Source organism: Dermacentor albipictus, chromosome 3 (assembly GCF_038994185.2).
Source record: "Dermacentor albipictus isolate Rhodes 1998 colony chromosome 3, USDA_Dalb.pri_finalv2, whole genome shotgun sequence".
NCBI lineage: Eukaryota > Metazoa > Arthropoda > Arachnida > Ixodida > Ixodidae > Dermacentor > Dermacentor albipictus.
This window is the reverse complement of record NC_091823.1, coordinates 129,226,344-129,298,432: the sequence shown is the minus strand read 5'-3', so window position 1 is coordinate 129,298,432 and position 72,089 is coordinate 129,226,344. Positions and strand designations below refer to the sequence as shown.

General features: G+C 48.0%; 3 protein-coding genes across 3 annotated transcripts in view; 1 reads left to right on the top strand and 2 right to left on the bottom strand.

Annotated features, from left to right (window-relative positions):
* LOC135912847 (uncharacterized) overlaps nucleotides 1–11,327 on the bottom strand; it is a 335,829-nt gene extending 324,502 nt beyond the window's left edge. Inside the window, exon 1 of the mRNA XM_070536050.1 lies at nucleotides 11,091–11,327. The gene's annotated coding sequence lies outside the window, so the exon portion shown is untranslated. The remainder of the gene's footprint in view (nucleotides 1–11,090) is intronic.
* Nucleotides 11,328–45,876: 34,549 nt separating this feature from the next.
* LOC139057916 (uncharacterized) lies at nucleotides 45,877–48,899 on the top strand. Its single transcript, XM_070536717.1, has 2 exons — nucleotides 45,877–46,076; nucleotides 47,103–48,899. The coding sequence occupies exons 1-2, from the start codon at nucleotides 46,011–46,013 to the stop codon at nucleotides 48,732–48,734; spliced, it is 1,698 nt and encodes a 565-aa protein (XP_070392818.1). The 5' UTR covers nucleotides 45,877–46,010; the 3' UTR covers nucleotides 48,735–48,899.
* A 577-nt stretch (nucleotides 48,900–49,476) lies between these two features.
* Nucleotides 49,477–51,628, bottom strand: LOC135907771 (uncharacterized). Its single transcript, XM_070536506.1, has 4 exons — nucleotides 51,428–51,628; nucleotides 49,751–50,444; nucleotides 49,514–49,633; nucleotides 49,477–49,482 (listed from the first exon to the last, which is right to left on the bottom strand). Exons 1-4 carry the CDS (start codon nucleotides 51,613–51,615, stop codon nucleotides 49,477–49,479), a joined length of 1,008 nt encoding a protein of 335 aa, XP_070392607.1. The 5' UTR covers nucleotides 51,616–51,628.
* Nucleotides 51,629–72,089: the final 20,461 nt, after the last annotated feature.

Sequence of the window (72,089 nt, the reverse complement as noted above, 5' to 3'; positions counted from 1 at the left end):
AACGTACACGGCAGTCATATGGTGATTAATTTCTGTTTTGGAAACACCATCAGCTGTCAAAAAATTCGCGACACCGAGCTGTTCAACTTTTGAAGTGTCCATTATGTGACGCAACCATATTCAACCCAGTGTATGAGAGCATTAAAGAACATTTATCTTCACACCTGCGTGTCACTTTTGTAAATGAGACATGCCGTTCTCCTGCGCGCATGCCTCGCAGATAATGAACCGAACCATTATTGCGCGGTTAGGGTAGGTTCACTTTCATTTGGCTCGCCCTCGTACATTAGAAATGCAAAGATACAATAGGATATGCAAATGCGAAAATACGGCTTGATAAAGGACAAAAAAGTGTCACTGGAAACAAAGTTCCCTGCATGTATACACAATACCTCGCAACAAGATATTTAAGTATACGTATAAGTCTCCTATGAGTGTATGTATGTAAGAAGAAGTAACTGTATATAATGCGTCAAACAAGGCAAATAAACATATTGCACAATCATAGATTCACAGAATCCCAGATTCCGCCCCCATTCCATCCACTCCCCCCGATGTATTGCGCGCGACGGAAGGCGGCGCGCTTGCTCCCCGCTTTTCTCCTTTGCGCACACAAGACTGAGCCACCATCGTCGGCTCACCCATTCCACCTCCCCTCCTACGCTTTCACTCGCGCATACAGCATGCAGCGCGTGGTCACGATGTTATCACCCTTGGACTTTATACGAAACATAAGGGCGATGGCAGGAATGCGCCTGGAGTGTCCATATAATTGCTTTCGCAATAATATAATAAACGTATCCGGCAACTGAAGCGTCCCGTCGCCCATTACTTTCCGCAAAATAAGTATCAAAATCGAACTTTCACCATGCGACAATTCGCTGCGCCGCAACAATGTATTTTTTTTTCTGTGAGGCGGAGGCACCAAAATGAATAAAAAAAAGCATAGGAAAGTATGTTGGCCAGAACTAATGCCTACTTCGGGCACCTAATGGGGCTACGGAAGGAATACCGATGAAAACATGAGACGCTTGGTCCACTGAGAACCATACGCATACTGCTCAGTATCCTACAGCGGCGAAACAAGACTTTCCGGAAAGGTTCCGCTCAAGGAATGCGGTGCAATCCTTCGAGTCCCCACAGTGATGGCGGCGAGCGACTATTGTTTTTTTTTTCTCGTCTGCTAGCCAGAAAGCGTCCAAAACCCTGTCCGGTGAAAATGCACTCGGCCAGAGCAAACCGAACGCGCACCGAAGTGCACCGCACGGTGGTCGGGGCCATACGAGAAAAACGTTTGCGCTCTGGCTGGTTCTGGCAGCCCGCGGGTAGGTTTGCGAGAACAAAAAAAAAAAGAGAGGCTCAATGTGTCCTCGCGAACAAAAGTCAAAGTAGAAAAAATAAATAAGAACGTAGTTACTTTGGCTGGCTTTAGTGTCTTGACATGGATGTTCTGGCGTAGGTTAAAAAAAATGTTGATATTTTTTTATGTGACATGACGGCACAAATGAACCACCCCAACGCTTCGTCTCATTGGACCTCGCTGCCTGATTTGTCAACTCGTCTGTTAATGTGTTGATTTGGCTTGTCTCGTATGTTCCGATGTAAGACTTTACAAAAGTCAATAGACCTTTGGCGTCAAATGTTTATAACAACATTAAACCCACAAAGTTCCGCAATTGAAAATCTAAAGCACAACTTTGGAAATGTCAATGCAACTTTCACATCAAGAGCTTATGAGATTTATACCCATAAAGTTTCGCAATTGATATCCATGCGCTCCATAGATTCCGTGGCCTCAGTGAGATGCCGCGGCGAGCCCGCTCACCATCAAAGCGCCCTTGAAACTTTGTGCTCGGATAGGACTGCTTGGCATTATGTGACTCCCGGTTTATGGGCGCTGCCACGAAATCCAGCCCGAGTTTGCAATCTTCGCGGTTAAATGTCTTTTCGAGCGTCAAAAAGACATTCTAGACAAAATTCAGAGTGATTTCCGGCGCCAGGGGTCACTTTGGTCGGTGGTGCATGGACAGCACGAAAAAATTTCGGGGGGGGGGGGGGGCTGAAGCCCCATAAGCCCCCTCCCCCCTGGCTACGCCCCTGATTTCTAGCATACATTCCCTCTCTCTTATCTCCCTCTCCCATGTGTTCCACGCATTTACGAACTGCCTTCTGAGACAGCAATCGCGGTCAATCAGCAATGAGTTATACTTTCATTCACTGCTGTATGACGCAACTTCCGACGTGATGCCTCATGGGAGCGACGAGAATGCTGTATGCATTCGCACTCACTGAATACGCAACGCAAGGGCTATACCTGAAAAGTGATTGGCGATGAGTACTAAGCCATCTGGCAGTGTGCGACATAGCACACATTTACATAGTGCCCGCCAGACATTTGCATTCTGCCTGAACCGCTCCAACCTGTTCTTTTCGAATGAATGTGTTTGCTTCACCCTCGTCCTGATATTTCTCATTATGTCAATAGCTCTCTGCTAAGTCGTACAATTTCTCGTCAAATGACTCGTATTTCACCGACCACTCCAGTATAATTTACAAATCATTCCTTTTCATTCAATGGAAGAAAGCATTGCTCATACGCCTTGCGACACATCTATTCCTTAATAATTTATCCTGTCGTCTACACAAAACCAGACGCATCCAAATTTTTACAGCCTTGTGCTGACTTCATTCTGATTTATTTTATATTGTTGTGTCGTATTTTTACGGGATTCTTTCAAGAAGTGATGACTATTCCTAGTAGGGTGCAGATTTTTTTCTTGTCGCCTAGCTAAAGGAATTGTATTCTTTCTTTCTTTTACAACGACGCTGTTAATGCAGCTAGAAGCGCTCGTAAATGTTATACGTTATACGTTAAAACGAACTAAATTACTCACAAAGTTTATATTCTGAGTAAATGAGGACAAGGTTAGGGACAATGCGCAGGCGAATATTGAAGGGAGTAAGTTCCTTAGGGAACAAATGAAAATTGCGAAACTTGAGGTTTCAACCCATTTAGAGGCGTTGTATGAAATACCTAAAGTTTCCCCTCTTCACTGCAAAAACAAAAAAGGGCACATATATATTTTTAGAAAGTAGGGGTCACTCTATAAGTGGTGTATACTGAAAGTTCGAAAAGTATAGGTTAATTATGTGGTCTGAAAATAATTACTGAATCCTCGTTGTGTCTCAATTTTTGTGCGTTATACAAGGCATGTAGTTACTTTTACCAATCTGCTCGTTGAACTATCTCCATGTTTATATTGCGCTGAAGGAAAAAAATCATGTTCTTAGTGACGATCGATTATTCGTTGATCTGGGCAGCTTAATTATAGACTTTGTAGATATTATTTATTCAAGCGTTCCAAAGTTTCGTACCGACCGGCCGTTTCCCGCCAACTTTTCTGTAGTCTTAAATAACTGTACTTCATACCAAATAAAAATGCGGTGGAAGTGAGGGCCATGTTAATTTTAATTATGTGGCGGACGTCTAATGTTCCTAGCTTAATTAAGAGCTTTACAAATAATTACTGAATGATCATAACTTTTCTCGTTTCCGTGCATTATACCAGGTTCGCATCATGTTTCTCCGCTGTCTTCGGTTAACCAAACAAGGCACGTTGTTTATATCTGAAAAAAAAAATTATCGACAGGTTAAGGGTTATGTGTAGGCGAAGTTCAAAGCGTGTGGGTTAATTACGGTCATCGCAAAGAATGTTGCATGCAAGCGCCGCCAAGCCTTGCGAGCGGCGCAAAATTTAGGTGGCTTCCTTATAGGATAGTGCATAAATATGCCAGCAATATCAATTTTACAGAAAACGCGAGACGACTCTGACAAATAAAGAATGCGAAGTTTAACACACGTGGAATAAAAACATCCTGCGTAAAAAATATATATATTCACCGAGTGTTAAAAGAAGTCATAATGTAATTTTACGCTTTTTCCTATTGTCCCAAGAGAACGCTATGCGTTACACCAAGTTTTTATTTGGTCGAAACAAGGGGAAGGTTATGGTTGAGGTGTAGACAGGTAGCGTTCAAAGTGTGTGGGATAACTGCGGTCTTTGCAGTAAATTACGCCTACGAGTGTTCCGGAGCATTATGAGTGAGTTTTAGGAGCGGAGAAGAATTTAGCCCGTGGTCTTGGGAGAAAGCATAACTGTCTCCGAGATCGAGCTTGCTGAGAAATGAAGGAAAACTTAAGTTAATACATATATGAAGTATAACGTTTGTGCATCAATTACAGCCTTTAGAAAAATATTTCCTTCATCAAATGCTCGAAAGCGTTAAGCGGACATTACACACTGTGTCGCTATTTTCCGGGAAGCTCCGCATTATACCGAGCTTACGTTTGCTGGAAAGGGAACGAGACTCATGGGTGACATGTGGCAAAACTTTAACGTTTATTAATTAATTAGGACAGTTGTCAATAATTACTGGCTCCTTCTTTTCTATGTTCTCTATTTTGATGAATCATATAAGGTTTGTAGCATGTTTCCCCGTTGTCCTTAGTGAATGAAGCAAGGCACCTTGTTCATATTTTTTATTTGATTAGGATAAGGGGCGGGTTATGGGTAACGTGTAGAATAAGTTCAAAAAGTGTGAGCTAATTACACTCTTGCCAGTAAGCACCGTATGCGAGCAATCCGGTGCGCATTGAGTGGGCTTTACGAACACGGCGCAGCATTTAGCCCCCTGCCCTGGGAGAGGTTTAATTGCTACCAAGACCAAATTTAAAGAACGAAGGGGCAAGACTATGGCATATATGCTTGCCAACCCAAATAAATGTGAAGAGCTCTTGTAAAAAAAAAAGTATTTAATAAAGTGCTCGAAAGCGTTATATGGGGGCAAGGTTTCAAACGGGCGAGTCATGTGCAGGTAATGTTCTAAACTGTGTGGTTTAAATATAGGTAACCCATTAGGTTTTTAATGCAACTACTCACAGAAAACAGGTTCGCACGCGGGTAGGCCTCTCGAACCTCGGCTGCTCAAACGCCGTCTAGAACCAGCCTTCTCTTCCCTGCGTCCGCTGCGCTCCAAACTGCCACCTCCTTTTTTTTTTTTGTTTCCCTGCTGCCGCCACCTCGTGCTCTCTTTTGTCCGCGACACGCCGCACAAGTAGTCACTGTCGCCGTCGTTGTGTTTCACCACACCTGTGTTTCACTGCCCTTCCTGTATGCGCCTGCAAAAAGGCTTACAGTACGCCTAAATAAATACGTATTCGGCCTGTAGACATGGTATCCTCCGATACGCGGGTAATCTTGTTGTAATGACGTACGCCTCTTGAACCGTTCAACTGTCATTTCACTTTTGCCCGCCGTCGTTGCCCAGTGGCTGTGGTGTTAGGCTGCTGAGCACGAGGTCGCGGGATCGAATCCCGGCCACGGCGGCCGCATTTAGATGGGGGTGCACGTTAAGGAACCCCAGGTGGGCGAAGTTTCCGCAGTCCTCCACTATACGGCGCTCCTCATAATCAGAAAGGGGTTTTGACACGTAAAACATCATAATTTAATTATTTTTACTTTCCCTTTTGTCTCGTTGATAACAATGTACACGTGTATGTTCTCTGCAAAGAAGCTGCTTTGAATAGAAATTTATTGTATTTCCGCCAAATACAAAATAATTATAGGGCGTTACATTTGTATTTAATAAAATAAAGCGCATTAAGTTTCTGCCAGTCATTACACTCGTAGAAGGCTGCGTCCATGTGGAGACGGGAAACAACCTTTGTGTATGTTGCTATGCCGTATTATGTTTATTTAGCTAGATTATTTTATTTTAGAAGAAAGCGAGGCTTTCATTTGTTCGTTCCTCCCACTTTGCGGAGACTGTCTTTCCAAGTAGACAACTTGGAACAGTGGCCTGAATAGACAACAACTTGGGTGTTGAGCATGTGCAATTGGGCATGCGTCAGTGGGTATGGGCCCATTTTAGGTCAATGCCCCGAATGAATATGTGCTACTGCGACGGTAGGTGTAATTACAGACATGAGTCGCACTTCTCTGGGACACACACCTCTCATCAACGTTCTTCCATCGACAAGCACCACACATTGGCTTCATCCCCATGACCCTGACAGCCAAGAGCTATGCAGGGGACGAGATTGTGCCTGTGTCATTCGCTACTATTGCCAACTCGCTGCATTGCTTTATGATGGAACATGCCTGGATGGAACCGATGTTATCAGACTTTACAGCGACGCTGTTAAGGGGAATACCGCAAAGAGTTTTATGTGGCGACGGCTGGGGCCTGCGTCAAACTGCATCAAATGCAAATGCAATGCAAAGTGTGTCGGAGCCCGGAATTTACTTTGCAATGTGATGATCAATGTCTATAAAATGAAAGTTACCTTGCCTATGTCTCATTCGAATAAACAACTTATATGCGGGCCTTTCTTTTATCGAGTAGTCTGTAATTTTTGTTTCTCATGTTGTCTTGTACCGGTTCCATATTGGAGGTCAGCTACGATTACTCTGTCTGTCTGTCTGTCTCTCTCTCTCTCTCTCTCTCTCTCTCTCTCTATATATATATATATATATATATATATATATATATATATATATATATATATATATATATATATATATATATATATATATATATATATATATATATATATATAAGGGTGCGGCGGACGGCGGAAGTCTGACGCCGTCATTCACCGCATTTGCTGCTGCTGTCAACCGTGGCAGTGAGCCAGCCAAAGAAGATTTTAGCCTTCTTGGAGCCAGCAGACCCGTATATAGTGGGTAAAAACCTACGAATTACAAACAAGCTCCACCCGCACAAACCCAGTGGACCCGCCCTTCACCTCTGAAAGAGAGCTTAGACAGCTGCAGTCCGCTCACTGTTTAATTAATGACTTTGCTTGCTAATGTGGATGCTAGGCTAAATGAAAAATAAAAGCTAGTCGTTTCGAGCTAAAACGTTACCTCTGACTGAGCAGTGATATGGGTATCCCCCATAAATTTTGTCTAGGTGTCCAGGTTTCAACCTGAAACCAGTGACACAAATATAAGACCGACCTGCACGGAGAAACAGTTGTTCAAACACGCGAAACCATTTGACGACGAGTAAATAATCGAACCCGATTCGCTGGCGCATCTATTCAAGTTGTGTTGGAGTTTGACAGCGTATTTATAACCTTTCAGCGCTTACATTGTCATCGACTATAGCAGTTCCGAAAGATGCGAGAACTCGCTTATACAGATGCACTGCCTTTGTGGTGCTAGCTGTCAAATTAGCCTACATCTGTGAAGTATTTCTTTATCATTGAGTTCTTTTTTTATTCAAATGAACATAGAAAAAAAAAGATTCATAAACTATGTAATCGTGATGGTCATTCCTTTTCAGGTAAGAGTAACATTAATAAGAAAAATATAACCTGAAAAATTTCACAAGTTCGAATTATCTGAAGCGGAGCTAGTTGAAAGAGCAAATGTGGCCCGCATGTAGTCCATACCACACGGAACATTCCGAGACAAAAGGCGAGGACAAGTTGCACCATGCACTATACTGAGTCCTGACACAAACGCTTATGCTGAAGCAGTGCACGCACCTGGCAGTCACGCGGTCCCAGATGAGCAGGCATACAGACGAGGAAAATATACATGTGAAATAACACGCGTACGCACAGACACAAAAGAGTGAAAAGCGGACTTCATCACACCGGACGCACAAAGATGAGCTTTGCACCACGTGTTAGACAACGCGCGTATATAAATATAAATTATAGATGCTTATTCATTTCTCTTTTTTTTTTGCACAAACATAACGCTCTACGCGAGAAGTACCATGTCGTCTCTAACTCACGCATCCGCTGGCCTTCGACATAGAAGCGTTGCCAGGCAAAGGAATGTGCTGACCTTCGCGTTTCTTGCGAGCACCGCCAGCGCACGCAATAAAAGATCTCACCTAACGGCGCACAAACACGTCGAGGAGGAAATGTGTCCCAAGAGACTCGGCGAAAAAAGAGTAACTAAACATGTTTTAACGACGCATGCAGCATCGCCGCGTTATCGCCGGCCGACGCCGTCTCGCCCCCGCTCGAGCACTTTTAACCAAAAGAAAGTAAATAAAATCGTTTCACGCGTCGGATGGGATGGGCAGTGAAGAGGTGGTTCAAAAGCCAAGGCGGCCACGCGTGGGCGCCGTTTCTGAAAAGTTTTCGTTTTACACTGTAGGAAGGAAGTAAGGAAAAAGCGGAGAAGGAAAGGCAGGGAGGTTAACCAGTTTAGCTCAACCGGTTTGCTACCCTACACATGGGAGCGGGAGGGGGGATGAAAGATGGGGGGGAGGAGAGAGAGAGAGAGAGCACATAGTACAGCACACACATCGTCAGTTACACTGTATGTGCGCCCACGCCTATACGACCTATTGAAGACCGCACTGTATCCCACTATAATAATTGAAGGTGTGTTTACGTTGCGACCATTTTTAAAATGTAGGGCATTTTTCTTACAAATAAACACGCTATCGCTCTACCACGCTTTGATCTACACATACCAACAATATCTGATTATTCAGCCAACACACACAAACACACACACAATAATAATAATATTTGGGGTTTTACGTGCCAAAACCACTTTCTGATTATGAGGCACGCCGTAGTGGAGGACTCCGGAAATTTTGACCACCTGGGGTTCTTTAACGTGCACCTAAATCTAAGCACACGGGTGTTTTCGCATTTCGCCCCCATCGAAATGCGGCCGCCGTGGCCGGGATTCGATCCCGCGACCTCGTGCTCAGCAGCCCAACACCATAGCCACTGAGCAACCACGGCGGGTAACACACACACACACACACACACACACACACACACACACACACACACACACACACACACACAAATATATATATATATATATATATATATATATATATATATATATATATATATATATATATATTGGCTGAATAATAACATATTGGCAAAAATTGACTGAACAAGGTTGAGATTTGATTATTAATATCTCTAAACCTGAAGCTCTCCAGTGAATCACGCAAAGTGCAGTGGTCTTCCAATGCAATTTTCTTCACTTTTTAAGCATTACCTACACGATAAACTATACGATAATTGCGATTGCAAAAAAAAAAAAAAGTTCAGCAGGAGCTTCTTGCTTTGACCGTTCTGCGTTGTTCTTGGAGCAACCGGTTCGAAATTGGCCACACTCAGTTCCCATCGAGATTGCGGGAAGGAAAATTATGGCATCTCGACATACGAGCACTTAACGCTAAAATTACTTCAGCGTGTTGCGGCTGGTATGCCTTTATGACAGGCAACGTAAGCGATTCCAAGTGGTCGCAGGCGGTACTCTTCTATCAGACGATAGCCCCGTGTGTGCCTTAGAAGGACGTGCCTGTGTAGTTCGTCGGTAACCTTACGATACCACAAGCACAATGTCACATTCGTACAGACATTCCGAGACGTAACCAGGGAAACAAGCGGCGGCCTAGTTCCAGATTTTAGACGCGCCCGAACGTCCCATGGCGCGCGCATGTCTTTTCTTTCTTTCTCTTTTCACGAGCCACAGGCTTTTACAATCAAATCCGGCACGTAAGCCGGAACTTGTCCACGTAGGCAGTGGCAGCGTCAGCCGACAAGCGACAACAGCCCCAGACGCACGGCCTTTGTTTTCTCGCGCCTTATCGCCTACACGCGGCTGCAACGCGTAATTGCACAAAGGCCGTCAGCCTTCGCGGCTCGGTGAAGCGTCGCATCTTTAGCGCTGACTCGAGGGATGGAGCACCGCTGTCTTGTTGTGTGAGCTTAAAGTCGTTTGTGTGTACGTCGAAGTGGAGGTCTCGTTTTGTTTTGCACTACTAAGACGTTTGGTCTCCAACGAGCAGAAGTGGAGTACAGTTGAACCAGAATATTGCGAACCCGGATAAAGCCAACTTACTCTCTGTATCGAACGCGTGAAATGTGCCAACCTATAATTATGTAACACAACTCTCTGATTAAAAAAAAACGCACATTGGGAATTAAAATTCGGGACGTCCACTTCCAGCGCCTTAAAACCGCCTGCGTTCCAAAAACGCAGCATTCGAAGGATGGGGAGGGGGGGAGGGGGGGGGGGGGAGTATGTAAATATCTTTTGTCACGCTTTCAAAAGCTCAGTTTTTTTTTTTCGTGAACTTCGGTGGGTTTCGAGACCATCGCAGCTGCGGCTTGGCTGTTTCCTGCATTTCCGAATGAAAAAAAAAGGAAGAAATTGCACAATATAAAAAAAAAATTAAGCGGCGGGCGGGCATTTTAGCAGTGAAACGCTTGAATATATTCAGAAACCGATAACTGGGTACTAGTTGTTTGAGTGCGAGGTAATAAATAATTAACAGATCGATAACGTAATGGTTTAACCTGCAACATCCTCAAGGTGCCAGGTTACTTCTCGTTCTGCGCGTCCACTTACTATCACCGCGTATGTCAATCGTCGAGGCTTGTCGGAGTGCGCGTTGCTGTATAGGTTACCGCACTGAACAGCATTTTCAGGCTATTATACAACTATGACTGACAGAGTGATCTAAGCCCTGGTTTCCGCGATTTCCTCTCGACAAAAGAAAATCACGGTGTAGCTTACTGTAGAAAAAAGAAAAGCAAGAAAAACAAGCGGCGCTTTCAATAAGCATGATTAGCAATACGACAATACGACAATATTTGTTCACTTTAGTGGTGTAATAGTTATCTACTTTATTTTGCCTTTTTAGCGATTAGCACGAAAATCATAAGTGTCCATATAGCGAAATATAGCATACATATTACAGTATGTACAGTAAAGTAGTATATATAGTAGTTATATTCCTATACTACACATCAAAATTCCAAGCGACATGTTCCATTGTTGAGGCGACGACTTGTGAATCGATACGTCACAGAAGGAGCCTTGACTTCGGCATGCGTGTCAATCGAACTCGGGAAGGAAATGGAAGCCGACGCGTCGAAAACAATCACCTGTCGGCGGTCTCCCTTCAGAAACTCAGAAACTAAATAAAACAAACGTTTATCACATTGTAGAATGTCGTGCTGAAACCTGCACGAAGCATCATCGTCGTTACTCTGGCGAAGCGCTGGCGTCTGAGAAGTCGCTTACCGGGTACAGGACCAGGGACCAGAGCGTCCTGCCGATGTCCGGCGCTGTCGCCTTCTGTCGCGTCCTCTTCCACCACGCCCTCCGGGGGGGCTGCGGCCGCTCGCTACGTTCCCCAGGTCTCAGCCGGCGACTTTATGACCTGCGACCTTGGCCGCGGTCGCTGGAGTGTCCCATATACTCCTTTTTTTTATCGGTAGCACAAAGTTTAGGGTGCGAGAATGCAAACAACAAAGTCGGCCTCCTCACAACTTGGGATCAAAGCGGTTCCAGCACCCCCGGGAGACGGGCATCACTTCGCCTCTTTCGCGCCTCGTCAAAGTGGCGACAAGCTGCGAAACGAGCAGAAAAGGGGGAGGAGAAGGCGAGAAGATATGCCGTTTCATGCACCTTTACGACTACGATTGCTACAGAGAGCGTACCTCTGGAACAACGTCGTAGCTCAGCCTCCTGTTTGCTGATAAGGAACTTCGGCGCATGCTTGCCTCGGCCTAGGTGTCCAGTCAGTATAGTGATTACAGTGGCCCCCTTCGCGCAGCCGTGCGAAAGCATCACAGTCCTGTGAACAGGCACTCGGTAACAAAAACAAAAGCTTAAACGGCATGTGAGGTCGTCCGACAACGCAACAAACTCTGTTGGATGTCATCGTCGGTATCGTGCGTTGTAGGTATAAGGTTATTTACCCGCGGCGGTGGCTTGGTGGCAATAGCTTTGCGCTGCTAAGCATGATTCGTGGGTTCGATTTCCCAACCGCGGCGGCCGTATTTCGATGAAGGCAGCATACCAAAAAATTCGAGGACACCTAAGCATGATCTTGAATTGTAGTGCGAAGTTACACAGACAGATACTAGAAGCAAACAGGACGAGCGCTAACTCTCAACTAAATGTTTATTGAAACTATCAACATATATATAGGTGATTGGAAATACCGCAGCATATGAACATGACAACATCAGTTAAACATATCAAGTGGTAGGGAAGCCAAAAGGCAAACAACAAAAATGGCACTACTTGAGATTCACTACTTGAGATTAACACTCGTGCTAAGAAGATTTTGAAATCCGCATTCTAACAGAGACGATGATGCGTGGCTAACGCAAGCCTCTCGTAATATTGTAATGTGAAATGCCTCGACTATTTCCCGTGTAGTTTGGCGTTTGTGTCTTTAAATAATTTTTGCGCCTTCAGACAAAGGTTTTTCACAACAGATAGATAAGCTCGAGAAGGCTGGCTATCCTGTGCAAAAGTAAACATATCCGCAATAGAGATTAGTAAGAGGCGCTTGGAAGATTGGTGGAAGAAAAGCAGGGAAACGACAAAAAACGGAGACGTACAAAAGCAAAGTTCACAATAGGGGGTCAGAAAATTTGGTTGTGGGAGCTCATCATGGTTTCTTTTTCTTTTTTTTTCTTTTTTCACCTAGGTAGGGCATTAGGCAGTATAATAGCTAGAGATTGGTAGCGCAACCCACCACCCCGTTCCAACAGGGACGCTCAAGACATCCATCCATCCATCCATCCATCCATCCACCCACCCACCCACCCATCCACCCACCCACACACCCACCCACCCACCCACCCACCCACCCACCCACCCACCCACCCACCCACCCACCCACCCACCCATCCATCCATCCATCCATCCACCCACCCACCCACCCACCCACCCATCCATCCACCCACCCATCCATCCATCCATCCATCCATCCATCCATCCATCCATCCATCCATCCATCCATCCATCCACCCTTCCATCCATCCATCCATCCATCCATCCATCCATCCATCCATCCATCCATCCATCCATCCATCCATCCATCCATCGCTACCCATGCAAGAGGTCACGTTTACCCCCGAAAGCTCGTTTTTGTGCATAGGGTTCGCTGCCAGTGTTTACCGGTAAACATTAATGTTACATAAGTGCAGTTGCCGGGAAGCGTGTGAAGCAGTCGGGGAGCTGTGAATGCTATCGCGTTCCACTCATAACAGGAAGCTTTAGCTCGGGTGCTCCTATCTAAATAGATGTAAAATGAGAATTCGTTTTTCTCAGCAACCACTGCACCAAATTTGATTACATTTGCTGCATTTAAAAGAAAAACCAAATCTAGTGACGGTTCGTTTCGAATTTTTGACTCAGGTCCTCAATTTTTTATGAAATATTGGCAAAAATTGAAAATTTTCAATTAACGACACTGTAAAGTTTACAATTCTGTAACTCAGCAACAAAAAATGATAATACTATTCTTTGAATGGCATCTGGTAGTACAGCTAAAGCGGACAAAATTTATGTGTTACACATGAATGTGAAAAAAAATTAGTAATATGAAAATACAGCTTTTGCAGAGCTCTCGTAAATAACGTAAGAAATCCACGTAAGATATAAAAAGACGTATCGAATTTGTCCACTTTAAATGATCTAATGGATGCCCTTTACAGAGCCGCGATATCTGCTCTTGATGCAAAGCTGTGCATTTGTAAACTTCGTTATAAACCTTATAACGTAAAAATATTCAAATATGTTTTAATTCCACTCTCCTGAAGTCAAATTTACGTAACCACTGACGTAAGTGTTGGGCGGTAACCCGCAGCGCTGTTTGAAAAGCCCTATCAGAGGCGCTCCTTGTTTATAGGAGGTCGCTTTTTTATTTCAAAGAGAACAGCGTTGTTGACATTGAGCAGTTTTTCTTATCTAAATGGCCGACAAGTGGCGAGGGGCACGCTCAAGTGGGGAGGGTTTAGATTGGGCTGTGTCAGCAAAGTGAAAATAGATAATCGGATGAAGAGGGCAGCGCCGGCGTCCGCGATTGGTCCGCTTCCCCCTTACACACTTCCGATGGCTGGTCGAACATCGCGGCGGCGTGCAACGGAAAGTTGAAAATGCCGTCAGAAGGGACGCTCAGCAAAGACGAGTTCGCAAAGCGATCTTGTGTACCTGCCGAAAGGGCTCGATAACGTTATACTAACACGTGAAAATCTTTATTATACGTAAATAAATCAGTGCTCCCCGACAGCTTCCCAGCGTGATCTACAGGCAGCCATCGTCTATTCCTTTCGGAACGGTGTAGTCTGCAGCTAGTCAGAAAAAAATTCTGTCTAGTTAAGCATATTAATGTGTCTCTAACGTGTACACGTCCAGTAAAGTGGAAAGTTGGGCTAGTTGGTGAGTGATCATGATACCTTGCTGGTGAAGCAGCGCACAGACACGGACACAGTGAAGAGAAACAGGAAAAGACGACACTCGCTGCACTCGCAACTAAATAGTTGTGAGTGCAGCGAGTGTCGTCTTTTCCTGTTTCTCTTCACTGTGTCCGTGTCTGTGCGCTGCTTCATCAGCAAGGTATCATGTGTACACGTCACTGTGACGCGGTGAGTTTTCGCGGTTTTGTGATGTCCCGTGACAGACAGGCGAAGTCAACGCAGCCCGATAACGTTTGACTAATAGCAAAGTGCTAATGTCGAAAAAGGCATCGAATCAGAAATAATTGTATTTCTTTCGTCGGGTCTAATCATGCATAATCAGAGGCCACATATCATATCGCTGTTTTCGTGATGTCGCGTGACAGGCGAAGGAGGGGTAGCCCGAAATTTGTTTCCACCAATTGTGCATGGCTGATTGCAGAATTGCAATAGAAAAGTTTGGAATAGCTTTACATTATAGCGCTCTATGTCAATGCGTGCTCTTACCCCTGAAGTATACAGAAGAACGAAAAACTAGCAGGAAATATGCTTCTTTTTATGACGAGAATTCTGGCGCACTGTTAAGAAGGCGGACGATGGAGACGGCATAGATAGGCGCACGCATCCATCTAGTTCATTTCCGAAAAAAAAAAAGAGACATTACAGTTTACAGCGGATTCGCAGAGAGACAAGCATAACGAACGTCCACAAGATGTAGTATGATCAATATCCGGACAATTCTGGCTAAAAAACATGCACCACGTAGCCTAATAAAGTTTTTTTTTTGTGATCTTGTTCGTTGCCGCTTACGAATATTATGAACACAACGAACAAGTACCTGTCTTTTTTTTCCTCCGAAGTAAAGTAACAGAAATGTGTCACGTACGCCTGGTGTTTGTACTTTGGGTTTGCTTGACGCGAGGCCAGAGCTATGGTGCAGCAACCGTGGAGGCCGCATTCACCCCCGCATGGTGCCTGCTTCGGGCACACGACGATGGCGCGGTACATTTCTGCACGAACTCTGACTGAACGACAGTCCGTGGTACAAAAGGGAGAACTTTCACTAGATCAGCGAAAATTACCACTGGACTTTCTCTCCTCCTAATCTTTGCCTCCATTTTACTCAACCCCCAGTGCAGGGTAGCCAACCAGATTCAGTCCCGGTTAAGATCGCTGGCATTCATTCATCCTTCTCTTTCTCCCCTTCCCCGCTTAACTCACTTTATTGCTGGCTATACCGACCCCACCCTGAAAGTATCTGCTGTCACAGAGATCGCGAGGTTGGCCTCGCTGTTGCCGCGGGGCCTCCGCTGCTTTTAGATCAACTCACTCACGACTCAACCTTGGCATTTCTGAATGTAGGACGGCCGTTCAAACGCGCCGTTCCAGTACGTGCGACAGCTGTAAACAACCAGGCGCATCGCCTCGCTTTGAAGTGTTGCACCGGGGAAAAAAAAAAGGAAAGAAATAATGAGAAAGAGTAAACGCGTCGAGGCTGCCTGTAGCCGCTCTTTGGTCTTGTTCTTCTCGTCATCCCTTTTTCGCGCTCTGGCGGCCCGGTTCGGCCACTGGCGCGGCCATCGCGGCTGGCCGCGCCTTGACCTCGATGAGCTACATAACTGCCCAACAGTCGACGGCGAAGTCGCGCGTGTCTCCTTGTTTTTTGTCTTTATTGTCGTTGCTTTATTTTTTTGTTCTTCGCCGGCGACAACACACGTCGCGCCGCTACGTGCAAATTCCGGCACGCCATTTTCTCTTTCCATACTGAGCGGACGCTTTCTGGGAAGCCATTGCGGTGGGACGCATTGTAGTTCTCGGCTGATGTCGCCGGCCAGTCCCAAATGACCTAACGCGGACCCGTAACGAGGGTCCCCAACCGATTTGTAGTCGACCCTTTCTCGGGAGTCAAATGCGGCCCCGGTGGTGTGTCCCTGTCGTGTTCCGTGGTGTACGACAGATGCTTCACGGCCAGAATCTTTGGAGGATCGAGTCTTGTGAGGAAAGTGAGTCCGAGAAACGTGCGAACCAATGCAGACACTTAAAATTTTTGTCCGTCGAGCGTGCTAGTTTTCCCCATTTCTATTTTTCTTTAAGGAACAGCGTGTACAAATCTGCACAACTTCCTCCTATATCAGAACTTGATCTCAGATTAATTCTTTTTAATCTAAAAACTGGTAAATCACCGGGCATTGATGGCATTCCTGTGGACGAGTTACGCAGAAATTTTGACGCTGTTAAGTATGTGCTGTTATCACTGCTGAATCACATTTTAACGAATGGTATTATACCTACAGAAATGAAAAAGGCCATAGTCATACCACTCTTCAAGAGTGGTGCACGAAATAGATACGAAAATTATCGCCCAATTTCAATTTTGCCGTGTATCTCTCAAATATTAGAAAAACACCTTCTGCAAGTCATGTCGACGTACCTCGACGCCAGTAGCATTATTTCAAGTACGCAGTATGGTTTTGTTCCAGGCAGAGGCACACAGGCTCTCCTTGAGGATATTTCAGACATTATAAATTCAGCTTTTGATGCTAACCAGGTCGTATGTGCTCTTTTTCTTGATGTTAGCAAAGCTTTCGACAGTGTTTGCCATAGTCTTCTGTTATATAAACTCTCCTTGATGGGATTTCGAGGGCCTTTCCTAAAGCTACTCTCTAACTTTTTGGAGGATAGAACGCAGTTGGTCTCCATTGGTCAGTACCGGAGTAATCCAACTTCAATAAAAGCCGGAGTACCTCAGGGATCCATATTAAGCCCACTTCTTTTCAATCTATATGTGAATGACCTCGCCGCTGCTACCCCTATTTCTACATTTCAGTACGCAGATGACACAGTTATCTTGTCTCAAGCTCCCCGTTTTTCAGATGCAATCTCCCTTTTACAAGATGCAACGATCAGCGTTATGAACTGGTTCATTAACAATGTCATTAAAGTAAACGTCTCGAAAACACAGCTTATATGTTTTCATAATCCTCTGAAGAAAGTCAGTTTAAACCTTCCATTACTGGCACACTCTTCATCTTGCTCCCCCTGCACCTGCTCACCCGTTCCATATGTTTCAACAGTGAAATACCTCGGCGTTTTTCTCGACAGTGGCTTCACATGGAATACGCATCTGGCCCATATATGCTCAAGATTACGAGCAGTTTCAGGTACACTATACCATATCAGATATTACATGCCACTCTCCGTTCGTAAAATGGTTTTGCAAGCTTTGGGTTACGGTGTGCTTCGCTACGGGATAACGGTGTACGGTCACTGCGCGATTCGATGGAAAAATAGAGTCAACTCCATCCTTCGATCTATTCTGAAAATTATTGGTTATGATTTATGTTTAACAACCGGCATCGACCTTTTCAAAGCGTTAAGGTTGCCAGATTTTAACGCCCTTCTAGCGGAAACGGCCATCCTGAGGCATTTCTGGTCGCACACATACAAGGTTGAATATGTTCCTGCTCGTTGTCTCCGGCCGAAAGACCGTTTTCGGGTGCCTCGCTGTTCTACCAAGTACGGTCAGCGCACTCGTAATTACTTCATCCCTTCATCTCTCAATAAACTACCAGCAAGCGCCTTTCGCGCGAAATCAAAGTATAAATTAAAACAAATTCTTCGTCGCATTAACCTCTAATCCATTACCCGGTTCGGTTCTTTCATGTGTATTAAAACCCTACTTAACTTTAGGGTATTGGATCACATACATTAATTTATTTGTTTTATTTTACGCCTACTGATGTGTGTGAATAGAGCGTGCAACGGGTACTTTCATTTTGTTTCAGTGCCCTGCAGATCTCATATGTATATTCCTGTCTCTTTTTGGTTCCTATTTTCACTGTTTTTGTTGGCTGTTGTCGATAGGATAATTGATGGTTTTTTAAGTGTCATACAAATGCCTGATGTATGTTTTCTTGCTCTGTATTAAGAATGATGGGTTATGTTACTTTTCATCGCATGATACGTGGTTTCTTTTCATTTTTTGCCTCCTCATTGCTGTTTGTGTTTCTCTTGTGTGTCAGTGCCTGTTAACAATGGTTCTGCATATCTTGCGTTATCCGCGATATTACATCGTGTTAAACGCTGTCTGTCGGCTCTGCCCTTCAAGCCCAATGCGGCTTTGGCAGGCCTATTATGTATTAGTGTTGGCGGAATTCCTGTGTCAATAAAGTATTATTATTATTATTATTATTATTACTGTTATGGTTAAGGTTAAAAAAGCTTTATATTGTACACGACAGCGAGCATAAATTACACCTGCTATGACAGAAGCCGTATATGGTTGAAGAGTGTGTCATAATTTGGGCAAGCTAACGAGACCCTATATGTTTGACACGAGAGCCTGACGGCGTTAACTATAAAAGCTTATCCCGTATAGTTTTCGTATCGGCTGTTTACTTGCCACTAAAGCTTGGCAAAAAGGAAAACTATGTTTGTGTACATCCATAATTTCAACTTAGCCCTTTAGGGTCAGGGAGTTATCCAATGGATAGACCAAGCACTTTTTATACACCTGCAAGAGTGTTAAATTGTTTAATGCGCCGCTGCCCGTGTTTGGGACAGCAGAATCCGTATTCACAGGAGACTTATTTACGCTATAGAACTGTCCGGGCTGGTCGTAGCCAATCACGATGTTGGACATATTAGCGAAGGCCGCCTGCGAAGGACAAACAGCAATTAGCAACGAGAAGCTTTGCGAATTCCACTCTAGATATGCACATATTTCACGGGAAATATATGCAAATCTAGGTTTGTCGCTATAGCGGGAGAACAAAAGGGCGAAATTTCCCGAATTTCACCTGCGAACGGCTTGGCTCCTCTCTAGACGCAGTCAGGGGTTCTCTTTGTCGAAGAAGAGTTCAAGCGTGGAGTTGCTGTTTATGAAATGATAAGCAAGTGGGAAAGTAGGCCATCGAAGTGCCTGCAATCTCAGTCATCAAAAAATGAACTCCAACTTCTAAACAATGTATGGCAAAAACAAAACAAATAGAAAAAAAGAAAAAAAAGGAAGGAAGAATAGCGGAGGAACACAGTATCACTTAACACCGTTGTATAACCTGCTGTACAACATAGCGCACGCTATATCGGCGTTGAGTGTCTTTCAACATCATAGTAATGCCAACTTCCGCTAGATAGCAGTTCTGCCATGCGCCTCCTATCGGTCTCCTATCGCTCGTGTTTCGGAACTTTTGCTTAGAAATTAGAAGTGTTTTGTGCCGACGTTCATAGCTCTGCGCTTACTTATTCTGTGCGCCGAATACAGAGGGCGTATTATGTAAGAATATTTTTTCCGTCTCTTCTATTCCTTTCTGTTTTTTTGTTTTGTAACGACTGGCCAATATTGTTGTGCCATTACCACAAGCCCGGATCCCGAATCTGCAAGATGCAGAATCTATCCTGCGAGCGCCATAATTCTCCCTTCACAAGTCAAGATGCTGCGCCTTCGTGCGGGAGAAGCCTCGGCGGAGCAGCGTGTTTTGACGTGTCCGCGTGTGCCCGACGGCCCGGCGCCGCACCTCCCTTGCCGGGAGGTCACCGCGCGCGCGAACTTTGAACCGAGTGGCCAGCGCGGTCGCTGGTTGGACCCCTCGGACGACCGTCGTGTGCTGACTTTGTATTGGGCCGTTTGAGTGACAATGGGCCTCGGGGATTATAAAAGCAGCGACACGCCGCTCGAAAACAGGATCCGCCGACCCCACCTGGAGAGAGGGTCGCTCCCGACTGGGGTGAGATGTGTCACGCGTTTTCGCCGGACGCCGTCGTGCGAGAACAGTCGCGTTTGTGTGAGCTCTCGGCCCCAGTGCCGATCCGTTTATGTCCTGTATGATAACCTGTATATAATGTATAAAGTCCCTTTTGTTATTCTCATCGACGCCAGGCTCGGAGTCTTCGCTACCAACGCTCTGTCACGAAACGGGTGAAGAGCGCTACGGGACCACAAAGCCGTAATCGTGGTGCAGCGGTGCAAGTTCGTAACACTGGTGGCACCGGTTGGAGTTCGTAACAATATCGGCGATAGCATGTACGCGTGGCGTCCAGCCAGCCAATGATAACGGGCAAAAATTAAGTATAATTGTTAGGAATCAGTACATGATAAGGACTCTGATCTAAAAGAAAACGCGCGCGATTTCATGAAATACTGCAACTCCCATTTCTGGCATTATTTGCCGGCCGCGGCTCTAAGGCTCTGAGCAGTACAGGAAACGAACGATAGTGTTAAAGATGCGAGTAGTTTCTCGAAAAAATGTGGAGAAATTACTCTCGGAATATTTGGCACTGTTTATCACTGTTATCGGAGTTGTTTATCGGAAACATCAGCATCAGTAAGTATCAGTATCGGAGTAAACAATCGCACGAATATGCGGGAATCGTCCGGCGCATTACTCGCACATAAGGCGACGATAAAACGAGCCGCTGTATGCGTGATTATGTTGTGCATATTTAGTCTCCGCCTGCTATTAAAACGCGCATAAGCATGTGCCCCTATATATGGATCTCTTTCGTTTTGGGCCGCTCACGAGCGGGCCGATAAGGCCACTTTAGATTGTGATTTATTACTTTTTATAATGTTTACGTTAACGCACTATTTATAGACAAAGGACACCGGCGTTGCCCTGGCTGGTAGCAAACATTGTGTTGAGCTCCATACTATAGATTTCCCCCGCACACTCGGTCGCAGGAAACGCTACTTCAGATGTGCTATGCCTTATCGCCATTTTCCATTGCTGCATTGAGCGGCACGAGTCTTGGAATCGCGTAGGTCCACTAAGTGACCGCCTGTGTCGAATATTGCATCTTGTGGCACCAGCGGTGAAGTAATAGAATGACCGGTGCGTTCGAGCTCTATTAAACGGGGGGAAAAAAACTGACCACGCGATGCATTTGTCCCGAAAAGGGCGTGGCCGGCGCTGTCCAGCGCCACCCGCGTTGTCAAGTGACGGAGAAGACAAAGCGATATGCTGCGCCGGCGCTGTGGCGGCGCGTGCCTTCCGTGTGACCCGAACAAGCATACATAAACTTTCCTCGGCCCGAATGCATTTTGTCCTGATTACACGTTGACGCCCGGCCTCAAAGTGTATACGCCATTTGCAAGCGCACGCAATACATCGGCGGGAGTTGTCTATATGAAGGGAAGGGGAAAACGCCCCGCCCGTGAGCGCGTTCATTACTCAGCGCGGCTTGCTTGGATAGACGATTGAGCGGCGGCTCTTTTGTCTGCGAGGGCATTAAGAGTGCCGGCAACGCGCCGCTTGTCAAGGCGCTAAGGACACGCCGTGTCATGAGGCAGATTGATTCCTGCAGATCAGGCATGCATCGATCGGTGTCGATTTGTTTGAAAAAGGCACGCCTGCATACTACCTCGCTTTTTCTTTTCTTGTTAAATCTGGATGTTTCTGCCCGAGCCGATGATTTATAAGTTGAGAGTAAACAATGATAGGCGACGCGGCGGACTTTTCCTTAGGAGACTAATCGAGCGGAAGGCTAACGCGTTCTTCCGTCGAAGAGTTCGATCGCCCGTGTAGCGAAGCACACGCCCCGTGTTATGCATGCGATTGGGCACGCATTCACAGAACGGTTCTTACGCTAGAACTTTGCCAGAGCTAGCATTTGCAGCCAGCCGTGATATTGGACATATTGTTGACGAGGGCGTCGGGCCAATGACAAAGTGAAAGTTCTTATGAATTAAACAGTCTAAATTTGACCCATTGTCAGCCAGCGCTGTCCAGAGGACCTGCGGAGGTTGCTTGTCTCGTCTATTTTAAAGTTTACCTTAGAAGTCTCTTTCCTTAGATGTCGTTCTGGGATAGTTGCCTTTTCAGAATTTAAATCTTGCGCCGTGTTATAGCTAACAAATAAATACCCTAACGCGTTTTCGAAAAACGTCACAAACGAAAGGCAATTGAAGTGTAGCGTACTCTTCCTCGACATTAAAGTTTTCTTGCTAATTGCTAGCACTTGCCCTACAAGGATTCGCGTGACTAACGTGTACTTTCCACAGTGTTGATATATGCCGAATAGAGAATAAATAATGCAATTCCGCAGTAATACTTACCCGAGCAATTGCATTGAAAGGCGTACCTTGGCTTGAATTTGGAAATACACATTGTGTGTCTACGCCTCAGCCAGTCTGCATGTTGTGTGGGCCTTCAAGTTCTGCATTTTTGTAACATGTGAGTGCAGCATACCACCGTATTGAGTACTTCAATATGGCTAATTTCAGAATAACTACACTTATTTAACAATGCAGTCAGGTTCCAGGTAATTCAATTTAGCTGGTAAACAGAACAGTTCATATTTTGACCATCTCTCCGCGAATCTTCAGTGTTATAAGGGTTCCTATGTATCCACCGCTAGCTTGAAGCGCAGTAGCGCTGTTGCAGCTTGTTGAAAATCTCTATAAAGTAGGTTTCTGAAATGTTTCAGGGATTTTGCTTGCTGAATTTCAGTTTCAAAATTTCTCTTATCATTCAAGAAAGCAGGGGTCAAGTACTTAAGGCACTGCCTGCCATAATTTGTTCTTATAGCTTTAGCAATTTCTAACATACATTTCTGAGCTGAACAATTCTGTTGATCATGAAGTAAGCTTTTTTCAAATTATAGTGGTGCTTTAATCTCAGTATGAATGAATATACGGTGCGAGTCGGCACGTGTGTATTTTGCTTACTAATAACAATTTGTAACGATCATGGAAATTCTTAGCAGAATCCATGTTTCACAAACCTTAAGGGAAAGGATACACTTCTTGCAATGTCGCTAGTTTTTTGACGTTAGTAGTAGTAGTTGTGCCCCACATGAAAGTACAATACATTATCTGTGATCGTATCAAAGAAAAATATAGACTTGGCTTGAACTCAGCCGGTATTTCATGTCTGGTCCTTCCTAAAGTAATTATTATGCTTGGCAGATTCACGTTTACATGGTTAACATGCTCATTTCAAGATAAACTTTCATGAAAACCAACACTTAAAAAAATCTTACGCTCTTTGTGCGCTCTATTATATCATTAAGAAATGAGGACTAAGATGATCACTTACTCGCGTGCTTGGGGAGCTAAAAATTACATACATTGTTCTGTTGACAATGAGTTGAAGTTCGTTTACATGTAGCCACTTTGACAACCCTTTTAACCACCTAATGCCGCTTTCTCTTTGTTAAATACATCAGAACCAGGAAAGAAAACGTTCACGTCGTCCGCGTACAAAAAACATTTTTTTCGTTAATTTGATTCTAATGATATCATTTGCATCAAGCTATACTAAAAAGTCAGCTCTAAAATAGAACCTTGTGGTACGCCTGTGGTTACGGACATTAACTTGGACGATGATGAACCCAGCTAGTGTAACATATCGCTTATGATTTCGCAGATAGTGTTTTGTAAGGTTTAGCACACACCCTCTAATTTCGTAAGAGGGCTGTTTACTGAAAATTACTTCCTGCTTGACTGAATCGAAGACGTTTCTTCGTAATTATATTCCCACTGTATACAACTTTTCTTCGGTATTTTTTATTATTAGTTCTTTTGTTGCAGTACGGCTAGCTCCGTTAACTTACCCGTTGAAAACTGAATTGTTCTTATAAAATTACTTGATGCTTTTTCAAAAGCCTAAGTAATCTCTTGTGCTGCACACGTTCAAACATTTTAGTAAAAATGCTAGGTAAGGGTATTGGCCTATAGTTGCTAAAGTCTCGAATTCGCACTCGAATTTGGTAAAGGATGGTATTGTTATCCTTTGTATTATAAATACTGTTCAGTAGTCCTTGTTGCAATTCTAGAGAGCCTAATCTACGATAACAAGGAGCTCGTTTATTGGCCGCTGGCTACCCAACGCAAGCGCTAGTCTCAGTCGTAACTAACGTATTGGAGACAGCGCAGAACCAAGATGGAGTCCCTGCGAATGCATCCAGGGGATGTATTCCGCAATAGTCCACCTAGTGGACATGTCCATTTTGTCTGCTCCTGAAGTTCTGACTGGCGGGGCCGGGGCTGCGCGTCTGCAGCAACCAGGCGCCACAACCAATCAGCAGTTCAACAGCAGGCGAAATGGGCATGTCCACCAGGTGGACTCTTGCAGAATACCTCCCAAGAATTCTGACCAGGAACTAGCAGAAGCTGGCAGTCAGTCCGTATCTACACAAGGTCCCGCGTGGGAGAGTGGCTAGTCAAGGTCGGTGTGAAGGTGTTTTTTTTTTTCGGCGTTTGAAAACCTTCACCGTCTGAGATGGCTCAAAAATCCTTCCTATGAAAAGCCCTGAGAAGATGCCAAAAGAAGCGCCAGATCTCTTTCACTCCATGCACAGAAGGAGTGGCTTACTGTACATGTACCATCATGTCGCCGAAACTACAATCGGCCACACAGTCTGATGCATAAATTAACGGTTAATAGAGTACAAGCAAAATTTTTTAACCTCGACCTGACAGGCCCAGATCTAAAAATGAAGGACGCACCCACAGTTCTCATGCGTACATTGTTTGAAAGATTGGTGCATATGTCCTTCAAACAGAACGATAAACGAGGCCAAGGTGAGTAAAACGTGCAGTTCGCGATACAAATAATCCCGATCTAAAGATCAGGACTATTTTCATCGTCGACTTCATTATTAAGCAACTACAGTCACTGTTAAGCAAGTCACGCTTCCATAGTACCGACGGCTCGCATCTGCATAAAGATGTATGAAAAGTCGCTGGCACAGACGACGATTTGCAATACGTTTGAGCTTGAACCTTTCATTAAAAAAAAATGCCGCAACATGCGCGTTCCCACTGTAACGGTGCGCCTGTTAAAATGTATCTTTACTGAAATATATCACCAGTATGCACACCAGTCATTCCGTAAGCTTTCCGAATTATTCTTAAAGAACTTATGCATTTGCGTTTTGAATTACGCATCATGTTGTCGTACACCTCGGAATACAGCTCAGGCGTACACAGAAGGTCAAACGTCGGTTCCCATGGCCGTATGCGGTGGCACATATAAGGTACACATTATTGTTTATCCACATTCCCTATACATTTCATTGAAAAAGTAATTATCATTGGTATAGATAACCTGACTCATACGGCTTCCTGGTGAAGGCTGACTTGCTTCTTCTTCTTCGACATCTACGAATCACTGTAGAAAGCGTATATCACCTTCGTTACCGTAACAGAAAGACAATCACCAATGCACTGCCTCCACCATCAATGTGAAGCCCATCACCACCACAAACATGAACGTGCGCGCGCACAGAGAGAGAGAGAGAAAGCAAAGAACCAGAGAGAAGGAAAAGAAATCGCGTCAAGGGTTGTTCCGGCGTAGCAGTAAAAAAAAAAAAAGAAAAAAAAACTGTCCGCGCGTAATTGCCTGTAGGCTTGACGTGCACAGGTTGCACCGAATAGAGTGAACCAGGTTTCCTTGAAATGTTTGCGACCTTGGCGATAGCGCTAGCGTTCAAAAAACCGAAAGCACAAGACCGGCCAAGGTCTCAAGGGGGCTATGCGCAGGGGGCATCCCGCATGTCTTCACGATTCGAACGAATTGAACGAGGCAACGCCTTAATCGCTTCGGTCTTTTCTGCTGCACGGTCGCTGCCCTTGTTCCGTCGCGTGAAAGAGATTGGCCAGCGTTTAAGGGGCACTCATGCTGGCATATGGTCCACTGTTGAGCGAGAACAGAACACGTCTCTGTCGGCCGCCGTAAGCGTAGCGGTCAATGGAAGTGAATTCGCTTTACAAGACATCTATTGCGAACGAGGACCGACGCCCAAGGAAAGTGTCTGAGTGAGGAACAGAAAAGGAGCGAGAAAAATAAAATGCAACAAGGACAGTATGCTTGCGCGAACATAGGGCTGACTTTGCCAAACGATGTGCTAGTTTTGACTGAACGATAAGCCTTCGTATGTTCCGCAATCAAAGGGCGCTGAATGCACCAGCGTGACGCGTTATTTGGGCACCGTAGCTTGCACTGTAGTCATAAGCTTTGCATATTCCAGCTGTAAACTTCAGGCCACGAGTTGATTTCTCTTTGCGAATTCCGCCGCAAGAGTTCCACGAGTACAGTTCCGTTGGGACTGTTATTGAAACACACATAACGCGCAAAGCCTTTATGTCCAAGCTACATACAAAGCTTCAGAGTCGGTAGGGCGTGTCGTTTGTTCTAACGACTACACGAACAGTCGAGAGGGCAGCTGCCCCCCCCCCCCTCCCCCCCCCTCCCGCAGCGACACCTACGCTCTGCTATTCGTTAGGGGAACATTTCGCTAGGAAGGTGTTTTGCATGGAAAGCCGCAGGTGGCCGGCATCTCGAAAGTCCTTGAAAGCGGGCCCCACATTTTCTCAGTTGTGCTCGCACAGACACACCAGTTTTCGGGTCTCCAACTTTTCTTCGGTTTCCTACGTGCATTTCACGCAGCCCACAACCTGCAGAGCCCAAAATCCCTTTCACACCGAAGTGATGCCCAACACATAATTCCAAGTTTTCCTGAGAAGGTTTCAGGTAATTTTCAAAGCATCGCCTGTGGCAGACTGCACAATTCTAGTCCTTTAGCTGGTCTACTCGAAGAGGTGGGCATTATTTGAACGATAAATCTAAATATTATTAACTAATTAACACAACATTACTGATTAATATTTTAACGAATTATCTTAGTGCACATACTGCAATTTACAAATTGACCTGCAAGGAATGTCTACTTGAAAAGAATTCTGTGGATGACGCCATTTTCAAGACATGTGGCATCAAGCTCACATTAAAAATGCACAGTGGTTCCAGTTACTCTTTAACAAAACACCGTTTTATGCATTGAAACACGACAATAACGGGACGGCCAATATATTTCTTCGCAAAGTTCAGGAAATAATATCTCGAAGCTGGTGCCAACCTCAGAATTGGTTCCACTTGAATCAGCTTTGCGACCATCCTAGCTAGAATTTGTAAATTGCAGTATGTACCGTAAGGCACTTAGCGACAATGATAATTCACGATTTTTCATTAATTAGTCAATTATGCTTTGGATTTATCCTGCAAATATTGTGCCCCTGTTTGAGCAACACAGCTCAAGGATTAGAATTGTACTATCTGCCACACAATATATGTTTTTTAATTACTTAGTCATCACACACACACCCGGTATATGCTACGTTGAGTTTGATGCCTCAAAATGGCTACGAAAAAATTGGCAGTAGCTTAGCTCGGCTATGCCAGGATATACGTAGCGAAAGCTAAGGCATAACAAGGTTAGCCTTGGTTAATCTTGATTGCAAGTCCAAGTTGTCTAGCTATGTTGCGGCGTTTAGCCAGTCGTTCGGCGCGCTGTTCGTCTATTTCCTGGGCGATTCGTTTCCTCCTCATCTCGTTCCGGTGTCGACTCCAGGCCTCCGCCTGTTTATCAGAATTGTCGCCGTCCATACTGCCGCTTCAACTGTAGTTGCGGGGCACGCGAGTTCTTTTCAATCCTCCGACATGTTATCAGGCATGCAACGTAGCTGGCGAAGCGAGCGGAGGCGAACGCAGCGACGAGGAACGTGGTATGACGTCATGTGCCTCCTCGGAGCACGGCCGCGGCGAAATCGCAAGTTCGCGGCCAGTAAAGCTTTCGCTTTAAAAAATTTTAAAAATCACGGCAATGCTAATGCAAAGTCCGTAGTTGCGTTTCGGACATGTACTGAAGTTTCCAACTGGGGATTCTTCAACAAACCAAGCGAAAATTATTTACTTTAATAATTAGGCTAAAACATTAAAATACAACTTTATCGCTCTTGTACAAATCTACTCTCCCAGGTATGGAATAAAGGTGAACAATTTGTTCCAATTGCCCTTGATGTGTAACTGTGTTTGGCCATTACAGGGTTAACTTTCTGCATCGAATAGCTTCAAATGCAGCCCACTCCGCTCCAAAAGTCTCCAGTTCAGCTAAGATAATTTGCCACAGGCGTGTCGCCAGTGGTCCGAGCTGCGCTCCGCTCAAAAGCGTTATCACCAGGATTGGCCACTAGGAAGCAGTGGTTCATAAAAGAATAGAATCGAGCGAAATGATTGTATCACGCCCACTCAGATGTTGGGAACAACAAACGATCATAGCCATGTCGTCAAGATTACTCGCGAATAGTTGTTCCAGCCATGCACAGTCTACAAATAAGTCACAGGCCTGTGCGGCATACCCAGCACAGTCAGAGCGTAAGCTGGAGCAGCCGCTCCATAGGAGCTCCATTTTCGGCAGCTAGTACCCACTAGAGGATCGTCGCGGCGAAGCCTTTTGCGTCGTTTTCACGAGAACGATCTTCACTGTGCGCCCGGTGTCGACGGCGAGCTGGGGCTTGCGCTGCTCTCTGCACAGCGGTCTGCTGAGCCCGACGTTGCCTGAATGTAGCCGCGCGAGTAGCTCTGCGATTCACTTCTTCGGCAGCGCTCCCTACCATGCGAGGAGGCGCCATAAAGTGTACCGAAGAGTAAATACAGGCATCGAGATTACACGGCGCCCATGTCACATCCCTTGACCCGTAGCACGATGCGATGCTGTTGATGCTGCTGCTGATTTTTGGAATCCCCTTTGATACGAGGTGGTTACTCTATTACAAGGTTGCAAGTAGTTACGTACCCTGCTTGAGTTAACCAGGTCCAGCTGCATGCAACATGCAAGTGCTACATGTCGGGACAACTGGTGGAATGCAACGCGACTACAATGCAAAGTTTGCACGTATTGACGCTATGCGCCGCGCGTGTCACATCGCCTGACAAGTGGCAGAATTTGATGCTGATTATGCAGATGATGATTCATTGGCATCCCCTTAGCCTAAGTCACTTAGCCTGCTTGATATAATCAGGTATGCTATACATGTTTTCATTCTATATCATTTTTGTACACATCTCCTTAATCTTCTTCTTATTCCTCCAGACAATCCATTCGTTCCTTGGCCAATCCGGCATAGTAGGTAGGAGCCACTTAGTTGATAGAAAACAAACTACATTGTACCGCTACCTATGCAACTACTACATGGCGAGCCACATGGTGTAATATTACGCAACCGCAATGCAAAGCGCGCACATATCGACGCTAAGCAGCGCGCATCTCACATCGCGTGACAAGGGGCACGATACGATGGTAATGATGATGTTGATTATTATTATGGTGATTTATTAGCATGCCTTTTGAAACGGGGCGGTGACAAAGCCACACGGCCTGATTGATTTAATCGGGTATGCCGTACATGTTTTTCATTCTATGCATCTCCGTAATCTTCTTTTTACTGCGATAGCAATTGTGAACACTCCAGGAGCAATGCTGCCGTCGGCGTTGGTGTCGCCGTGAGGTTCCGTATAAAATCCAAGGGCGATAAAATCGTCCCCCCGCGCTGTGTACTGTTTGCGCGAGTGAAAGCCTTCAAGGGTGAACCAGCGATTGCGGCTCAATCTCGGGCACGCAAGGGAGACAAGCGCGGGAAGGAAGCGCACCGTTTTATGCGAAGCATATTAACGTAGGTTTCGGGCCTTCGCGCGACGCCCGGCGGTGGCCACCATTGACCCTGAAGTGGGGTCACGTGACATGACGTCACGTGATGACGTCACACCGGCTGCAGATGGGTCCTCATATCGCGCCATCGGTCGCCTCCCGGCGGTGGCCACCATTGACCCCGAAGTGAGATCACATGATGTGACGTTACGTGATGACGTCACACCGGCTGCAGATGGGGCCTCATATCACGCCGTCGGACGTCGCCCGGCGGAGGCCTCCACGCTTCGGTTCGCGCCGTCGCGCGCGACGCGGCGGCGGCGCCACCATCGCTGCATCACGTGATATGTGACGTCACGCCAGGGATGAAGCGGCGCGCACCCGCCGTCGCGTCAGTCTCTGTGCCCGCAACCGCGCCAGCGTCTTTGCGCCGGGCGTGTATGCGGTCAAAATGCCTCCAAACGCTAAGGATACGCTAAGGTTAAGCCCAGTGGATGCGAAGCATCCACTGGGCTTAACCTTGATAAGCCTCCAATTTTTTCATCGCGCGCAAGGCTCTGGGGGGAGGGGAGAGAGAGGGGCGTTCTACTCCGGGCCGCTGTATTTTGAAAGCCATCTGCGACGGGGACATAGACCACCCCGCGCTGTATTTTCGAGGCTTAGTTCGCGGTGATGCGAGACGCAGCACGAAGGTGAATTAGCTCGTTGCTGCTGCCGCGGTTCACCACTCCAGAGTTTTGACAGCGAGTTTCTGCGGTCATCGAGCGAGATGCGCTCATGTTTACTTGTGTGCGTGTGACACCATGCTAGTTTATTTAGTCGGTATACCTCGGTTTACAAGTTTGTACGGCAGATAAAGCTACTTTCCTTACTTCGTATAGCTGCCCACTAATTTGCTGCCGCAATCGATGCTTCGCTTTTGGGGCGAAATTGCGACTGTTCTTTTTCTGTTCCTCAAGACAAATCAACCATTTCTTGGCCAATCCTCCATGCTGGGCAGGAGCCTCGCGATAGCTGCAACGTACACCGGGGGCGACGGACAATATCGCCAACTGAAGTGGCCATAGGAATTAGCCCACAACAGCTTACGCTGTAAAAAGGAATGGGAATCATCATGTTGTCGTGGCCGCTTTAAAAAGGAACATAAGATAATAAAAAAAAGACAAGTCACAGGCCTGAGCGGCACACACAGCACTGTCACAGCGTAAGCTGGAGGAGTGGCTATAGGAGGTCCATTCTAGGGACTACGCATTACAGGGTCTTAGCGGCGAAGTCTCTTCGCGTCATTTTCAAGAGAACAATCTGCACTGTCCGCCCGGCGTCAACAGCGAGCTTCGGCTTCTGCTGCGCCTTTGTCCTAGTCTCTGCACAGCGGTCTACAGAGCCCGATTCCGTCCATGTAGTAGTACCTACTACACGGACGCAGCTGCGTAGGCAGAGGCAACCGGGCAATGCTGCCAAAAGAAGTACGCCCTGGTAGTCGTGAACGTGATCTACCAGCAGCAAATAACCGCGTCGGCCGTGGCGGGACGCCCACCTCGGCCGCAATATTAGCAGTGGCGATCGCCCTCGCTCACGCAGAGCGTTCGCAAAGGGACTCGGTTGTAGTCACGGACTCCCGGGAGACATGTCGCATGTCTCTCAAGGGGCACGTGACTGTAGAAAATACCCGCCGCCTCAACCACAACTTAGCGGGAAAGAGATTGGCACAAAATATACACCGGCGTATTCCGCCATCTAAAATTGCTAAAGGCCATGCAGCCCACTCGTTCTAGGGCGAACTTGGTGCAGTGGCACACCCACCCTAATACATGTAACCCTCAGTGGCCAAATAGCAATGGCATAATGTAGCGGTGGGAGGCACAGCTCACCCGTTCCGACTTGACCGGACAAAGGTCCTTAATTAGCCACGTCAGGCAGGCGGCAGAGGCCAGTGGGGTCCTGTACTGGGGGGTTAAAAGCATAATAATAATAATAATAATAATAATAATAATAATAATAATAATAATAATAATAATAATAATAATAATAATAATAATAATAATAAGCCTGGTTACGCCCACTACAGGGCAAAGGCCTCTCCCGTACTTCTTCAACTACCCCGGTTAAAATCTCTTCCTGTCAAATGAAGTTTATATATATATATATACATATATATATATATATATATATATATATATATATATATATATATATATATATATATATATATATATATATATATATATATATATATATATATATATATATGTATATATATATATAACGCACATGGTGTCATACCTGGTCTAATAGTATGCAACTGCAATGCGAAACGTGCACGTATCGACGCTACGCGGCGCACATGTCACATCGCGTGTCTCCTCGGGCGCAATAAGGCGCGTTTATATGGCATTTCTCCGCTGGATGCCATAAGGAAAAAAAAAATAAAGCGCTGGCTTGGTCCAGTGGCAGAGTAGCCAATTCCCACGCAGCGGGCCCGTGTTCGATCCCGGTGGGAACTGGTAGGTTTTTTTTTTTTCTTTCTCATTCCGGGCGATGGGTGCTACGGACATTGGACACCGGCGGCGGCGCCTCCACCGCCGCTAATTCAACGGCTGTTAGAATGAGGGCATAACAGCTCACGCTGTAAAAACATACTGCGACGGGTGTGAAACCTGTGGAACCTTCATGTCAGAAAACTGAAGCTCTGGCCAACCCCACCAGGAGATCGCCTTGCTTATGCTTTGTTCTGTACAGGGATATAAACGGCAACGTTAGAGAAACAACGAATCTGTGAGGAATGAAGATACCTCGGAACAGATGCACTCAAAATTCAGACAAGCACACAAGGGTCCACTAAAACTCATCCAGTCGGTCCCTTTAGCACCCGTAAACACCGCGAACACAAGGGGCGCATCTCCGAAAGATTAATTTAATTCCATGCGCTGTTTTACCGTTTCTGTCACAAATTTTACTGCACCAGTGCGACACAAACCTGCTAAGTGGCAGGTTGAAGCAAATCCTTAAAGTTAGAAAGAATATTGCTTGTATGAAATGGTGTCTATACATTTTTTAAGCATTCTCTGGAGGAGCCAACTGGACACGGCCTTGGTGCATTTCCTTCTTCGTCTCTCTCTCTCTCTCTCTCTTTGAAACGTGCCTCAGCAGAACATGACATCTCCTCGTTTTATGAAAGAGTAATCTATTGCTTCAAAACGCGAATACAAGTGGTACCTTGTCGACGACGAAAGGAAACACCCATTTCCTCGAACCACGATTTATCTGAAAGGGTTGCCGAATGCCATTTGACGCATAAATATTTTATCCCAATAGTGATGATCAGTCGGCTGAAGTAAATTCATCTCAAGGTTTCGATAGAGCTGTCACAAAGCTGAATGTGTCGGCAAGGCACACAACTATGTGTCAATAGCCCTGTTAGTAACTGCCTATATACAGTCAACATCCATGATGAATATAGCACTCTGACATCTTACGGTTTAGTCAACACACACTGTACCATAAGTTAAATGCACACCAGAAGCTACGATAAGCTAAAACCTCAGAGCATCACAAAAAGAAAAGAACAGGAAAAAAAAATTTTTTTTTGCATTTTTAGACTTCAGTCATCGGGGGAAGGTGGGGGGGGGGGAGGGATACAACCTTGCTGGGTGGTCATGAGGAACGAGAGAAAAAAAAATCGAGCACTGATATAATTAGGAAGGCACCGCTCGAACGAGTTTTTCCGGGTTATTGCGCAGAACACCGTACATTTGCGCAGTAAATGTCGTGCCAGTTGAGAAGCGTAATCCGTGATTTAATATCCTGCAAATGGTCAGCGTCCGCAAACGTACACTCATTTCTTTTACTTCAACGTGCACGTATGCGCCATTTGCATATAGATGCATGCACACTGCCGAGTTCAAAGACACTCTTGCATTTCAATGGCAGGCGCAGGAGTGCAGCCAAACACTATAGGATACGCACGCGTATTTCCCTCGACAAGGTTCTCTCGATCGGCTCCCATATAATTACGGCCCGTCAGATGAGAGCATGCCATTTACAAACGGAATGCACGTCCGCAGCATTCGAAGCTTCCGCGCCAGCGTTACGTCTACTGGGAGGTACCTTACGTAACACAGGCAGGCGCGAAACAAGGAAAACGTTCGCGCTCGGATAACAGGACGATGCGTCGAGCTGTCACATTTCTCCGCCTTCCCTTCAGGTGCTGCGTCGCCGCCCCTCCCCCCCCCCTCCCCCGCTCTCCTCGCTGTTATCTTCGGTCTAATCCAAGAGCCTCGTCAAGCATTTGTTTTCTTGGCTGCCCCGTTATCAGAGCATGCGGACGCGAGAATCCGGAGGACTGGCCCGTGGCACCTTCGGGTATGTAGTGGTGCGGCTAACGTGGACATCATATACGGCCGGAAACCAGGTACATCCGGTCCGAAAGCTCCTCGGCTTTTTACAGATGACGCGCCGTAATCGTGAGCGTTCTGACGGAAGCCGAAACCGCAAAGTGCGTCGCCCGGGAAGGTTCTAGGAAGAGTGAACCGTCCATCGAAGCCACGTGATAAAAAAAAAAAGTCCTGCTATAAAGCCGTTGTCTTCGCTGCACAGTCGGGTTTCCTGTTTGGGCGTGACTTTACCGCTGCTCTCGAAGACGAACAAGCAGCCTCGACATTCTTTTCTTGAGCGCCACGTCCCATCGACAGATGTACCGCTGCGTGGCACATCCCCATTACGGAGTGGGCAGCGTTCAATCAGAGAATCTAATTTCCCTGACCGCAAGTAGCTGCAGCCTCGTGCGGTGCTCTTAAGGTTCGCGTCCGAGAATGCCCTTTCGCGGGCGCTTTCCGGCGCTTTCCGCATGCGGCAGTAACCTCGCTTTCGATGCTATTCACCCCACGGCACGTCTAGCGTCGCGGGGATCCATCTTGCGCTTCTTCTTCCATTGTGGCGGACGGAGAAAACGCGAGTTGGGATGGTGGGTGGAGGCTTTGAAGCCAAAGGGGAGGGCGTTTAGACGTCGCTTATGAAGTGGCCCGGCCCGGCTGTTAGAAAAAAAAAAAAGAACACGCGAATGCTCACTGACGCCGCCGCTGCCTGTCTTGCGCACGGGAATGACCGCAACACTCTGGCGCGGTACATACATCGGATAGAGAGAGTTGCAAAGGCAAGAGGCGCGCTTGCGGCGACAACAAGAAACACTTTCGTTCGGCGCCCCGTTTAATAATGGCCCCGTCTGTGAGACGTCCGGACGTACAGTGTGGAGGCAAAGGCGGCAGCGGTCTGCGTGAGGGTTGAAGGGTGAAGGCAGCGCATTAATTCGAAAGGCGGCGGCAAGCCGCTCGCTGCCGGCCGAACCGCAACACGCCGCGCGCGAGCTACTGGGATATGCCGATGGGAGGAGAGAGAGAAAGCTCTCCGGGCCGAGGCAACGAACAGTCCAGCGCCGCCGCGTCGCCCAGTCGGCGCCGATCCATCACCGTGCGGTTAATTTCTTGTTAAAGCTCTCGGGACGACGACGATAGGGTTAATTTCTTCATCGGAATGATGGGAGTGGGCTCGGCCGCCCCGTCCCCTCCCTTCCGCTTAATCGGCGATCTGTCTTCATATCGAAAATTGTGCTGCAACGCGCCGCCAAGGCACCGCTATTCGACTCAGCGTCCCTGGCGCGCGCGCGCACGCGCGCGTTCTCCGCAATGATTGCCGTTGCCGTGCTTCGTTTTGATCCGCCTCCACGACGCTTCCCTTCGCAGGGTGTCGAATCCGCCGCCCTTCCGGGGACTTTCTCTTCCATTGCATTTCCGCGATACGCTGATTGGGGTGTGGGTACGATGTTGGCGGCTTAACGCGCCGAACTGGCAGGCGAGCTCGGGCGTCGACCCCGGATCGAAATGTCGAGGAACGCGTTCTCCGAAGGAAGCTGTACACGCTTGCAGCTGAGCGCGAATCATTTCAAACGGGAAGAAACCGTCCCCTGCTTTCACACTAGCGGAACGCTGCGCGGAGACGAATTCGTCGTGGCTGTATCGATCAAAGTCAAGGGGTCGTAAGCGATCGCTAAAAGGAGCGATGGGGCGCAGTGACCGGCGCCACCTGAGTTCGTTACGCAGCGCCGTCACTGGCAATGCGTTCGGCAGCCGGCGTAAGAGTGCGCGGGCGCACGGAAGTCGTAATCGTTCGTTGAACTGCGAGTGTGATGAACAAAAGGCGACAGCACCGACACTGTTGCTTGAAGCGAGAGGCACGTTTTCACTTTGGCGGCTGGAATGCTTGGACAGAGGTCGTCCACCGCAAAGGGGAACACCCCCATTTTGTATGGCATGGCCGCGGTGTGAGTTCGTATATGCAACGCGAATCGCGCTGAGTGCTGGAATGGGCGCTGCACTATACCTGCGAGAGGCTGATTACGCGTCAGACTTGTGCAGAAAGAAACCACAAACAGAAACTACGCGTTATAAAACGTCACAACATGGCTTGTATGCAGATACATACCATGAAAATGACATGCATCATAAATAAGCAACGGAAATCGCCGCGGACCAGCTTGGTAACGGAGTGACCGGCTCATGCATGTACCGATGTTGCACCGACGGGGAGTTAGCGCATGTACCTTGGAGCCGTGTACTTTGTAACACTTGCAGGTGGAGGTTTTGTGAGTGCTTTAGTGGGATTTAGGTGCCTGCACCACGGACTGATTTCGCGCTTCGACAGGGCTTGTGAGAGAATAAAAGACGAGCGCTTGCAATGATTGTTCCACCATTCAACACCTGACCCCATGAATTGTGTAGTTCCATGTCATTCTTTGCAATTAGGTGAACGCATATAGTTTCATAGCTATGTATGTAGTTGCAAGTGTTGTACACGTTCTTCCATAGAGTTCATCGGCTCTACCAATACAAGTTGTTCAGCAGTAGCTTGAGGACAGGCGTAGATATTTAAATTATTTATCCAGCCAATCACTGCCACTCAAATGTGTGTTAGGAAGATAACTTTATTATCTGCCTAACGTACATATTGTCCATCATCAAATCTCGTAATGTAGACAAAACGTTCAAAGTCTATTGGCTTGAATATCAATTAAGCGCTCCCTCTGACAGTGAATCATCCATACATCTATGTTACGATACGAGTCCTGGTCGGAAGATTTGACTTCCGGGATCAGGAGATACTAAAGAATAAGTACACAGCGTGTGAGATAAGATGTCAGACTACAAGGCACATGTGTTTTATTGATGGCTACAAACGCGTCACATTGCATTGCTGAGTGACAATATGCACTACGAGGAGAAGCTTATCTCTCCTCTTCGAACCTCTAAAGTCTACAGGCCTACACAAGAGATACTGAGAACGCAGCGTGTTACCGCTAGCCTTTACTTGGTTCGTGCTCCTGTCCTCTCTTTCTTTTCTTCGTATCTCCATACCCATTCATCTGTACAAACCAGAACATTTACTCTATACCGCTCTCTCTCTCTCTCTCTCTCTTATACATTCGCATAGTCTTTAGTAAACAGAGGGGCGCAAGAACGCTTGGGCTGGGTCTTGAGCCTGTCCTCGAGAGCCTAAGCGAATTCTTGTATCGGACGTTGCTTTCTGGCATAAGCTGCAAAGGAAAGGCGGTCTTGGTGCATGCTGAACGAACAACGTGCATCTTTAGGCAAAAGAAACTTGAAAGGTATCAGGAATCGATACACCGGAAAGCTATTTTGATGATCCTTGCGGTATCCCTCTGACCTTGCACCTTGTCCTGATTAGTCACGCATCGCATTACGGAGAAAAATGAGTGAATAGCTCTCATCAGTCCTTGTCATTAGTCTTCTTTTGTGTATCAAGTCAACCTTGGGTAATGTAATGGTTTTTAGCGCAGTTGATAAGTGGCGATCGGTCTCAGCAATTGCCGGCACCTTTCGCAGAGCTATAGGCCCGCCTGCAACAAATACCACCAAACATTTTCGTCCTCTTCAAGAGCACTCATGCATCCCGTTAGGGCACAAAGAGAGCAAAGCGGTGAAAGCATTTTCTCCAAAGTGACTCACGCCTCCTTCTCTCTCCAAAAAGAGGTCACACATTAAGCAGGTGTTTCTTAAAACGTTTAGTAGGCAGACCTTTGTCCTCATGCTTGATTTGTTTGTGTGATTTCTTTCCCCGACGTGCGCCGTCTTGCTTATGGGTTAATCGAAGGCTGACAAAATATGTGGGAAAACGGGGTCAGGCTGTTTCTTTGAGTTTCTCCTTGAAAGTCAGCTGAGAAAAGGGCGCGATTTGAACTGCAGGCGTGATTTGGCAGAAGTGTTCGCCATCAAATGCGCAGGAATTGCCTGTAAATTGAACGCGGTAGAGCAGGTGAAACCATAAGCGTAAGTGGAAAATCTTGAATCTCACATCCGCTGGCCTATCAAGGCCGCTTGTCCGCTCGCCTCCACACGCCATATAGAGGCCGTGCTCGTGAGTGTCATAAAGGTCACCGAAACGACGACATAGCTGACCTTCAACAAAAGTCAGCTAGAATGAGCCGAAACGGGGAAGGTTCACTGCATACAGACCGCGAGGGGAACAAATAGGCCGTCGTGGGCTCGCGTGTATTGTTATGCAAGCGTCCGAGCTCGTTACTGCAGCTGTAGGCGGCGTACCAGATGTGAAAAACTGGCCTCAATGGGAACAACTACACTCAGCTCCGTGCCCAAAGACCCGAGAGACGTTTTCTTTTCAGAAGTCCACGCGTACACGAAGAACGACAACAGTTACTTCCAAATGGCGTTTTGCCTACAGCCAAGGCGCGACAGGTGAAGTGAGGGGAAAAAAGAAAGACGGCGTCTGTACCCTTCCCGCGCGTGCGACACTTGTCGACGCCTGCGAAATCCGAGCACGAGCGAGCCGCTCGCAAAACAGGCTACGCACACGTGAGCGGCTGCGTTTACCTTGGCGTGGCCGACCGCGCCGACCTCGTGGCGCGTGTCGAACGACGTCGTTACCCCGGGGAGGCAGCGAACAAGAAAGCGACAACGATGCCGCGATTAGCCAGAAATGCCGAACGCGCGCTGGAAAGGTTCGCATAACGGCCCCCAACGGGAAGCTGGCGAGGGGACGCGCATGCGGGCCCTCTCCCTAATGGTCGGCAGCGATGAGCCGAGGCTCCGCGCGCTGATTAAGGGGCAGTGGCTGCTTCAGTGCATAGAGCCCCGCACCGGCCTGGGTGTTCGGCCCGCCGGCGCTGGGCGGAAAACAGTAAGGACTATGAACGTTTATAGGAAACGCTTCAAATTATATTATGCGAGCAGCAAGCAAAAGCAGCTGAAACTTCAAAAGACGCATATTCCAACTTAGGGACGAAAATAGTAAAGGCAAGGTATGCTGCCGCAGCACATAGAGGACCTGCTGGTCCACATATAGGATATTGCGTATGCAGTGAAGATGGAAGCCATCGATGTGTACTTCAGGGACGATAAAGCAATTCTCAATGTAGTGCAATAAAAAACAAGTTGTAATATAGCGCGATTGCAGCACAATAATCTTATCAAGACCGGTAGCATAGTGAAATATAGCAAAGAGGGAAACAAACAAATCGTGTAAACGGCGGTTTGTATACCACCTTATCGTATTATTTTTGCATGCACAAAGCTATGTTACACGCTATGTTACAGCTCACGCTATGTTACAGCTGTACATGGCGTTGTTCGTTGGATTCCTGCGATACAGCCTGCCTGCAATATCCAACACCTGCAAGTCTAACCTGCGCACGATACAGAGCATTCACGCCCAAGCCCTTAAGATATGTCTTGGCTTACCACGCAGTGCATCAACGGCTGAAACCATTGCCCTTGCGCAGGATTACCCAATCAAGACGCACATTACCGTTGAGACAATGCGTATGCATCTCAGGCATTATGCTAGGACCCCTTCCCACCACTTGGCGAGCCTCACTGCTGCAAGGCCCTGCTCGACATTTAGCGGCATTGTCAGTGCACATCGTGCGTCGTTTACTTCAGGGTACGCACCTGCGGCCAAGCCAGCGTTTCCTCCGTGGTGTTTGAGCCGTCCACAAGTGCATCTAATGATTCCAGGACTACAGAAGAAGACAGATCTACCGGCCCCTGCTCTAAAACAGCTGAGCTTACTTCTTCTGCATGAAAAGTACAGAAACCACGTCCACATCTATACCGATGGATCAACTACGTCGTGCAGTTCCGGTGGTGCCGTGGTGGTACCATGGCGAGGAATGACACTGCGCTTCAAGACATCGCATGTCACGACCTCAACGGCAGCAGAACTAACGGCCCTGCGTCGAGCACTGGAATTCATTGAATCTGAAAGAGCTAGAAAATGGGCTGTGTTCTGTGATTCCAAACCGGCATTACAGTGCACGCAGTCAGTTCTTCGACACGGATGCCATGACCAACTGACATACGAAATCGCGAAACTTTACCATGAGGTCCAACAAAAAGGTCACGAGGTCATTTTTCAATGGGTACCTGGCCATTGTGGAATCAGTGGCAATGATTCCGCCGATAACGCTGCTCGTACAGCACATCATGAAGAGCAGAGCGTTCCGATTCCGCTATCGAGGACAGACGCCGCTAGGCAGCTTCGACACTTGGCACGCAGTCTCACACTGACCGAGTGGAACTCGCCAAACTTACGACTTACAAGACTGCATCGACTAAACCCCTCCCTGCAACTCCGGCCTCCACTCGAACTTCCTCGACGTGAAGCTACGCTTCTCTGTCGCCTTTGGTTAGGAGTTGCGTTCACAAAGGCATACTCCACATTGATTGGAGTGACTGACAGTGGAGCATGTGAGGTCTGTGGCACGGAAGAGAACATCGACCACCTGCTGTGCCACTGTCCACGATACACCCCTGAGAGACAAGAACTTGCCAAAGCTTTTCAAAAACTGGACAATCGGCCGCTTTCTGTGCAGGTGCTGCTGGAACACCGCCCCCATCGCCCGTCGGCCCAAAAAGCGGTGAAGGCATTTTTGTGCGTCTTAAGGACGACGGGCTTGTGCGACCATTTGTGACTCTAATTGCCATTTCTGTAAGGCCACACACGTCAGCGAACTCACTGCAATTTCCTTCTTTCCTTCCCTCCGCTCCCTCCCTGTTATCTTTGTTTTCCCCCTTTCCCGTTCCCCCGGTGTAGGGTAGCCAACCGGACGTGATTCTGGTTAACCTCCCTACCTTCTTCTTATCTCTTTTCCTCCCCATGCACAAAGCTAGCTTTTACAGCAACAAAGGACACTAAGAATTTCAACCGTCTTTTTTTATTTGCTAAGGTGATCAATAGCCCATTTTTACAACTTCTAACTTTAGCTTCTCTCCGAATGTCCTTTGTCCATACAGAACGCCTGCGTGTGCTCGAAAGCCCGACATTGCGCTGCCCGCACCCGTACGGCTTCAAGACCACGTCCGGCCCGGGCGTGAGAGCATCAGAACTGTGTCAGGGCCACGTTTACCATTAAATGCTTTATCTGGCCAAGCCAGCGGACTGCGTTGGGCAGGACTCGGGCCTTCGGATAACCCTGGGTTCTTGCAGTGCAGTAGCACATACGCTCCTTTCGTGCACGAGAGACAGAAAACCGTTTAATTGTCCAATGAAGTAAAGTAGAAGTCCACAGTCTACGGCCTCGCCGGCGTTATTCCATAGAGCTGCACTGATAAATTGCGCTAGCTGAGCTTAATCCGAATAAGTAGTAAGTCACTCATATAGTGTAAGTAGAGGACGTGAATCAAACGGGGAAGTCTACAGGTGTTATTAAAGGAAATATAATTTCCAATTGTGCTGTAGTTGCGGTCGTCGACTATTGATTGCGGCATGCGCCCACACCACCAGATTTGCGACTACTGGATGATCTCGACGATTTCTCTGGCTCCGAGCTAACTTATAGCGACGACAGTTACTCTGCCGGAATGATCTGAGCGACCCCGTTTTGGTGCGAAACTCCTGGAATATTGTGCAAACTCACCGAACTCTTTCCAACGACGACGAGCGACGAAGACGCATCGTTGTTTGCTTAGCAACGAATATAGAGAAGATTTGTCATTGCCAGAAAACTGGATGAATACGACTGCTCGCTCAAAGGTGTGGAGCAAATGACTTCCAACCATCCATCCTTGCGTCCAGCTAAAACATCCATCCATCCATCCATCCATCCATCCATCCATCCATCCATCCATCCATCCATCCATCCATCCATCCATCCATCCATCCATCCACCCATCCATCCATCCATCCATCCATCCATCCATCCATCCATCCATCCATCCATCCATCCATCCATCCATCCATCCATCCATCCATCCATCCATCCATCCATCCATCCATCCATCCATCCATCCATCCATCCATCCATCCAACCAGCCAGCCAGCCAGCCAGCCAGCCAGCCAGCCAGCCAGCCAGCCAGCCAGCCAGCCAGCCAGCCAGCCAGCCAGCCAGCCAGCCAGCCTGCCAGCCAGCGAGCCAGCCAGCCAGATTTCCCTTTGTTCTTATTATGAAGCTTCGTGACGAGAAGGAGGGAGACCACACAGTACAAAGACTGCAGTGAAACCAGAGGAGAGATGAAATAAATTTGAAAGGCAGCAAGTTTCCCCAGAACAGAATAATCTGGTTAGCTACCCTAGACATGGAGATGAGGAGGAGAAGGTAGGAAAAGATAAGGTAGAAATATAGAGAGCGACTGAGTACAGGCACAAGATGACCGCACACAGTCACAGCACATGAACACCCGTGCAGCACAACGAACACCAATTAGGCTTTATTGGCGCAGAGCAAGGACAGTGTCACTGCAATGCATAAATGATGATAAATAAATAAAAAGTGATGTTTGTGACACCGAAGCAAATAATGAGAAAGAAATACTGCCCCCGGTCATAATAATCAAGCCCTCCTATGCGACCTGTGCAAGCGGCGAACGCACGGCAACTCGCTGACTCCAAAAGAGAATGCTGTGACTCATGTTATTTTCTAGCAAACACTTGCGAGTTCAACGTCCAGTTCATGCTCATGCGTCTTTTGATCAACTGCAGATCTTTAACGTGTACGTGATGCACAGTAGATACACGGGCGTTTTGGCATTTCACCCCTATCGAAATGCACCTACTGCGTCCGGGATTCATTCCAACGACACCCGGAGCCTCACACTACGGGGTTCCTCATAATAATATCGTGCTTTTAGAACGTAAAACCCCAGAATTTGATTATTTGTTAATATTAATTATAACTTTTATTATCCTTGTTACTGCAGTAGTTGAGAAGTGGGTTTCGCAAACCATTATTTCGAATATTAGAAGAAAGTTTATGGACTAATGATTTTTGTTTCATAACATAAATAGTTACCTGTATAATTATTCATTTGTATACCCACTAAACCAATGTTAAGCGTTAAATTTCCTAGGCTTTTACTGTTTGAAGACAAGATATTCTTTGCTGACTTCACAAGGGTTTGGCGTATCTGGAATCTGGCTATCTTGTAATCACCTCCATAAAAACGGTCGGTTAGGTTACTTGTAGATATCGTATGGACGTGAAAATATTATCAAAAGATAGCTTCTATGACAAGAACATGCAACTGTACGTGCGAGCACGTAGTAATTGCAACTAAGGATACAGGTCTATTGCGCAATGCCGAGAATCCTTTGCCCACATTGGCTTTCCTTCAGCACCGTGAAGGTAGACGAGCGGGTGAGCGCGGGACGCGCATAGGAAGTTCCCTGGCAGCGTGGGCTCTGCTAAAGGTTTCATTGAGTTTGGTGCAGTGGGCTGAAATACACATAGAGTGATAGCTGAATAACATGCCCTTGCGAACGCAAGGTTGATTCTGTGCAACAGGATAGGCACAGTCCTTTTTGGCATGTTCTCGGTTATCATCACGCTGGCGTCGTTGACTACACAATTCAAAAGCAGTGACGGGGTGTACAAAAGCGGCGACGGTAATATATCCTGTCTTGACTAGAGGAGCTGCAACTTTTTACGCAAGCTGACGTCGTTATCGACTCCATCATAGCAAATTGAGCGATGAAGAAGCGCTGTATGCTACAGTATCTTAGGTGATCATGGAGCAACCCTGCCCCGTCATTCAGCACGGCGAAAACGGTCTTGCAAGCGCTAGAACATTCGGCCATATGATTGGGTTAGCTTGCCGCAGCCACCACCAGCTGCCAGTCATAGTCTTGTCTCAAGAAACGTGGCTGCCGTCGCTTACACGTTGTTACGGTTGGCGTGTAACACCCCGGGCAAAAAGGATGCTCAAAGACCATGCCCAGCCGAAATGGAGGATGGATTCCTCATTTGCTATAGTTGTCTCAAGCGGTTTCCAGTCTGGCAGGCGCTCCGCAGTGATGACAGGCCCTTTTGTGTGTGCGCGATCAAGGGGAGAACTTTCCGCGAACTGTCCAACTCGACTGGAGAACGCATACCGCGAACCAGACAGGATCCCCGGGTTGCCGCCAGCAGAAGTACGCTCGTGAAAACGTCACCTGGGAGAATGGCTCAGCCGCCCATCCCCGACCAGACCCGCGGGTTGCCACCAGCAGAGGCAAGTTCGGGAAAACATCGCCCAGGAAAGTGGGAGCAGCCGAAAAGCAACGAGGGGGACTCAGTGCATGTCACGTGACGTTGACGTGAGCAAGATCCCGCCTACGATTTTAGTGGGCCTATTTAAGAGCCCCCGCAATGTACTTTTGATCATCATTCCTTCTCTTTTTATATTTAACCAACCATTGAATAAACAGTGCAAGTTTCGCACTAGAAATCGCCTCGTCCTTGCCTGGTCGCCATGGTCCACCGGATGTCTGCAGCCCACCGACAACGGCACGCTACCCAATAGTAACGTCGGGCGAGCTTCGAGAAACAGGCGCCGCTACAACGTACGGCTTTAGACGAGTGACGCACAGCTCGCGACGGCGCTGTAGCTCACGACAGTGCAACACGGATAACTATCAATGTGTGCGCCGTGCACATTCCTTTTAACTGCACATAACTGCTGCAAATAATCTGAACTACAAACGAAGGGTCGTCACGGCCTGTAGCACAACCCTTCCTATACGGACATCCTGTGCTCGTTCGCCCCTCTACCCTTCGCGATGGTGGCGGAAAGCCAATGTGGGCACAGTGGTGTCTGTATATGCGAGTGGTGTATAATAAAAAAGGAGTATAACTGGTGGTAAACACTTGGCGCTAATAGAGGGTGCGATATCTTACTGCTAGCGACATCTGAAGAGTATTCACGAACTTGCACGTACACGCGGGTACCCGGATGTTCCCGCACGCTCCACGCTTTCTTCGCGCGCGTCGAGTTTGCGTGTTTTTGAAGACAATATCTCTGCTGAATTCACACGGGCTTGGCGTACCTGGAATTTGGCTATCTTGTAACCTCTTCCAGAAAAAAAGGAAGAAGGGGTTAACAAAGTGTGCAGGCTAACGACGACAACGTCGAAGTACTTGCACTTGAATACGATGTAAATGGCACACGAAGAGAGTTAGTAATTAACGTGAAAAAGTGACAGAAAGACAGACAATAAATAGATATAATCACCATTTATACATCGAATCATTTGAACCACCATGTACGCGGGCTTTGTGTTCTTTAGCGTCGACCCTTGGTTGATTCTTTCTTTGTCGTTCTCCTGTTCTTTCGCCTCTTCTCTTCGCTTTCACGCTGCTTGTGCAAAGAGGAAATCGAAAGCAACGAAGAGGTTAACTATAGGGTTGAACCCTAATCTGTCGCCGTTCTTTATCGTTATGGGGAAAAAGCATTCTAGAAGCACGATTTAGACATGAATAAACAAATTTGTTCCATTTCGAATATTCTTTATTTGGGAGCCTCCTCCCTTGGACACTGTCGTAGAGAGGCTTACTAAGCCGCAGATACGTTGCTGCTTGTTCTTAGGCGATTTTTTTATTTATCGATAAGTTCTTCAGCTGTTATCCTCTGTGTCCATCATTTTACTCTCCCCTTAAATTTCCACGGTATTGAGCAAAAAATTAAACATCATTTCTAATGCCATCTGGCAAATCCCCCACCGCAGTGGGTATGCGGAATCAATAAAGGAAAACCAGATCAAACGAAACGTTGCGAAAGTCTCTTCAGCGGCGCAGATGTACCAGAATGCGTGAATGACTCATTGCAGTGTGTCTAAACAAAGTGTGAAGGTGGCCGGAAGCTCAATAGACCCCTTGCAAAAGTACGCCCCTCGCGGCCGCCGCCGCAACTACGTGCGCAGCCGCCATGTTGTGGGGGTGCCGCCAGCTGCCGCTCCTGTCTCGGCATTGTTGACTAAGGAAAGCGTCGCGTCGTTCAAGGCTCTTACGTTGCAAGTCTGCGTTAAGAATATTTATTTGGCAATGGTTCACTTCTGCTGTGTTCCTGAATGTCACCAGGAGGGATACCGATGCAAAAGCGGCGAAAAGGTACGTATACGTGCGTGCTATTATTACGGGTGTTGTTCGCGGACATACCACTGTTGTCCTGGTGCATTGACTCCGCGTAAACGAGCTTGGAGCGAACTTTCCCCGCTGCTGTATTCCGTTATTTTAGCGAAACATTGTGGTAACGCTTTAGAGGCTACGGTAACTGCGTTTTGTGTGTGTGTGTGTGTGTGCGCGCGCGCGCGCGCGTCTGTGATCACAGTAGGAATGAAACGACCGTGCGTGCTAAATGCAGGCGTTAAGCCGCGCTTCGCAAACACTGCGCAAAACTAGCCGCTCGAACTTCGTTCCCCACCGCGTGGGACGTTTCTGCTGAGCGTTGGTTTATCCACGCATGTGTTCGTATTTTGATGGGCGGTAACGTTTTGGGGCACTTGTATAGGGGGTAGAGACGCTGTCGCTCCCTGAAACCACGGCTGTACTGCAGCGCAGCGATCGTACTAGTGACAACACGTTAAAATAAATGACCTCGTCGCAGTGTCCGCAGTCTACAGGCAAGCTATATAGATACGGTGAAGTATATTTGCACTGACGAAAAGTCTGTATTATACCGTGATGTAACTCGAACGTCGCACTCTTGGCCAGCCTGTCTGGTACGACGTGCTACAAATGTGTCGGCAGCCGGCAAGTAAAAAAAAATGTATGTGGTCTACCTATAGCTGCCTAGTTTCCTCATAATCATGCCGAGTATTTTAGTCAAAGCCGCGATCAGAAAAAAAATATTACATTTTTTGCGCCTGCGCCTTTTCATTTATTTTTAAAAACCAAGGATAATTTTTTGTGAACCACAGATTAAAATCATGCCATGAAGTTATAGCGAAGAAACCACTTTTTTTGCGAGTGAGCAACATGCAGTGCTAAAAACGTACTGCCTAGATCCATCCTGAATTTCCTTTTAGTCAGCTGCATTGGTACCCATGGCAACGTAAGAATATGAGGGCTAGTGACCCAGCTCTTTTAGTGAAATACCTGTTTTTAGACAAGCACATCATAATTTACCTTTTGCAGGTCTCATTTCACAAGTTCCCACGGGACAAGGTCATGTTCAAAAAGTGGATAATCGCCATAAGAAGGGATCCAGGGCCAAACTTCGTGGTCGGCCAGTTTACGAGGGTCTGCTCCAAACATTTCAAGCCGGATGACTATATCCCAAACGTGGCCAGTGGGCGACGCTTTCTGAAAGACAATGCTGTGCCGACGCAGTTTGTGTTTGCCAAGCCTGTGAAACAGCGTCGACCACCTAAGGAGCGAGCACTGCGCTGCAGCAAGAGTCTCACAAGCCATCTTTTACAAGCAGCAAGCCCCGACACTGATCTGAGTCAGCGTGAAAGTAAGAGTGACCGAGATATGACCTGGGAACCTTCACAGCAATCCGAAGATGCAGGCCAACGAGCCAAGGGTCATGCGACGCAAAACACTGCTGCAGATTTGGTTTGTCAGTCGTGCACTGCCACTTTTCAAAAAATTCAACTGGAGCTAAAAGCAAGGTGCGAAGAAGTTGCACAGCTGTCTGCTCATGTTCAGAGCCTTAAAAGGGCTTTAGGTGAAGCAAGGAAGCTCAGAGAGGACATCGTCGCAGTAAACGACAACAACATTGAGCTGATTGCAGAGAACAAAAAGCTAACTGAGCAGCTTGAACATGTCAAAAAGCAGCTGCAAGAAATGCAACGAGCAGCTGAAGACAAAGAAAGTCGAGCAAAAAAAGAAAGAAAGCCATTTTCACTTGCGAGGTTCCGTGATGACGACAACAGCATGCAGTTTTACACTGGATTATCTAGCTACAAGCACTTTCAATGCTTCCTTTTATACCTGAAGCCGGGTGAAAATGCCTGTAATGTATACTTGGAAAATGAAAGCACACCTGGGGACGTTAAGGGACGCCCACGGAAGCTTGAACCTGCGGAAGAACTTTTTCTCACACTGATGAAATTGAAAACTGGATTTTTCCACCTGCATCTCGGGCATATTTTCGGTGTTTCTACAAGTACAGTGTCAAGAGTGTTTTCTGGTTGGATCAATTTTATGTACATCCAGCTGGGAAAACTTACTCTGTGGGTGCCACGCAGTAAGATTGACAGGCACATGCCTCCTGCATTTCGGGAGCTGTACCCAAGCACAAGGGTGATCATCGATGCCACAGAGGTAAAGTGTGAAGTACCTAGCTCCCTCGTTTTGCAGTCAGGTACGTACTCAACTTACAAGTCGGCGAACACGTTTAAGGCTCTCATTGGCGTGGCACCAAATGGTCTTCTTACGTTCGCATCAGAACTTTTCATGGGGTCGCTCTCCGACCGCGAAATAGTGATCAGAAGTGGTTTTCTGGACTTAAACTTTGCTCCCGGCGACACTGCCATGGCCGACAAGGGCTTTAAGATCAAGGATCTACTTCAAGAAAAAGGGGTCGGCCTGAATCTGCCACCTTTCTTGACACAAAAACAATTTGAGGAGGATGACGTGCAGCGGACACAAGAAATCGCTTCACTCCGAATTCACGTCGAAAGGAGAATACAACGAATCAAGTGCTACCACATCTTTGATAAGGCAGTACCACTTTCCCTGGGTCCGCTGATTAATCAGGTATGGTCAGTGTGTGCCGTGCTGAGCAATATGCAAAGCCCTTTGATCACCGAAAGCGAGTGACTGGTGGGAAAAACTGCTTTATTGCTGCTAACTCTTACAAATCAATTTGTTTATTACAAAAGCTCACTTGCCTTTATTGCATAAATGTTTAGCTCTTCATGCAATATTCATGTTTTCACCTGCTGTACGAAGAATGGGAGCAGAGTGTCAAAATAAAAATTGTCTAGCACATGAACCATGTCGTTCCACTCTTTTTCGGCGAAACGCACGCGCTGCACTATAATAAAGTGCGGTCCGAAGACAACGAAGTCTGCCCACTGTGTGCGAGTTATCCCCATCTGTCCAATCACCTGCTTGTAGTGTTCATGGGAAACTTTCAGTTCAGGTTGGCAATCTTCATCAAATGCAACGAAGAAGTCTTCTGAAAGGAGAACCTCTCTCGTGGCATGTCTGAGGGAGTATGGGCATTTCACCTCTACTGTACCCCATGGAAAAGGTTCACAAGGGTCAAAGGTTAGGGCGTCAGGCGATGCTCCAAGCCATGGCCTGGACGGGTCGACAAAAAGGCCACAGTTGAATACTTCAACAGGATGTCCCGCAGTTGTCAAGGTATCCTTGTACCTCAGGAGGGCGTCTTTCTCGTTGGCTATGCCGTACCTGGAAAAGGAATTTAGTGAAGCTTCAGGAATTCGAGTGTACGCCCAGGACACAAGTGCATTTGCAATATGTTTTCAGTAACACCATGCCTGAACGTACCTGACGGGCTGAACGCGTGACAGGTCCTTCGGAGTCATCAGGTTAATCAAGCCTTTCTTTGTCCACTTCTTCCGGTTCAGGACCAAACCGAAGTTGGATGCAGTAAGGCGGTGAAGGCGTCCTTGATGCCATGTTAGGCTGTTTCGTTGCCTCCTAGACGTCCTTTCTAGGTCCTGCGCCTCCGCTGGGGTGATGCATATACTCTGAAATGAATTTCAATGGCACATACGTTATGTGTTAGTGTGCAGGGACTGAAACAATTGATTGTTCGAGCCTACATTAAGGCAATGTTGCATGAATATAGAATATAAAACTATTACCTTAAGAAATGCTGCAGATGCTCCATCAAACGTGTCGGGTATTTTCCATTGTGGAACAGTGAAAGCGCCCGTAAACAGCTCCGCACTTGCCCATATTTGCGGCCGAGGCACTTCTAGCTCTTTGGATATGAAGACTGCAAATCCATGAGGAACCACAGACTGTTGGTAGTCGAGAAGGCAGCCCTTTAAACGTGTCCCAAATTTTGTTTCAGTGACGTCTGAGCTGTCTGCAGCGTCGAGGAAGCTGGCGAACTCCTGCATACCATTAATTTCTTTCAGTGCATCGGCAAAGGCCTTTATGTCTTCCTCCTGTTGCTTCGGGTCTTCGTTAGCAGCAATGCCTTTATAGAGGCGAGAGGTGCGGGGCAAATCTTGCCCGCCCTCCCCTACTCTCCGCCAGTCTACCTGCTGCAGACTTGTTCCGCGAAGCGGATTGGTCCTTGGCACTCTCCACTGCTGCGGCAAATCTGTCGATGAGAGATGCTCTGGCGCTTCATTGTATCCTTTAACTTGAAGTAATGCCACTAACTTCAGCACAGCTTGCAAATGGTTACATGCGTGCTTGCCAGCAGCGCACTCACAAAGGCCGCCAAGTATGTCTCCCTGAAGCGACAACGCTGCCTTGACTGTATATGGTGAGAGGGTTTTTCGTTGGCTTCTGTAGCAGCTGGCCTTCACAAAGATGGTATTAGCCCTGAAACGAAGTGAATAGAAATGTAGAACAGTCCCGGTTTATGCTGGATTGCCACGCGAAATTCTTTATATCTTTCAACTGCGATGAGAAGCACGCGACCTTTTGTTACCAATCGGAGGGGGGGGGGGGGGGCGTTACCCCTTACATACGCAATGGACCGTGGCTCGTTGGGAAATACGCAATTTTTTCAGTGTGGGCGTGTGATGTAGCATGGCTTTTCAACTGCGAGCTTATGCAATCATGTGCACAATCACATTTACGTCCAACAGGAAGCCGATAGGTCTGCTTCGCTGCAGGGCAGATGAATGACACAGAAGTGCTTCTGAGGGGGCAAAGTTGATTAACATAGTCGGACACACGCTGTGACATCAAGCAATGCTGTAAAACGTGATACCTGAATTCCGCAATGGCCCGGCGCCCACCACATTTTTCGAGTAAAATCAGACGCTGGGTTTCTTACCCCTCTTTAGAGACTTCCATCATTCAACTGCGTTATGGCGAAGCAGAAACGCGAGCATTTTTTAGTGCAGATTCACGAAGAAAAGCCCAAAATTTTTGAACAGGTGGTAGCGGGACAACGCCTTCTTTTTTTTTCGGGAGATAAAGTATTTTACGGATTAGTAATCAGCAAGCGGCTCAACAGTTCCACGAGCGTAAAACCCTGGTGAGCGATTCACCTCAACAAAGTGGTTCTTTTCCGTTCGAGCCTGCGTTCACACCGTATATAAAGCTACAAGTACTACAACAACTAACTTTATTGCCACATTGAAAACATTCAATGACCAAATTCGGTTAAATTAATCGCCTTACATTCAGATAGCCTACTACATGGCTCCGAACAAGCGCGCGGGGTGCAGGAGCTATTAAGCGCTTCCCAACATGCCGAATCCATGCGCGCACAAATGTATTGGCCTTGCAAGCTTTCTCAGCGCTGTTACTAATGTTATCTATGAAATTGGCATCACTAAGCCGCAAAAACTTACGTTTTGCAAGAGTAGTTCGCGGAGACTGTAGAGGCAACAACGTAGCTCTCTGTCACCAACTTGTACGCCTTTCGTCGGCCCTTCGTAGTCTTCGTCGAAACAAAACTGCTGATTGCCGTCTCCCGGAGTGGCGGAAGGCACGACAAGTCACTCTCCCAACCGTGTACCGGGTAAACGACGTCGCTCATGTCGAAATCAGCGTCCAAGTAACACCCGACAACTCCAACTTACAGCAGCACCTCGTCATAGAACAAAGAACCAACAACGGCGGCTACTACGCTCCCGCAGTGCCCGCGCTCCCCCGCAACATGGCGAATTCATTCCCAGGATGCTTTTCGCAACCGAAACCGAAACTCGATTTACTCGGCAGATGGCGTACTTTTGCAAAGGGTCTATTGATAGGTGCGGCAGCAATCATCAGCGCGCCTATATATATATATATATATATATATATATATATATATATATATATATATATATATATATATATATATATATATATATATATATATATATATATATATATATATATATATATATATATATATATATATATATATATATATATCTGTGTATATATAAAGGCATATCCACAATATTTGCGAGTGCATAATCGCCACCGTATGTTTGCGCCTGCATAAGTCATCTCTGTACTAGTACTAGAGATCATACAAAGTACTACACAAGACCACTGGGTAATAAAAAAATACTAATTCGCAATATTCAGACAAGCACTTCAAAATGTGTCAATTTGTACCCTACAAGAAGGCTATTGGCTGGGCACAGTGCATCTGGGACGCGTTCCGCGCCTTGGAATAGTGGCGCTCGATTCCTTCATACTTTCAAAGGTGAATATTTTTCCATATATAGGGCTCTATAACGTAAGACTATTCCATACTTTTCTATTCAAATTCTGCAATAAGCCCTCCCCGATTGGTCAAAAACTTTTCTGGACCACCTTCACTCCACCTGTCGGTCACAAGACGTCATGAAAACCGCGATGGCTCCCCATTTGATAAGACGTGTACACACTTACTATGCATGATTTGGCCAAACAATAGAAAAAGAGTTATTTCTGATTCGACACCTTTTAGCCATTAGCCCTCGGCTATCGGTCAAAAGTTTTCATGCTGCGGCCACTCCACCTGCCTGTCGCGTGACGTCACAAAACCACGCAAACTCACCGCGTCAAAGTGACGTATACGCGTTAAAGATACATTAATGTGCCGTACAAAACTGAATTTTCGTCTGAATAGCCACAGGCTGCCCCATTCCAAAAGTAATAAAAGATTGCCGCCGCCGATCGCTCAGGCACTGGCTACTTGTTCTGCCGGAGAGCATGGGTTTATTTGCGTGTAATAAAACTCTTTGCGTAGCCACGCAACATTTTCGAGCACTTTCGTCACGTTTACGACTTCGTTCTGCCAACCCTTCTTTGCTGAGGATCCGTTTCAGCGTCATTCTTAAGCTTGCGTTGCATGCCACTGCAATTTTCGACCAGCCACCGCAAGCTAAATAAGGGAAAGCGGGCCAATCGAAGACGCCGGCGCCACCGTCTTCATCCGGTTATCCATTCAGGTGCGTGGCTCGGCCCCAACGAATAACTCTTTACTTGAGGGTGCTCATCGCCTCTTGTCAGCCAATTAGATATGGATAAGCCGCTCAGTGTAGGCAATGTTATTCGTTTTTTCAAGCAAACAAAAGTGACCTCCTATGAGGGGAGCGTTTGATTGGTCTGTTCAGACAACCCTGCGGTTGATCGCCAGACGCTTACGTCGTTGGTTACCCAAGTTTGAGGTCATGAGGTTGGAATAAAAACATATTGGAATAATTTTACGCTATAGGGCCCATGGCTGGAAACCATTTATAAAATGTTCCGATATATAAGCAAGAGCGCCATGATGGCCTATCTCTTTCCCATTATTATGGAAATCCGCTGTTTAGGTGAAAAAAATAAAGAGTAAATATATCACGCCAGGAGAGCCACTTGTGGCGCTCTTTGGCTATTCTATGCTTGGTTTTCGCAGCGAATAATTGCGCTAAAGAAAGAAAGAAATACACACCGTGACAATTGCTTCCCGGAACAGATGTTTTCCTTGTCTTAGAGATTGTTGGATAGCTCGAAACGCTTCGCGATTGTGCACTGCTTTCCTACTCGTCCGCGCAGCAAGTAGAGCGTAAATGTCGCCCGCTGTTTAGTTGCACGCCTCGGGCGAAGCGTCCCCCGCGTTCACGACCAACCCACTGGAAATCTGAGCTCGCTGAGGCTTGGAAACTATAAAGAACAAAGAAAAGCGACGTCATCACGCACTCGCCCATGACACTGACAACGGCGCCATCCAGGGACACTGCATGGATCGTTAGTCAGCGATGGCAGGTATCGGGTACCGCACCGCGGTCGTCCGGAACGGCTACTATCATGGAAACCGATTCGTGTTGTTTTTTTTCTTCTCGATATTAGCACGTACTGTAGGCATCGAAAAATATGCGAAGTGCAGTATTTTTGAAAACATTTAAAAATGCTTGGTGTCCCGGCTAACTTTAGCCAAGGTTTAAAAGATATGCCGAAGCACTATTGGAGCACACTACCAAATGCACGCTGTTGACAGCGATATAGAACAAGTCATACTATATATATATATATATTTTACATTCTGCCTATTTAGTAAAGCCTAATTAACCAGCTTCACACGTATTAATATTTGAGAAAGTTCTAGAGTGTTCGCTCCCCCCCCCCTTCCCATAAGAAAGACCTCATTCAGCATTTCCTAACTTCCGGGTGGTTATGTATTCCTTTGTTGTTGTTGTTTTTTGCGCATTCAAACGAAAGCCCGTCAAATATATATATAAAAAAACTGAAATAGAGCACGTGACGTTCTCACTTGCGCGCCGCGACTGCAGTGCTCTCAGACGTACCACGCATGAACGAAAACCGCGCATTTTAAGTCAGTCTAAGCTGGTGTGGAACAGTTTCAAAATGTGGGAACAGCGTGGCCACGCAGCCCGCAGGCCCGAGACCGGGCCAGCATAGCGTAACGACGGGCCAGCCGCGACTCGCGCCACCACTCGCGCCACTGCTAGCCCATTCCTTGTCTTATTCTCATATACCAATGTCTATCATGTCGATCACGTCTCCGCTACCATAAAAAAAAAAGGTAACAAGGCATGGACTGGGCAGTGTGCATATCCCTATCATTCACCGCTGTGAGGGAAAGCATATGACTGGTGTAAATCACGTGGGCACCGCCTGCTTCACTGTCCTCAAGCAGGATTCAAAATATAGTTCGAGCTTCTACGTACAATAGCCAACAACGTGCATTTGGCCACGTGATACTATTGAGTGCGCTTTGGCATGTTTTTACATTTAGCTTAAAGGTAACTGGGATAATCTATGTATGCGCATTGGGCACAGTGACTCAGGGTCAATGGCATGCTGCCGATAAGCACGAGGGATCGAATCCCGACAGCGGTGGCCGCATTCCGATGGAGGCGGAATGGCGAACGAAGGACGGCATTCTGGGATTGATAGGTACTCATCAGATCACGACACACATGAACTGGTCCGTCCACCAGCTTGGCGCTTCAATAAAAGCTCCTTCGTTGACGTAAACACATACAGGCTTAGGATTGTGAAGCATTATGGAATTCTTTAAGAATAGCATGTTGGAGATAACGTAATTGTAGTCCTTGAACTTAATTATTCAGAGAAGCGGGCATTACTCGCACGAGAAAGCAAAACACATCTTCGACTAGTTAACGAAAATCTGCTACTAGTCTTTTGAATTCATTATGAGTGTTACTCAAGAAGTAAGGGTTGCTTGGTGTCCTAATATATATATATATATATATATATATATATATATATATATATATATATATATATATATATATATATATATTCGTTCATAAATGGCGTTATTGACGGGTTTTCTTTACTACAAACCTACTTCACTTTTCCACTTTTCCACGCAATCACCGTTAACTTCTAAGCACTTTTCGTACCGCTACACCAGTTTCTTTAGTCTCTCTGCATGGAAGTTCGCCACATGGAAATTGAACCAGCTCGCAACGGCAGTCCTGGGTTTCTCGTTGTCTTCAAACCGTTGTCTTCCGAGCCACTGTTTCGAGTGCAAGAAGAGGAAATATTCACCTGGTACAAGGTCGGGACTGTACGGTGCGTGATCAAGAAGTTCCCAACGAGAATCTTGAATCTTCTCCTTGGTTCGGGCAGCTTTGTGAGGACGCGCGTTGTCATGGAGAAGGACAATTCTAGACGACAGTTTCCCGTCGATTGTTGATCGTACGTCTCAGTTTGGTGAGCGTTTCGCAGCATACGTCAGCTGTAACTTTGGTCCCATGTTCCATGAAATCAACCAAAGGAACACCCTTTTCGTTCCTGAAAACAGTAGCCATCATATCCGACTCGAGTAAAGAGAATGCGTGAATTTTTTCGGTTTTGGTGAGGAGGAGTGGTGCCACTGCATTGATTGTTCTTTTCTTCTGCAGTGGTGCAGGATATTCAAGTATCGTCGCTTGTAACACTGTGCGCAAATAACGCATGTCCATCTTGTCAGTAGCGGTCTAAAAACGCTCGCCCACTTGACTTTCTTTGCTGTTTGACTCGGTTGGTAAGGATTCTTGGTACCCACCTTACACACACTTTGTGCCATCCGAGCTCTTCAGTTACACTCCTCTATATTGCAGTGCGTCCAACAAGATGAAATTTAGTAGCAAGACCACTAACTGTCAGTCGTTGATCTAATCGCACTTCCCTGTCCACTTGCTGAACAGTTTCATTGGCCTGGATTCTGGGCCTGCCACTCAGCTCTTCATCGTGCGCTTGTGCGGCCATTTTTGAACTCTCGACACCATTTTCTGACCTTTCCTTCACGCATCGCTGTAGGCCCATAAACTAGGCACAACTCCCCATGAACTTGAGAAGCTGCAGATCCTTTTGCATGCAAGAATCTAATTACAGCTCGCACTTCACAACAGGAGGGAGCAACGATTTTTCGCGGGCATTTTCGTCTGCACTCCCCGACAAGCGGACGACTACTGGGCCGAAACAATAACCACATTACTTTAAAGAAGAATTAACAAATGGCGCTGCACAAATAAATCGTTATTCTGGCATGTAAATATTTAAATGTAAGCAAACGGTTCTTACTTTTCGGATAACCCTCGTACTTTACGACAAATATCGCGATTTACGAATTGTATCCGCCGAGTTTGCAAAGCGCATAGACTTAGAAATAATTTCCAGAATGTCGCCAGTTTATAGGCATGCACCATTAAACTTGCCATAAAATCGCACTGTTGTTCCAATTATTTTTTAAGTATAATCCTATTTTATGCACTGAAGCACATAAGTAACTGGAAAGACCATGTATTTCGTTCCACGTTTTGGGAAATAATATCTCAAAACTGGTGTCATCCTGGCAATTTATTTCAAGTCTTGCAAGCTCACCGGCTGCAATTCGCACATTGAAATATGTGCCGTAATGTAATTAATTGACAAGTTAATTAACGAATTTTTGTTATTTCCTTGAATATGTGTTTCGATTTCTCGTGCTAGTAATGTCGGCCTCTTCGAATAATCCTGTTCAAGGAGAAGAACTATGCTATCTGCCACAAGCAATATTGAAAAATTCTGTAAAACCTAAAATTGATCGCCCTGTATGTTGTGGGGATCGCACGCGCATCCCGATATCTCCGGAGCGGCCACGCGGTTATCACGCGATAATCACGTGCTCGCTCGCGGAGGTTAGCGGGGAGAGGGCACCTTCGTCGCTCCCGCTGCTCTTCGCGCCTGGCCGTGACGCTGCAGCCAAGGCACCCCGTTCCCTCCTTTCCCTTTCTTGGAACCGGGGAGACACCCTCTCCGCCGCTCGGGAGAAGCGCTATTCCCCCGAGGCACGTTTGTCTCACGGTGGAAGAGCTAGCGAACGGCCGCATCTCAAATCCGCCGCTGAGACCGCCGCACGCCGTCCCCCCTGTTGCGCCCGGCCTTTGTGTGCGACTCACCGCCCCAGGGCCCGAGCGCGGAACCACTTTGGGTGAGCTGAACTCTTATCAGCCTCTTTTGTGGCTCCCACATTGTGCGGTTTGTTTCACCCCAGACGTGCGGAATGCTCCGCCGCTGTGGTTGTGTTTTGTGTTGTATTTGTGTGTGTTGTGGCTGTTGTTGTCTGTTGGAATCATTGTACACCAAGGTGAATAAACACCTTAGGTCGAGACTCACCCTGTCCCCACTGGCCTGAACCCGCCGTGGTCGCAACTCACTGCGAACCGCGGGTTAGGGGTCACAGCTCTGACTGCTAGGGCTGCTGCGAAAGTGCTAGGGAGCGACTGCCGCTCCGCCGGCGCTGTGCGATCCAGAGAAGGGTCAGGTGCGCACGCGCGAGCCTGAGTAATACCCCTATATTTGGCGCCCAACGTGGGGCCAGAGGTGTGACAGGTTGAGTCTGTTTGTGTAAGTGATTGCCACGACACGAACGAACCATGGCAGCATACGGGGCTGATTTACAGCCGTTGTATACGCTGTCGCAGGTTGCTACCAACAGGCAACAATTCGAAGCGGCGGTAACTGCTACCGCTCAGTCATGCCCTGCGGCGAACACTAGCCCTGGGAATTTGATAAGCTTCGAAGAGGGTAGCGCGACACATGAGGCGCTCTCTCCGGCAGGATGTACCCTTGAAGGCGTGAGGCACATTACGCCGAACCCTTCACCAGTGTTTGCGGAGAGCATGGAGCCACTGCGGCATACTTGCTCGACGCGTTCTGCTCCTGTGCCAGGCATTACTGGCCAGAGCGAGCCTCAACAGGCGCTGTTGCAGGATGCGATGCGCTTGATTGAGAGGTTGACAGGTGCCGTGCAGAACACTCTGCTGACATCTGCCGCCGCTGCTGGACCGAGAGTGAGGGTGGACTTACCCACCTACAGCGGGTATCGTGATTCAGTTAGCGTCAGCGAATACCTCGATCGCGTGCTGACTTACCAGCGCGCAACGGGGCTGTCCGATGGCGAGATACTGGAACGCGTCGTACCAGTGTCGTTGACTGATCACGCTGCCCGCCGGTTCCGGCTTACTGGCTACCGGTCTAGCACGCTGGCTGAGAGCCGAGCGGCCGGCTCGCGCGATGGGCACTTCTCCTGCAGCGATACGATTTTACCGTTCGCTGCAGGAGAGGAAAGAACAACGTTGTGGCGGACGCACTTTCGCGCGCGCCCGTTGACTGTGAGAAGAGTGATATTACTACTCAACTCACCTCGCCCGAAACTGAGCTTGAGAGCGGACTAACCGCTGCGACGATTGAGGTTGTCAGGAGGGGTAATATTAATACCCATCGTGACCCCTCAGTGACTCAGCCGAAGAGCAGAGTAACTGCTACAATGCTCGACGGCGCTGGTCCCGAAGGAAGGGCGGATGAACCCCCTTCTCAGGACGAAAGCGTGAACCACTTGGACTGCGTCAGTTCAGTGGGGAGCGTGTTCGGCAGAAAGGAGCTGTTAGAGGCACAGCGGGAGGATCCATTTTGTAAGAAAGTGTTTGAGGGGCTCCGGGAGCCCGGCGGCGCGGCCGCGGCGCACATGGACGCAGCTGGTATTGCTGTGGGTGCGCGGCGCTCCGAAACAGCTGGTAATGCTGTGAGCGCGTTGGATTCCTACCTGCTAGACTCTGACGGCGTCCTGCTGAGATACATTCCCGCGGAGAAGGATACACACGAGTCCTTCAAAGCGGTGATTCCACGCACGCTGAGAGGAGCACTTTTACGCTACTTTCACGATACGTGCTTGGCCGGGCATGCAAGTGGCCCTAAGACTTATCTAAAGTTGTGCCGCTTTGCTACCTGGCCTGGAATGAAGCGGGAGGTGATGCGCTACGCCCGCTCTTGTAACGTGTGCCAACGCGTGAAGCCGCGTGGTGGACGCCCACCCGGGCTCATGCAGCCGATCAATAGCCGAACACCGTGGCAAATTGCGGCATGTGACGTCATGGGGCCTTACCCCAGGACACCGAGCGGGAACCGATTCCTTCTCGTAGTCACAGACCATTTCAGCAAGTGGGTGGAACTGTTCCCACTACGGAAGCTGACGGCACGCGTTATCATGGGAAAGCTGATCGAGGTGTTTACACGATTCGGCTATCCTGAGCAGCTGATAACGGACAATGCGTCCTACTTCACTGCCAAACTCTTCGTGGACTCTTGTGCAGCTCTCGGCATTAAGCACAGGAGAACAACCACGTACCATGCCCAGGCGAATCCCACTGAGCGTGTGAACCGCAACATCAAGCACATGCTAGTTGCATTTGCGGGGACGCACAATGAGTGGGACGCTTGTCTTCCTGAAATTGGATTTGCTATCAGGTCGACAGTGAATCGATCGACTGGGTATACACCCGCCACCCTCAACCTTGGGAGGGAGCTGTTGAATCCGGTAGAACTTACTCTACAGGAACGAAGCAGCACGGAACTGGTTGTTTCGTCGGCACGCGCCGATTATGCGACTGGGCTGCGCGCGAAGGTAACGGAGGCTTTACGAAAAGCGCGACGGAACCTGAGCACTGCACGTGCCGAACAGAAAGCGCAGTACGACCGCTCTCATCGGGAAGTTCACTACAAAGTGGGCGACCTGGTGTTGAGACGGAATCACGTCCTGAGCGACGCCAGTAAGAAATTCTCAGCTTCTCTGGCGCCGAAATGGACAGGACCGTACCGGGTGCGAGAGACTGTCTCTTCGCTCGTGTACAGGCTGGCGGACTTGAAGCTAAGACCGATCAGCCGACCGGTGCATGTCTGCGATCTCAAACCCTACTATGACAGAGGGAACGAGTGGCCTGAGGAGAATGCTCTCCCGCGCCCGCAGGCAGCGACATCGGGTGGCACGGCTCGACGTTCGAGCCCGGTGCGGCATTATAACTTGCGATCTCGGCAGAACTAACTCTGTCCGGTTCGCGGAGGCTATTTTATTGTGCGCGATATCGGACGGAATGCTCCTCCGATGTCTAGCATGCAGGCTTCCAGAGCGAGCACGCGCTTTCTCTTTGGAAGAAGCGAGAGGGGCTAACAGAATTGTCGCAGCGGCAGACCGCCCGTCGGGAGCCGTGAAACAACCACCAAGCAAAAAGGAAAGACCATCTCCACTGCCGGTGGGGACGAGCAGGCCGCAAGCAGTCAGCAGCGCAGTGCGGGCAACAGGCGGCGAGAAAAGACCCTCCAGCGGCTAACAGCGAGGTGAGAGGTGCAGCGGGCGACTTCCGGTACGGAATGGTCGCAGCGGCGCAGAATTCGCCGAACCGCGCCGCAGAGCTCCGCGACCGAGTTGCAAGCCCCGCAACCAAGCATCCAGCCTCAAGGCCGAGCGTACACTTCTCCCGCAAGGACAGAGTGGACCCCTGCTGCGCAGCGAGGTGCAAGCCATCGTCAGGGGTGGGTCGGCGCGCCTTTGCCGACCTTGCGTGCCGAAACCCGCGAGGGAGGACAACGAACCCCGGGAACACCAAAAGGCAGCTGTCCTGCGCCATCTCGAGGCTGGTTCGGGGATCACATCAGTCTGGTCGAGGCAGCCAAGAGAAATCCAGGGGCCCCCTTCGCCACCACCAACCCGGCAAGTCCGACTGGGTAGATGACGCCGCCGAGAGGCAAGGCGACCCGGACCCAGCGCCCTTCTTGCCTCCCACTGCATCCCGCTGCTGTCAAGCTGCTACGTCCATCCTTCAACGTTCCGGCCTGGCTCGCGACCACCTACACGGCGACAACGACGGTCTGCAGCTAGAGCTGCTCCCTCACCAACATGGATTCAAACCGTGTTGCTGTCGGAGTAGCATGTCCCTCTCGCAGGAAAGCCTCAGGTGACGGCGGCCTCTTAGCGGCTAAAGGGTTATTTTAAGGAGGGGGGGATGTGGGGATCGCACGCGCGTCCCGATATCTCCGGAGCGGCCACGCGGTTATCACGCGATAATCACGTGCTCGCTCGCGGAGGGTAGCGGGGAGAGGGCACCTTCGTCGCTCCCGCTGCTCTTCGCGCCTGGCCGCAACGCTGCAGCCAAGGCACCCCGTTCCCTCCTTTCCCTTTCTTGGAACCGGGGAGACCCCCTCTCCGCCGCTCGGGAGAAGCACTATTCCCCCGACGCATCTTTGTCTCACGGTGGAAGAGCTAGCGAACGGCCGCATCTCAAATCCGCCGCTGAGACCGCCGCACGCCGTCCCCCCTGTTGCGCCCGGCCTTTGTGTGCGACTCACCGCCCCAGGGCCCGAGCGCGGAACCACTTTGGGTGAGCTGAACTCTTATCAGCCTCTTTTGTGGCTCCCACATTGTGCGGTTTGTTTCACCCCAGACGTGCGGAATTCTCCGCCGCTGCGGTTGTGTTTTGTGCTGTATTTGTATGTGTTGTGGCTGTTGTTGTCTGTTGGAATCATTGTACACCAAGGTGAATAAACACCTTAGGTCGAGACTCACCCTGTCCCCACTGGCCTGAACCCGCCGTGGTCGCAACTCACTGCGAACCGCGGGTTAGGGGTCACAGCTCTGACTGCTAGGGCTGCTGCGAAAGTGCTAGGGAGCGACTGCCGCTCCGCCGGCGCTGTGCGATCCAGAGAAGGGTCAGGTGCGCACGCGCGAGCCTGAGTAATACCCCTATAATGTAAACAATGTCTTCAGGCCAATTGGAGTAGTGGGTTGGAGGACTGGAGACAGGATACGAAGCTCCATAGCGAGTCAACCGTCAAATGCCAAAATATATTTACACATCAAGGTAAAATAGGAGAAGTTCTTGACATTTATTTCTGGGTATGGCGGGTACATTTGTACAATAGGAAGCAGTGATATATCGAGGTAGAAATTATTTAGTACAGTAATTAATTAGTTAATAATCAGTTTCCTTAACTACCTGCAAGTTCGCGGACAGGGACCTCTATGAGACACTCCCTGCGTTTTGTCTAGGTCTCCACTAGAAACTTCAAAATTTTCAAAGAAATAAATTTAATTCAATTCAAGTTCAATCCAATCGACATTGAGAACTCCCTCCAGCATATCAGAGATGCTACTCCAGGTTGTGCGTTCAGCTTTCGCTGCTTAACTCTGAATTAACACAGCGTAGCATATATGATACGTTAGACATTACGGTTCCCGACCCTTGAACTATCAGTTCAAGCCTGCAATTTGCTTTAGAATTTACGACCAACCCAGCGTTCCACTCGCTTCCGCAGGTGTCCGGAGTGAAAGGTAAAACGAGCTTTTGTTGTGTTAGCAATTACACGAACGACCGCATTCTTCTCATCTCATTACACGAGGCGCATTCTTCTCATCGCCGTTGGCGCCGCCGCTGTCACTGAGTCACGGTATATCAGCGCGCACGCGCGGCCAGAGCGAGGAGTGTTACAAGGTCTCCGAGACGCGCAGCAGCGTTTGGGTGGTGAGGCGAAGAAGCCGAGTAAGGAGCACCGTTACGCTCACCGATCAGTTGGCTCTCTCGGAGCCGAGGTTACGTTCTGTCTTCCGCTGCTGGCATATGTGCGTTGTGTGCGCACCCACGTTAGCGCTCCCGCTGAGCAGCTGCACCGCGATGCATGCAGCGTGGTCTGGGCGGCAAGAACGGGAAACGTCAAGCCGAATCCATCGCTCCTTTCTTTGGACGCGGACAGATGGCTTTCCCTTCGGTCTCATCTCGTGCATCATCGGCTGCGTTTTTTACTTGAACCCGACGTGAGGGGGCCCGGAAGTCAGCCTGACCGAGCCCGGCGACGTGAACCCACTTATACGTGAACTCGCATCTGACGAGCCTAGACAACGACGGCACGCAGCGTCGAGCGAAGAAACCAACGAGTTCGAACTGGGCTTTCGGTTGCCGCAGCAAGAGCTCTATGTCATGGAGTCTTATCGTCACGACGTGGTTGCACTGCACAGTGCCTTGTCTATGCCTCGACGCGATATATATACCATTCCCGCTGCCGGCGCACAAATCGCGTTCCGCGCAACTAGCGGCTCGGGCTGGCCCGACCCTACCGCACCTCCACAAGGGCAGCAACACAGAAGCGCTGTGTACGTCGTCTCTGCTTTCGTACTGCCCTTCGCGCTGTATTTACCCTCTTGGTGATAAACCAACCAGACCAATCCATCGCACTCCTGCATCTATATATGCACACTGCGGTCAACTATACACCAGGCAGTCGGGCTGGCTCAGCCCGACCGGCCAGCGTTTACACGAGCTCGACAGGCCCGTTTCAGCCTGACAAGCCGATAGACCCGTCTTCTGTCGGATTGTTGAAAACGACCTGATCTATGGTTGCGATCCCTCCGACGCCGCTGGCTTCGATCCTTATCACGCCAGCGTAACCATGTTTCCCAGGTGCCTTCAGCGCAACGCAAAACTTTGCTATCGCTTTCAATGCTTCACTTTCGGGGAAACTGCAATTTTTTGGAGGCGCCCACCGCCATTACAGCCCGCCAACATTTTACACCGACAAGGATCTGTCCCATGTACATGTACGTCGCGAAAATCTATCAGCAGCGTAGCCGAAAACACACCATCAGGTAATTAGGTTTTAGTAGCTTTTGGTAGCTGAGATAGGCGAGAATAGATTGAAGGCATATGCTTACGATGGTATTCATTGTAAAAACCAGAAACACTTTAGGCTAGTCAGAATTTTTGAATGACTACTTCGACAAACGTCGTAAGGGGACTTTGGGCAAAGATGAAGCTTCTGCAAGATAGCAAATATTATTCCGGTCGCAAAATTAGGCGGTTTTGCTGAAAAAAAGAATGAAACGTTAAAATAAAAACAAAGAAGTTTCATGCTATTACTGCTCTTGATAGATAACTTTGAAACGGCGCCAATCCTGCGTGTTCATTGGTTCGCTCGTCTCACTTTCGTCCAAGCATGGCAACGTAACCGAAGGCACAAAGACTTAGGCACTTACGTCATCCTTACATATTCGCCTGTGCAAAAATGGCGCGGCAAAGACAAACACGGTGGAATGATGACAACGTTGGCAAGAGGACGACGGTATGAAGACGACGCCACGTTCGCTGGCATCTAAGAAAAAGAAAAGCTGTCTTTTTGAGAACGATAAGGAGAACGACTGCTGCGCTGAAAGGCCGCACCGGGAACGGCCACAGTTCGTTGTGCCAGAGGTGTCTTAATCTGCGTCGCTTTTAGGACAGCACCAATTTAACCACTACTTGGAAATTGAGCAAACCTCAGGTTCAATTGACGAATTGTCTGAGTATCAAATGTTAATTCCGCACATTTTTGTCCTGCCCATGACAACAATTTCAAGTCTGCATTTCAAGATGTACGCGTTAGCCTTACGGTCAAACTCGATTCGCTGTTATGTTAATGCTCTGCGTAGCAGCATTAAAGAAAAGCAGTTGCATGTGAAATTGATTTGCACACGTAATATGATCAGGAGCCCTTGAATCTAGTTGCAGAGTACTGCGGTGCGTTAGGTGACCTATATGCAGACAAGACAGCAGCAGCTATAATACAGAATGGCATGCAGTCAATAATATGGGATTGCAATCCTATAAAAGAACACTGATACACTTATGAGCACACAGTCGAACATTACTTAGGCGTGTCTATATAGTACATTTCGTAGCTAAACCTTTGTGGCTCGTTCTCTGAGTCAACCGTGCCATTGGCGCGTGGATTTGTCTCACCACTACCGCCAAGCGTGCTGATGGAAGACCACAGCGTGCTAGCAATTTGTCCACTAGCTTAGTCAGCTGCTTGTTGCCTCTGGCGCGCCTACACTTTCCCTTCTGTTTTTTCGGCTTATCTTTACGACAGAGCAATTAAGTTGTAATCCGGACATTGCATTTAAGAGCTGCGTCTCTGAAGGTGTTGACAGACCAAGAATACCTACCTCGCGTGGACCACCTGGCGACAGGCTGACAGCAGAATGCCCCGTACGTGGTTGGCTTGCGTACAAATTTAACATTGCAGCGGTATACTACTATCGACACGCCCGGACTGATTGTCGTCATCACATTCAGGCGCTTCAATTTGGTTTCTTTTTATTGCAGCTGGACACTGCCGTCGCGAAGCTACCCTGCTTTGTCGAATATGGCTAGAGGTGGCCTTCACTAAGTCATTTGCGTTCCGAATCGGATGGGCCGACGACGCCTCTTGTAATGACTGTGGTAGCGAGGAGGCTCTTCAACACCTTCTCTCTGACTGTCCTCGCTACAACTTATATAGACGATTGCTCGTAGTCGCAATAGCGCGCTTTGATCAAAGATCTCTAACAGGGTAACTTATTTTAGAATGCCGATGTCACAAGCCATCGCAGTGGAGGACGACGAGGGCACTGTTGCAGTTTTTAAGGGCAACAGAATTGGAGAAGCGGCTGTAACCTGAACGGATGTTTATAGTGCTGCAAGTGCTACTGTGCTGTGCAATGACGGTATGCGGTGACAGTGACCGACTGTGATTGTATGTCCATGCTACTTCCTTTCTTTATCTCTACTTTGCTATCACTTTACCTCCCCCTCCTCTATCTCCCCAGCGTAGGGTAGCAAACCGGATCTTCCCATCTGGTTACCCTCCCTACCTTTCCCCTTTCTTCTGTCTCTCTCTTTTTATTCAGGACGAGTGATGACGACCTCAACGCCACAGCGAAGAAGAGTACATAAAGAAGCGTACAGGCCCTAAATGATAAGAATAACCATGCTTGACTGTTCCCACCTGTTATCAAGTTCAATAAAGTAGGAACTTGTGCTGGTTGTTGTAGAATAGTTCAGATTCTTTAAGACCAGCGCTTCGACGAGTGAGATATCGAGAGAGAGAGAGTGTACGTGTGTGTGTGTGTGTGTGTGTGTGTGTGTGTGTGTGTGTGTGTGTGTGTGTGTGTGTGTGTGTGTGTGTGTGTGTGTGTGTGTGTGTGTGTGTGTGTGTGTGCGTGCGCGTGTGTGCGTGTGTGTGCGGTATTCCATGTGCTTCGTCGAAGCACTTGTCTTATACAAACTCTGAGCATACGCTTCTGAGGTCTGTACAGTCTCTTAGATGACCCAGCCTTCTGTTTACGTGGCACTTACTTTTTTTTTCTAATTGTAGCTTGCTGAATCGTAGGCGCTGCACCATAGCAACATGGATCGGACATTTCCTTTGTCGACATCCATAAATAGAAGTGTGTTGGGTCATGCTCGAGCACGAAGCAAGACCCAAAGCTTTCTCCCTATGCGTAAGCCACCTAAGTGTGCGCACAGTGGCCCTCAAAGGCTGAGGGCATGACAGTGGTCTCGTCAGCTATGACAGTGTCACGCATACATAGTTTAGTCTTTTGACGGTGACTGTTTTTCGACGGTTCGTCACCGGATATATTGTTGGTGTGTCGCTCAGCGCCGGCCACGACGTTTCAACGGGAACAGTGTACGCTACTCCAGAACATAAATTTACTATAGCGTGGTATATGCGTACTTTATTACAGTAGAAAACCACCCCCATAGCTTGAATTCCGCAGATAATAGTTAAGATATGAGATTTAGGTGATGTGTGAATATTCAAAATTTAACGTATGATAGTTCGCGCTGTTTCATTCGTCTGCGATTCGATAACGTTCACTATTTCAAGTCGTCGATCACTTCATTTTATACGAATGTAAGATGTAACAACACTTATCGAAGTCTCGAGGGAGTGAGATCAATTCAAGGGAGCATTATTGAGAATTATTCTGCTGCTGGTGCCTTGGCTGTTGTGCAGAAGCACCAGTTGCTAAGAAAAAGCGAGGGGGCAGATACCTTTTGCTTATTCATTTCCAGTCATTCAATAAGAATGCTTCGCTTTTTATTAAAGGCAGCCTATATCTGACTACATTGTCTCGATTTAGGCAAGCCTACGGATTCTTTGGCCAGTATCACCCTCTTTGCATCTCTTTACAGTAAGGTTTGGCAGTGTAGGATAACCGTGAATTGGGTTAATTGATATGGATTCATAGTTAATCGATTAGTCCTGTTCATTCGTGTCCCCCCCCCCTTTTTTTTATTCGTAGTTTGCGCTGTAGTAATTATGAACCGGTACTGTAGTTCCTTTAACGAACGCAACACTTTGCACTTGCTTCTGATGACATGCTGTTCTCTTGTTTAATTACACTCAGTGACATGACGTGTCAGGCCACAAAAGGCGATTGTTTCTCACCTAAAAGCGCTTAAGGTGACGGTAAGTCTTGTTGTGAACAGAATCACATGCATATATAAAATATTCTAAGTAAGCCTCTCTCTCTCGAGTTTCTATTTATTTTTTTATTTATCAAGTGGGCCACACAAACTTTAAATGTCAATTTATATTGGAATGAGAAATATTGGATATTCGATTCGATATTCCAATGACGTTTCTCTCGAACAGTCGTATCGCCTCGAAGTCGATACGACTCGTAAAGTTATCGATTCGAACACCCGTAGCAGAGCGCACGTTTCGAACAAGAGAGAAATTCAAAAAGACGTCGCAGCGATAGTCACTAGCGAAGTCAGTCAGCGAGCGCGCTTGTTGGAGAGAGAACTTAAACATGCATGCGCATTCGCAACTCAACGCCACAAAAAAACAAATCCCGAGAACTGGGCGCGTAAGAGGAGAATGCACCCAGCGAAAAACGTCGGCACGCGCCCTTTCGCTCTCGCTTTCGCCGGCGCCATCGCGAGAGACGTGCCCGGCACTTTCTTTTCCGGTGCGCCCCGCATAGACATCATGCTGGGCCGGAGAAAGTGCGTGTGCCGAGCGGGCACGCTATACGGTGACACTCCCGAGACGGCCTGACTGGAAAGCCGCACGAGAGCCGCAGTGACGCAAGGGCGAGGTTTTCTTTTTCGTGGCGACTTCGGGTCGCCCGCGGGCCTGTCGACAAAAGTAAGACTGATGCGATTTCCCCCCCTCGACACCCCCCTCGCCAGTTTACTGTAGATACAGAAGCCCGGCGTCAAATGACATACCGGGCCGATCAGAAGGCGCTCCGAGGCGCTTCGTTATTTTTTGCCCCGTGCCTTCTAGCACCGGCTGCACTTTTCCTTTCCGCCAGGCGTTATACAACTCGATGTTGTTCCGTCTGTTGCGAATCGGTCGAAATGGCTGTTTGGATGCGAATACGAGAAAAAGGGAGAAAGCCGAACGGCGGCTAAGCCGCCGCGCTACACCGAACGGCCGCAGCGACGCGAGCGAAATGACGCGCAGAAACCATTTAACAGGCGATCTCGCCATGTCACGTTTCGTCACCCGCGTCCGTCTTAACGCGGCTTATAGGCCCGACGTCGCCTCGTCCCTCTCCATCGCTGGCGCAACTTGTTCGGCTACTGTTGTTTAGGGCGAATGCGCGGTGGCCCCGTCGATTATGGCGGCGCGGTCCGTTTCGCAACCGACACTTTCCGTAATAGGCGTTCCATTCCGGCCGGAGAAAGCGGGGAGGGGGCTGGGGTTAGCGATGCCGGTTGCGTGCGCTGCGGCCGAAACGCTCTTCCCAGTTCATCCATCAAAAAGGTCGCGTGCTCTCCTCGGCGAGATACGAAAACGAGAGAGGGGTAGTGGAAAAGAAATTTAAACGCGCAACACTTTTGAAGCCTCGGTGTCAGGACGTTGTAGCGGCTTCGCCGGGCGCGCTCTCTCGACCCCCTCTCTCCGATCGGCGGCGACGCACGCGCGCTTAGGAAGTCGGCGGGAGGGCAGTGCTACCGCTCTTCGATGGACGCCGATGACCGCTGCGGTAGAGGTCCCTGAACGGAGCGAAACAACAGCCGCTTTATTGATAAGCCATCGTGCGCCCTCTCTGCACGACGGGGGGAGGGGGAGTGCATCGCGCCGCCGAAGCAATCTGCAAGATCGAAAGTTTTTCGGATGCGCGCCTTCGTCTTCGTCAGCCTCTCGCGTGCCTCCGCGACTTCTCCGCCGGCCGTGGCATCTTTCGGCCGACTGTGGCGGAGACCGCTGCGCGCAGCTGCGGCTGCGCTTCCGAGCCGATACTCACGCGCTGACCTTGCGGCGACTTCTTCCTGGTCGTCACTCGTGATTTCGCGGTTCCCGCCTCGCGTATAGTAGCGGCACCTCTCTGTTTTCTTTTCTTTTTTTTTCTTTTTTTTTCTTCTTCTGGAGTGCGCTTTCGTTGCAGCGCTCCAATCGTGTAAACGTAAGAACTTGTGGCAGGCATCGATTGGCTGGCCCCTTCTTTTGAGTTACGTGTTGCGCAAGCGGAATTCATTCCGAAACTTTCTGAGTACGTGTAATTCCTCGAAGCGTACAGTAAGCATAAGATAATGCAAATGCAACTACACCCTGGTAAGCAGCGCACGCCGAACAACATCACATTTCTAGCATTTCCATATCTTATGGAGCTTGAGGAACTTGAAGAATTCCCAAGGTTCATTTTTAAACGACAATACTCATTTATTACAAACCCCAAACGTCGTGGATCATTCTGAATATCGGCGAAATGTGTCCGGGTTCATTTATGACACTCTGTAGCACACCTGTGGCCAGGAGTGAGCCAAATGTTGCTATGGCCGAAAGGTTTTTTCATATAGTGTGTCAATCTGTCGAAATTTGTTGATGGCGTGTTTCGTCTGTTCAAGCTATGAGATGGTCTTGGCCACCGAGCAAATAAGCTGTTGAATTGGTGTGGGGGTACACCATGAATTACGATGTTGTTTATTTCTAACAGGAAGTGTCTATAGGCCTAGAGAGAGAAAGAGAGATAGAGTAACAAGAGAAATGCAGGGAAGTTAACCAGACGCACGTCCAGGTTGCTACCCTGAAGTGGGAAAAGGAGATAAAGGGATGAAAAGAGAGAAAGAGTGGAAGATAAAGAGAGCTAGTCACACGCACACTCCAACTCTACACTGCTAAGTCTACGAGCCGTCGCAGAGACCTGTCGACTTCAAGTAGTGAAGCAGCGCCTTCGCTGCTTTCTGCACCAGCGATGCACACTGCCACGGTCCAATTAGGTCGGCTTCTGAAAACGGTCTGGAGTTCAGCCGGTTTAATGCTGTCCGGAGTGGGCGGCGATGGGCTACGCGTAACGAGAACAAAAACACGGGACGCGTGCAGTAGTTCTTTCGGTGCCGCAAGAGTTGCGTGTAGGTGTGTCAGCCATCCTAATGCGGAACGAGCATGCTTTCGAGAACGCAACCCAACCCAGAGGCGACACAGCAACGTTGCGTTGTAGCGGGAAATTCGTGACGGCTGGCAGCTTTTAAGGGACGGCCAAGTTTATGAAGTCGGCACTTCGGGGAACTACGAGACGACCAATAAGTATGCGTAATAGTCCGAGGCAGAAAGTGTTCCTGGGCGGACCGGGTCGTCTCCTCGGCGGAATACTCGAGAGTAATACCGGTATGTCGTGGCAGCCACTGAAATATTAGGTCGTGTTCTTTCTCACGAGCTTGATGGTGATAACTTCTTATCTCCTGTACCGGTTTCTCCACAGTTCTGCGGCGTAAGGCAATATGCAAACTACGACACGTCTCACAAGAGCAACCACAAAAATGGGTCATACTTTACGACTCAATGGCAGCCCTTCGGAGAGTGAGAGAGTGATTAAATAGGGTGGGTAGTCTGGCAGTGCGTACCACGTTCTGGAGTCCCCTGTAGTAGGCGTTGGAGCTGGTTTATGTCCAGTTGATTGTGGCTAAGCTGTTCGTATCCCTGCATTACAACCACAGCGCCCGCTGTACGCTCGGGTCTCTGCGGACAGGTCCACCCTAGGGGGCCGGCGTCCGCCTCTTCCACCAGGGGTGGAAGGTGAGGGGTGGGTGGGGGGGCGTGCTTCAAGGAATCGCTGGGTTCACTGGGTTCTGTCATTCAGCGAGCAACAGCAAAGCTCGCGGAAAAGGCCCACAATGTGCAACCTTGTCACAGCAGCAGGTGGGGTAAAAGACGTCCTAAACAATAAAGGGACAGGACTAGCCCAGGGCTTGGCGAAGGGAGTAGACGACTTGCGCGAGCTGTCGCCTCAGGCACAGATCGTGGTGCGCAGGGTGCCGGAGGTGACTGTAAGTAACAGTAACGTACAAAGAGCCGTAGTGGCTCGTAATGAGGCGATATGAAAAATGCGCTGAGAGAAAGGTTTCGAGGTTGTCGAAGTAAACAGAAAAGTCAGAAGGTAAGGTGATTTTGAACTAGACGGGATCAACTTCAATTATAGGCTTGCACGAGAAGTGGGTTGGCGACTTGCTGGTCGCGCTTTTGCTTTTTTAGAGGGTCCGCGGGCACTCAGAAGGCCAGAGTAAGTAGTAATAAAGAAGGTCCCCTGGGGGAACCTCAGAATAAAATCGCCGTCAATAACAGCTCGCCATGCGTCAGGCTACATAAACATGCAGGGCGGCATAAGAAAGGAAAAGCGGGCAGAGATTGTGCAGTTAAATGGAGAACAAACAAGGGCATATGCGGTTACAGAAACGCACCTTAGAAACTCCGAAGAGCTGCCAGTGATTGAGAATTATTTTTGGGAGGATGCAACAGAAGTAAGTCGGAAAGAGGGGAACCTGAATGCTCATCCATCAGAAAGCTGAATGAAAAAGCGTCAATTCAAAATGTCAAGAGCATCTTTGGTTATCAGGTACAATGAGTGGAAAGAACTTGGCTGGACGTAACGTATTTGTGAACCGGAAATAGTTGCACAGAGAAGAATCAATAGTTAGTGGGATGCACAAGTGCTAATATTAAGGGTTCCGGGAATGA

Coding starts and splice junctions, on each gene's coding strand:
- LOC139057916 (XM_070536717.1), top strand. CDS start 46,011: ATGGTTCACTTCTGCTGTGTTCCTGAATGTCACCAGGAGGGATACCGA. Junction 46,077..47,102: donor GATGCAAAAGCGGCGAAAAG/GTACGTATACGT, acceptor TACCTTTTGCAG/GTCTCATTTCACAAGTTCCC.
- LOC135907771 (XM_070536506.1), bottom strand. CDS start 51,615: ATGAGCGACGTCGTTTACCCGGTACACGGTTGGGAGAGTGACTTGTCG. Junction 50,445..51,427: donor GCGAACTACTCTTGCAAAAC/GTAAGTTTTTGC, acceptor ACTTCGTTTCAG/GGCTAATACCATCTTTGTGA. Junction 49,634..49,750: donor CATCTGCAGCATTTCTTAAG/GTAATAGTTTTA, acceptor AATTCATTTCAG/AGTATATGCATCACCCCAGC.